Raw genomic sequence first — 72,089 nt, forward strand, 5'->3', positions numbered from 1 at the left:
GGTCCCCTCCTCCTGGCCTGTGCAGCTGCTGGGGTGGGGAGTGGGGATTTTTCAAAGTGCCCATTTGTGATGGGCTGTCATGGGAATGAGTCAAAAAGGCTGAGACTCACCCTGTTTGCCTGCCTGTGTACCCTTAGCTACCCTCCCTGGCACGGGTGGGCATTTCAGGAGCAGCTGAAACCTCCTGGGGACTGAGCCTGCTTTGAATGGTGCTTCTCCCTTGCTGTTGACTTGAAAAATCRAATTTAGAATGCATCTAACTCTCCTGGATGAGCATCATGACAGTGRTAGTACAGTGGTGTTTGCTGGTGAGGTGGAAGAGCTCACCTGCCAGTCCCTTGCCTTCTCCCACCGTCCCTGCATGCTAGTGGCTGCTGCTGGGAAAACCGGTGATGCATCTTCTCTGGAAATAACAGGCATGTGATTGTTCCTAATCCGACCTAGCCAAAGCAGTTCTGATAAGAACAATCCCTCATCARGAGTGTTCCTGATGACCTTGGACAGAAACTGCTGTCTCTGCCAGCCCTTCCCAGCTGCACCAATACTCCTTCAGAAATATTTCCTGTGAATACAGCACCTTACTCCTCCAGAAATGCCAAGGATTTTGCCCAAACTTTGCCTTTGACAAAACAGTGCCTGATCTGGGCAACATCTCGCACTCAAACTGGAGTCCCGCAACAAGAGTAAACCATCACATCCAATGAGAGGTCAGAAACAGGGAGTCAGGAAGCACCCCTAGCTGTGCCTTCCCCTTCCCAACTCTGTCCCTCAAACACTGCTCACACACTCTGCATGGGGATATGATCCCTCTGGGAGCTCCTCTGTGTATTTTCTTTCTGTGCTTTCCAGGGCAGAAGTACTGTGTGCTTGGGACAGTTCTGTGTCTGCTTCCTCATATGATGTCACACCACTACCATATGGTTCTCACTCAGTTCCATCAGGTGGTGGCAGCCCACGGCCCCACCCAGGCAAACAAAGCAGGGGGTTGTAGCGACAGCCGGCAGTCAGTATCTGTGCTTCCTTCCCCTGTATTTTCCCCACAGAAACAAAATGCAAATAGGTGTTTAAAAAAACTTAACTGCAGGGAGCTGGCAGGGGACCAGGTGTCATGTCTGTGTCACTGTGTCACTCTTGCAGGGCCCACGGCAGATCACCAAGACAACAACCTTTCAAAGGAGGAGTGGTCTGTTCCCCTGGAGAACAGAGCAGCAGCCTGACCCAGGAGCCTCCAAGGTCTGCTTGGCTCTARATAAGCGTCTGCTTCTCTGCACACCACTTATGTCCTTTTCCAGCACTCTCATCACTGAAGCTAAGAGGCTTCRTGACTGATTTACCTTTTCCAATAAAACTAGCTGGGAGGTGAATATTATTTCATGCCAGAGATAAGGGCACATTGATCAAACTCACCTACAAAGCCTTTTAAAAAGAAGGAAGAAAATTTAAACCTGTGGAGCCCTGGTATTGCTCATTAGCTGCATGCAGACAGAGGTTTTACTCCACACGAGAGTGCAGCTGAACCCCCTGCAAGCCATTTTTCACCAAAGGGCCTGTTGGGAGACCACTTTATCCAACCACCCTATGGCTGGGGCAGAAATGAGAAGATGAAAGGTGCTACYTGGTAGTAACGTAACATTTCCAATCCTGGGTTAAAATGAGGGTCTTTTTAAAAAAACAAGATGTTGGGAAAGTAGAGGGGGGATAAAAGGTATCCCTTAGGAGAAACAGAAGTCTGAGTTCTTTATGCCTCTATAATTTGGCACAGGGATCAAAGGCGGTGTGTTTGGCCCACCTTGCTTAGTTCGTAGCCCTTTCTCCCTGCACACCTGCTAGTGTCAAAGCTGAGGAGAGCTGAGGCTCAGTTTTTCCTTGCTGAGGTTCTACTGGTGCCCCACAGTGAGCATCCCCCAGTGAGCTGAATCTGGCTTTCTGTYGCAGCAGATGCGAAGATCTCACGCTCGCTCCCCACAGCTTCCTTTTGATGCAGGGGAAACCCAGCACCCTGATTGCTGGCACCCCTCCAGATGYTCCTGCTGGCACTGCCTGACTGCAGTGAGCACAGTGGAGCTCAGACAACAAATGCAACATGTCCTGTGGCCAAAGGGAAGGAATTCCTGAATGGAATACACACACCATTTAGCTTCTGGCTCAAGCAATATCTTGCTGTGGTCCTAAYAGGGATAACAACGTGTCAGGAAAAACTACACTGAAACAAGACACGTGTGGGGGCTGAGGCGTGGAGAGGAAGAAGCAGTTTAAGCAAAAGGAGGAAATGCTGTAGCGAGCCAAATGGGACTGCAGGGAGAGATCTTCTTCATGGGCCAGGGATCTGGCCAARCACAGGCTTCACTTTTGTTCTTTGWAGAGAGATAAAGACACTGGTTCATTCAGCCCATAGCCCAAAGGGCTTTGGGAACAAGCCTTTGTGTTGCCGGCTCCTGGAGCCACCTCTGCTCCTACAGGGAAGGTGTGCTATCCAAAGACAGCTGGGCAAGARTGAGAGAAAAAAATTAAATCTGTTGAGTGTTTTTTGGTGCCCCAGCAACTGAAGCCTCCATCTGACCTCTCAAAGGCACCTAATTTCTCCCGAAGTTTGACCACATCCTGGAAAACTCAAGCCTCACCAGCGTGGCATATTTGGGCATCTGATTGCATGCTGAATTTCCCTTACTCTCACTCAAAAGAAGCCTGCAAATGTTTCTTGCAGCCTTATTTTCAAGGGCTGTAATTGAACAGGGTTTTTTTTTTTTATTTTATTTTAGTGAAGCAAGACTGGCCATTGGAAATGCTCACATTTCAGTGAGCATTGAAAAGTATTAATAAGAAGAGTCCTGAAATAAATTTAGGTGGTAGAGACTGCAGCATGCCCTATCTGCACACAGGGTTTAGAAATAGAAATTTTTAGAAATTACTATGGTGCTGGTGYCCCAGACTGTTGCTCAATTCATGCAATAGTTTCTCTTTGTATACTTAAGATTAGGCCCTATCATCCCAGTCTTCAGGTTGTTTAATAGGGAAATGGTATATTTGTGCTTTTTTWAAAAAGGTTTTCTGTATGGCGATGCAGGAGTGTTCAGGGCTGACATTTTGGAGATGTCCCCTKCACCATCCTCATCTCTTCCATAGCCCTGTATTGTACTGAGCTATATTCCTGAGTGCCTTGTGGGAATTTGAGAAAATACCCTCAGCATGCAGTCTGAAAACTTGCTAATTTCACTCACTGGAAGTGAAATAATTCCTTCCCTAAGAGAAATAGAGAYTTATTCTTTCGGGTCAAAACCACACTAAATGTGTGCCTTCTGGGGAATGTCCTTGACATTTGTTTTCAATTGTGTGTTAATGAACAAACCAGTGCCTCCAAGCAGAGTCACGRCTCCCAGAAGAACACCTTAATGATTAACCATAAAATGCACGATTTCCCTGCAGCTTACAGAGTACGGGTTGAAATGGAGATCTCATTAAGGGCCATCAGAAAACATCCCAGCTCCAGTGCCTGAGAGGGCAGGGAGCAGGGACCACTCACAGCCCACGATGTATTATTGCTTACATCGACTGAAGATGTTCCYCCAGTTACTGGTCTGCAGCAAGCACAGGACTGAACTGCAATATGCATTCCAGGAGGACTTTAGTTTGATCTCTTTACAACTTGATAAGAGGTTTCTCCCCTGGATTCCTCTTACCATCCCATTTTAATCAAAACATCCAGACATTGCAGAGCTGTTCTCAAGCCCAGGTGGTTTTCAGATCTGTCCTCTAGCATGCTGGAGGGAGGGTTCAGGTCAACCCCAAAATGAGCAACTAGGCTTACAAAAAATCAGAAAGTTTTTAATCAAGGCATCCCCAAGCTAATTTGTTGGGGTTTTTTGTTTGTTTTTGTTTGGGGTTTTTTTTTGTTTGGTTTTTTTTTGTTTCTGTGTTTGTTTGTTTTGGTCGTGTATTCAAAAGTTCCGATGGCCTTGTGCAAGTGTGGGGAAGGTTCAGTGTGTAAAACAAGTGAAATCAAAGAYGTGACTTTGGAAGGCAGAGTTTGCTTTGATTTTCTTAAGGCTGAGGAGAGGGGAGCCARTGAGAGCTGGAGGCACTGAAGTCACGCTGGTGGTTTGCCTTGCAGGGACACTGCCCCAGAGGGTCAGAGTGTTTGTCAGCCCAGCATCTTTATCAGCTGCCCCACAAACACTCTGACTCCAGCTGGTCACGCTTGCTCCACAAACAGAATATTTGCTTTCAAATACTGAAGCCAAAATCAGTTGTTGAAAACAACATCCAGGTAGGGAATGGCCTGGAAAGAGAGGGTTGGTTTCTTTTAATGTCTGTGTGTACACAGCTCTGCAAACAAACTGGTGCCAYCAACTGAAAGTTCCCAGGGCTTCCAGCAGCAGGAGAGGGAAACTGGCACTGAAAAAGAAAAAGCAAAGTCTACAGCCATTGCCCGGCACACGGGAGAAGAAAGAACAGATTTGGGTTACTGGGCCAAATTTTTTTTCTGTCTATCATACATTTACAGAGCTTGTGCAGTCCTTTCTCTATACCTTAATGCTGCATCCAAATAATTTTGTCCTAGAAAGAGGAGACAGGGCTGAACAGCATTTCAGTAACTCATCAGTGCTTGCACTGTTCACAGAAATCTTGATGTAATAAAAATATGGATGCATTGATGACAATGCATCAGTCTTCTGCTCTCTATTGCTGACAGATAACTGTTAAGCCAAGAAATCTGTAATTTAGGTAGGGCTCGAGGAGAAAGCACTATCAAAATAACTTTTCCCCTTCTGAGTGACATCCTCATCTTCTGTGGGTAGATTAGAAATCCTACACAAAGGGCAGTTGGCCTTTACATCAACTGCCTGCTCCCGTTTTTTTCAGGGAGCCCCTCATTCTTCAGGGAGGATGCAGGGAAGACCAGTGAGYTCACTCCCAGTGACCTGAAAGCCACTGGGAGCTGTAGGCAGAGCTTTTGACGAAAGCTTCCCCTGGGGAAGAATCAGATTCGGGATAGGCAGTTATGTTGCAATTTCTGGGACAAAAACGTGTAAACAAGCTGTTGATCCACTGAACACCAGCTACGAGAAGAGGATAAACAGGAATAATAGGAACACTGAGCTCCACTAGATCCTGAGTCCTGCTCCTCTGATCAGGTTCTGCTGAACACCACTTAAGAGCTATTGAAGTAGCTTCTTAAAGCATCATTTTCTACTGCTGCTTCAGCTGGAAGCACACCAAGATCCACAGGATCATCTCCAAGTTGACTCAGTGAAGATGGGCTTTTAAAAACCCACAATTCCTATATCTCCTGCTCAGTGCCTTTGCAATTTTACACATTTCTTGAGCCAAACAGATCATGCCATTACACTTCTCAGAGGTCAGCAAGCTTGTACTCACAGAGCCCATGCAGTGATGCAGTACCAGCAGCTTTCCAAAACAAAGCTTGTTTGATGGATGCGCAATACTTTTGTAGCTGTACAAATACCTTTAATATAAATATTTTATAAAAGTTTGCGTATTTCTAATTAAACCTAGCAAAAGTATTGAAAAAACCCAAAACTAACTGGGAGAGGTCAGAAAGGAAAATAAATTAAAATATTAGGAAAAACTTCAATTTTACTTTAGGTTGCTCATACTTTCAGATTGGAATGAAAATACCTCAGAGAATTTGTGTCTTGAGCATTCATCCAAAATGCTATTCAATGTAAATGAATAGTTTGAATTATTTTATTTCTAAAGACAAACTGGTATTTTTCCAAACAACTCTAATGAGGGATTTGTGAAATAACCATTTGTCTTTGCAGCTGTAGCCTTCTAATTTAGACTTTCGTTCTAAGGTGAATTTTTAAATCCTTCAGACCTGAGACATTACACACAATCCTCTATAATCTCTTCCTGAGGAAATTATTGTATTATTTCATGTTCTTTGTCTTAGGTAATTACAGCAGGCTTCTTTCCTCCTTTCCATTCCTTGTTCTCTTTACATTTGCAATGGGTTCCTAGGGTCACAGCCTCTGCTGACTTCCARTGTATTATGCTTCAGTGAGATGCAGCAAGAAGAGAGGGACACAGCCTTGGAGGGATAATTCAGCATGGAAGATTTGGGTTTTTAACACAGAAACTGCAATGCCCTTTCCCTTCAATACCCATATCAAGACAAACACAGCATAGCAGCTGCCTCACAGGCTGTAGGAGGAAGTGCAACGGCTGGGAGAAAAAAGCACACACAGAGAGGAAACTCTGAGAGTTTCCAGATGGCAAACACCAGAGCAGAGGTCAGCAAATGTTTGAGATGATTGCGGGCAGTGCTTTTCCTCTGCCCAGCCAAAGGCTGAGGATCCTGCTGGGGAGGAGATCTCTATCTCGAGGCAGGACACAGGCAACTGGTAATGCTTAATCTCTGTTCAAGGCTGTGCCTTTTGGTCCTGCTGTATTTCTCACTTGGGGGGAGCTGGAAGCTTCTTGGATGCCCTCGCAGAATGTCAGAGCTCTTTAGACAGCTGTTGCCAGTCCTGACTTTAAAGGACCTTCAAACTTGTGGGATTTGAAAATTAGGAAGAATGGCTGATTCCCAAGTCGTATTTTATTTCTGTAAGAAGAGAACAATGAATAAAAGTAACATTCCCTAGGACTGGCAGCAGAGGCAGCATCTGTAAGGCTGAGAAGATATTTAGTCCAGTATACTGGGCTGGAATTCAAGTGCTGTGTGCTGTTTCCTGGCTCTGCCAGASCCTGCCTGTGACCTGCAACAAACCCCCTCATCTCTGCTTGCTCTCCTGCCTTTTCTASCATCATTCCTCTGACAAGCACTCCAGTACCTACACCACATCTCAAACAGCTCCTGGTCAGGATGTTTTCTCCAAAAGCAGGACTCAGTGTATTCATGCAAGGCAGGCTGGGCTGCATTCAGACTTTATGGCTAATCTCTGTTTAATGAGACTGGTAAGAAGTTGTGTACATACACACACACACAGAGCCTTGTTTGTGCATTATTGTACAATAGCACTTAATGCTGAGGCAATAGGAGCTCTGCATACTTGGAAAATGAAAACCATAGAAAGTGAATCTTGCATTAGTAAAAAACAAGTAGCCTGTTTTTTAGTGATCAGCTTTGTTGCCTGGGTACCAAGTACAGAAGCTCCTTTTTGCTTCTTGCCAGGAGCCTGTAAGAGTATGCTGTATTTTATTTCAGTCCAGAGCCATTATGACCATTTATTCATCTCCACAGAAGTGCTYCATTTGCTGCTTCACACAGACCCAGGCTGGCATCAGAGACAATCCTGCCTGCCTGGTGAGGGAACTCACCCAAGGCTGCCTCAAGGATCTTTCAAGGGAGGATTTGAATTTTCAAAAGCCTTATTGTCTTAGTAAGGCCCAGAAGAAAGTGATCCTTCACCTACCTGCTTTTCTGTAAACCACTGAAGGAATGCAAGGCTGTGCTGCCCAGCAGCTGCTGGCTGTATCACAGTGGGATAGCTGAACTGGGGTGCAGAAACAGCAGCAGACTGCTGGACTTGTGATTTTACCAACCTAGAAAAGCTGTGATGGCTTGCTAATGCAGTCTGCAGACAAGACAAGACTGGTGTCTGGAGGCACCGGCAGACTCAGTGTGATTTAACATAGCATCACTCATCAGCTGAACCTCAGGAACCCACAGTGCTGCAGTTGGAAAGCAGAATACATAAAGCTCAGAGGCACTGCCACTTGTGCTAAGGACAGTCACTTTTTTAATTCTGGGGATGAATTTGCTTTCTCATTTTCTATTGCARATTGAGGATTCATTCTTCAGCTCCCCATCCTAGAACCTCTTGCAGAATTAAGCCAGGTTGCCTTCCCATCAACATGTCTAATAAAACTGCAGGATATATTAGGTTCCTGGACAATAAGGTTGCAAGACCCAGTGCCCTTGAGGGGTTTCCACAGCCATAACCACTGAGGAGAAATAATTACATCCACCTGAAGGAATGAAACCCAGCTGATCCAATTTAAGCTGCAGTGCAACCTCAGCCAAGTTAATATGCAAGAAAAAGCAGAAATTCTTACTGATAGTGGCAAATTTTCAGATTCACAATGAAAGGGAGTTATTTGCAAAGTAATGTTTCCAGGTTTTTCAGAACACTTCCAAACTGCTGTAAAGAAAAATGCTAAACAACCCCGGTGAAATTTTCCCAGAAGAATCTTCAGGGCTGGGGAACAGGGATTTTCCAAAGTAACTTCTGACCCTGAAGGGWAGAAGCCTATCAGTGAAAACAGAGTAGTTCTCAAACAGTAACAGGTCAAAAGACTGGTAAACCTCCGCTTCTTCCCACTACAGCAAATACCTTTGCATTTGGTGGAAAGACCCTGAGTCCCAGAGAGCAAAGGCTGCTGTTGCTTTTCACTGCTGTTTCTCCTTCCAGAGTGTGTTCCCTAAGGAAAGGGCTGGAAATAAACTTCTTCCCTAATCGATTCTGTAGAGAACAGCAACTCCAAAAATAGTGTCATTTGATTTAGTAGCATCACACTATCAAAAATATTTAATTTACTAATCACTTTCATCCAATTCAGCCCAGAAACACCCATTTTTCCAGTTAAAGAGAAGGCCCTAATACTGCACAGAGATCCTTAATGAGCTGTTGTGGGGCACTTTGAGCATTTTTACTTTTTGTCCTTCAATAAATGGTTGTAGAGTGATGGGGGAACACACTAAACTGGGCCAATCACCCACTGAATCACCTCAAAGTGGTGGCTGAGATGAGCTGTCTAGCTAGACAAGCACTAGCTTCTTTAAAAGTAAAAAGTTTTGTTCTTTTGATTCCTATACCAAAAGTCACATTTTCACCAGTTAATGGCAGGTCCAGAGACGAGAATTTGAAGTGGAATAAAAATGAAAATGAAACCCAGCAGTTTCTAAGAAAGAGCTCAAGCACAAACTGATTTCACAAATCAACTGAAAGGAGGCTATCAATCAGTAGTTTTTAAACTGCCTTTCRGAAAAGCAAATCAGCTTGATCATAACCATTTTGAAGCTAAAGAACTAAGAAATGCTTAACTACCTCTATACTACAGGTTTGTAGTGTCCACACACTTAAATAGCTTATTTAACAGCCTTTAAGTCAGCTTTAAGATTCAGTGACTCTAAGAGAAAGTTTTACTCCAGATCCGTTGTCTACTCCAAGTTGTCCAAGAAAACAGAAGGAACTTGTCAGCAATAGGCAAGACTAAAAAAAAAAAAAATACCAGGCAGTGACTAAGCATTGGTCTGTTCATGAGACCTATGTGCCCACTGAGTGTACCACACACCACTTGGGGGAAATCTCCCTTTTAAAAACCAGTTTACATTACAAAAGGCAGAAGCTGGAACATGCTTTGCTTTCTTTCAGGGTGTTTCCATACCCTCACCCTGAGAGATCACAGCAGTAGTGCTGGTGTACAACTGCAATTCTGGGACCTACCCAAAGCATCTCACTGGGAACTTGAGCTTCCTCTTGGAGTTTGAGTGACATCAATTTTTCTGGAAGGGCACCACCTCCAATAACATCTTCTGTTACAGTTAGCACTACKGTGACTGAATCTTCTTCCCTATTTGGTTCTGAGAAATCTGAAGTGATGAGTCAGTCTCCATGGGTGGTTTCTCAAGCAACTTGAATTTACCCTTGGAATACTTGACAARAATCCAGACACCTATTACCTATCAATATTTTTAACTATCTCCAATGACTCTCTCTGAACTGTTTGTTCCCACCCCTTTTTCACTGTACTGCCATTTCCACTGGGTTTGCTGTGTGCAACAGTCCTGTAAATGAAGCCTTGAGCAGCCCAGAGAAATTACCTGTCTGTTCACATTGGCACACCAGATTCCGTATTTGTAATAAAATTCACTATTTGCTGGTACCTTTTACCTTGGTTTTGAGGGTAGTCAACAGGGCAGATACAGTAACTAAAACTTTTCCCACCTCTAAAGCTACAGACTTATAAACTGATGATCAGTCTGCTTTTCATCACTTGCTTTAAACACCTTTCTTTCTATTAGAATTCAATTATTCAATAAATGCTGAAGACACATTTAAATACAAGATACATCCCAAGGCACCGAGCCTATATCTCAAAGTACATCCAACAGAGATAATGCCAGAAATGGCATCTATTTCATCATGCAGTTGTAACAGACTCAAGAAAAACAACGAAGTTTTTAAGTGCTTTATATTTATTATAAAGTATTAATAACTGAATGTATGGAAAATGATTCTCTGTACAAGAAGTAACATGATAGCTTTTACAAGTTCTGCTATACAGTACATGAAATGCTGCACATTTTTTCAGCGCTTCAAACAGCATTTGCTATACAAGTCAAAAAGGGTAAACTTAGAAGTTTGTTTATAATACAGTGTGTTAGAAAGCACAAACAAGTAACATTCAAAATAAACAAGCTCCCAAAAATCAAAAGAAATCTTTAGATGGCATGTACACAGATTATACTCAAGTTTCAATATACATGTTATTGTTCCCCACAAGATGCTCCACTTTACTGGATTCCTGGAACATGATGAGAATTGAAGATGCTAGAAAAGCACCTCTCAAGCCATGTAAGAACTGGATGGGCAGAACAGCAATTTCCTGAAGTGTTCTCCACAGTCTTTGGCTCTACTCTTTATTACAGCCATATACTGTGGCAACAGAAGAAGAGACAGGCCTCAATTATCAGTACTGTCAATGCCAATCCAGTTATCTGGGGAGCTGCTAGAGCAATTCAAGGCACTCTTCCCAGTGCTGCCAGCCCACAGAACCCCCTCTGCAGGACAGCATTTTAAGAGAACAACCAGGCTGGGCTAAAGCATGTTCTTGAACAACATGGAACAAACAGTTCAAAACAAACTTCTTCAGAATGTCCAGTTCTAAGATCATTCGTACTTCACTTCCCAGGCACACCAGCCTAAGAGAAACATTCATGTGTATGTCACTAACACTTTAAAGCACACTGCTTCAATGTGTTTAGTTGCTTCTGGTTAAAGTGGTGTAAGGTAAGGTATCAGCAGCTTTGAAGATAGTGTTCTTGGGGCATGGTGAACCTAAACTCACAGTAAGTTTTTAAGCCTACTTCACAGTTTAGCAGTTGTCTCCTTCACTTTTCCTTCTCCTTAAAGAGGCAGTGTCTATACTGGATCAGCTTTTACAACTGTTCCTCTTACAACACAAACCAGAATGCCAACACCCCCCGAAAATGTACTCACAGCAAGTTTGCTCTGATGCATGTGGTATTGACACATAATTGTAAGCTTCTCCCATAATATAAAATAGCTTCTAGATTGAAAAGGTTTAAAGATATTGCATGGTTGTATTTTACTTTTGCCTCCCAATCTCATTCCAACTATTTACGGAACTGTAAACAAGTAATTTTTATAGTCCTCAGTACTGTACACCTGCATTCCCAGGAACTGGAATTCAGTGACACCTTCATTAGAGATACAGTAGCCTAAGCACAGTGAAAGTTCTGTCCAGCTGCCCTCTTCATACAGTAACCAACAGGCCACTTCTCCCACATTCACACCTTCAGCTTCCTCTTCTGATCAAAGTAGGCATCAAATCTGGATAATGCATATTCCTGGAGAAATAAACAACATTCAGCATTCAGTACASTAGACAGCTGTTTTCTTTTTTGACACGTGGAAACATAATGAAGGTATTAACTGTGYTGCTTTCCTAATCCATCATTTCAATGCACTAATTAGCTCTAATGAGAAGGATAATCTCTCCAGAGGTGTTCTGRCCTCTTAAAATTTCCTCCAGTTTTATTTCAAGTCTAACACAATTAGCTGCTGCCAAAATTTCAGAAAAAGCAAGTACTAAAAAGGCCAGGACTTCACTGAAAAGGCAGGCTCATGCAACAGTTCCTGCAAGATATTCCATGTACCTGCCAGTCCTATCACTTTACAGTACATGGTGCACAGACCAAGAGCCAGACCCAGCAGTTTCTCAAGTACAAGCAGCTACCTAGCACAGATACTGCTGCACACTGAACACCACCATGGGACAAAATGTGCACTTGGAGCATCAATTTGAAATTCTCACTGCTTATTGACCTCTCTCTTGTCTGGGATCTCTTACTGCAGAATAATGCTGCATTGCAAGGCCTGACGCAAGGTTATACAATGTCTACATAACAAAGGGAACAATTTCTGAAGTTTTTATGATTTTAGATGTTCTTTACATTCTTAAAGAAAGAGCATAAACTAGTAACAAATGGAATTTCACAAGCTTTCTCCACTTAGAAGACAGTTGCTATGAAAAGCCATTCCATTGCCTTTTCAACAATATACCACAGGTTACTTAGATTACTCATTTTCAGTTATATAAAACTACAATTAGAAAACTTACCAGGTACCCAAACTCAATGGATGAGATCTTTGCTTGTATAATAGACCACAGACCCCAGAAGAAGTGTGATGCAAGGGCAAACCTGAAATTACAAGGTTATACTAATGAAATAAATACCCAGCTAAGTTACMACACCTGATTTCAATGTCCTCTTTGAACAGCATTCCCTAGTTTGGGGATATCCATATCTCTTCAACTATGGTATTATTCTAGTTAACAGAATAACTATTCTATTCTAAAAACTAATTCTATTAACTTCCCCATGGAGTAGTATTCTGTTTACTGCATTATTAGTGCCTATCACATATCTAACGTTACAGCGGACAGATTGTTCTTTACCACATATGAAAAGGTTTCAATCCCTCTCAACTCAGGTACCTCCACCCAGTGAGATACATAAAAGCATAGGTACCACAGAGGAAGTCTGAAGATACAGTTGCACAAAACAAGTTACCTGTTAACTTCTACCAACACTTCTTCTTCTAGTTTGGTCTTCTCTTCATTGCTCAGATTTTCAAAGCCATCATGGAATGCACACAGGTAACTGGAAACGAAATGAAGCTGGAAGACAAATCAGTTACAGGATTACAACTTTTCATCTCAATATACATTTACTTCTTTCAGACCYAGGTAGACCTAATAAGCTGGCACTTATTTTTTTCCAAACATCAACAGTACTAGAGTTAGCTTAAACATTAATGGTGCTCTTAACAATTGCTTCAAAGTCTAATTTAAGAAAAGCCATAATATTAGGACAGGCAGCATATAGCTACTAATTTCACAGGTATTTCACAGTAGCAGACCAGAGCTACTGCACTTTTTGTGGTGAACGGCTACACAGCACATAGTAAATATTCTATCCTGAATAGCTATTAAGTTACTGTGATTTTTAAAGCAAAGATAGTCACGATTAGAGGAAGTATTACACTCAAGGAAGTCATGGAGGAAAGATTTTGGGACACATTAAGTCCAAAAGGGAATTGAAAGTTAAGATGTGAAGACAGTGGACAATGGCATTTAATTATGTCTTTTGTGTCTACCTGTTGTTTCTTTGAAGGATATTTAAGAGCACTGGCTTTGAAGAATGGATACTTCTCATATGAGTAATCATACATCCATTCACAGAAGTGATTTCCAATGTCAAATCCTCTGAAAAAGAAATAAAGACAAAATACATCGATATTTGCAAACTAGCAATCTGGGTTTTTTTGAAGTAAACCCAAAGTCACGTTTAAAGACACTGGGCTACTCAGAACTTACTGCAGTTTTGCTGGAGTTAGAGAATTGATGACCAGAAGACAAGCTTTTTGCAAGTTATTAAAAACAGTTAGTAAAGAGGGGCAGGTAAGAATAAAAACTCCCAGCTATATGAAAGTACTAGACTCTGATATGAACTTTACATCAATGGAGACAGTAAAAATGTTCAAGTATGCACTACATCTCAGCATCAAGTCAGCCATCTCTAGCACTGGCATTACCACAGGCAAAGAGATCATATTCAAAGTTTTCAACATATTTCACTTTAACATTATTGGAATTCAGTGTTTCATTAYGTTCCAGCTACGGTAATGTTTAATCCCAGTGACTATACACACTTAGATCATCCTTWAAACAGTTAACTAAATGGCTGAAGGAACAACAAAAAACATGTTGCTTAACTATGTAGTGAAAAAACTTRTATTCTCATCTGCATGGATGAAAAAAGCCATTAGAAAGGACAGAGGGAAAAAAAACACAAAAGCAAAGCTGTCCTACACACACCAAATATACTCTTTGCCTCAGCTTCCAACTAGAAAAAAATTTTGACATGAAAGCAAGAAGTCATTTGAGCATAAACAAGCCCTCTTCTCTGAACAACCAAGGAGCCCCAAYAACTCTGTCTCTGCTGTGCGCCTAAATTCAACATCAGAACCAGAGCTGTTTAGATTAGTTATATACTTATGCAACTTAGTTTATTAAGTTACTAGTTTTTACTTATAGTAATTAGTTATAGCTAGAGTTATTAGTTATAACAGAGCAGAACACAATTCACTGGAACAGATAAACCATCAGCAGTGCAGCACTTGGCCTCTCTGTAGCATGCAGAAAGGAACACATTTTCACACTGAAGAGAAAGTAAAGTGTTTACCGGTAATTATAGCTGCTGTATTCAAAGTCAATGAGCATCAGCTTCTGGTTTTCTGAACTCTCTCTGCCTTCCAGAAGTAAGATATTACCTGAAAATTAAGATAATACTGCATATTTAATAATGCAGAAAAAAGTACAGAAAAGCAATACTGTGTATCTACAGGAACATTGTTCAGCTAATCCCAGTTATCCCTTATATCTGCACAGGAGAATTATAGATGTGCTGGTTTTGGCAGGGGTAGTTAACTTCCTTCATGGTAGCTGGCGCGGGGCTATGTTTGSATTTGTGGTGTTGATAACACAGGGATGTTTTTGTTCCTGCTTAGTAGTGCTTCTGTAGAGTCAAGGTCTTTTCTGCTTCACACCCCACCCCAAAAGATGGCTGGGGATGCAGAAGGAGTTGTGAGGGGACACAGCTTGAACATCTGACTCCAGCTGATCAAAGGAATATTCCACACTATATAATATTATGCTCAGTGTATAGAATGGGAGGAAGAGGGGATGTTTAGAGATGGCATTTGTCTTCCCAAGTCACTGTTGTGTGTGATGGGGCTCTGATCTGCTGGAGACAGCTGAACACCTGCCTGCCCGTGGGTAGCAGTGAATTCATTTCTTCCTTTATTTYGCTTGTGTGAGCAGCTTTTGCTTTCCCTATTAAACTGCCTTTATCTCAGCCCATGAGTTCTCACTTTTACCCTTCCAATTCTCTTCCTAGTCTCATTGGGAAGATTGAGTGAGTGGCTCTTCGGGGCTGAGTTGCCAACTGGGTTTAGTTGAACTACACTAACAGGAAAAGCCAAGTTGCACTGGCTGCTCACCAGCTCTCTGGAAGCTGAGATAGAGGATAAATCTTGTAAAGSTGAAAGCAAGGAAGTTTTCTTCTGTACAGAGAAAGGGAGATTTGTTCTCCCAAGGGTCCTTATTTCCCTAGTTTAACTTGCAGCTGGCTCAGGTGACACTGTCAGCCTTAGCAGTCCTTGCTGCATTGTTTCTTTCCACAGCTTGAGCTCTATAAATTTCACAGCATCTCTCATATCTGCATAATACTATCATTGATCATACAACACTTGGGACAGAAATTGCTTTTCAGCAGCCTGAAAGCCAAAGTCTGATCACTCTACTATTCTAATAAGTGACACAACCAATACCTATACAGAAAGTTTAGGTTTACCCGTCTTTCAACACACACAGTCACTATAATTCATCTAAGACATCAAGTCTGCCTCTTAAGTATATCCTACCCTGATCATGCATATTGCAGCAAACAGAGGTATGGGCTAAATAGAAAACACATAAGGCTTCCATCATCAACTGCCCTGTACTAATAGAGCATGAGGACATCCTTAGCTTAACCTGGTTATGACACCAGAGCTCTCTGAAAAAGCTTGAAGGGTTGCAGAAGCCAATAAATTGCTTTGGTACTGTAGCACAATGAAGTGCACAGGCTGCTGGTTCAGGACAGTATCTCCACAATGTGGCTACCTCTCAAAGCAAACACGTAACCAGGAAAGGCTCAACAGTACATCACTGAACAATATTGAAATACTAGCAGCTTACCYTCTTGACAATCATTGTGGCAAAATACAACTGGTGAAGAAGTAGCTTCAAGCATAGCTCTAGAAGAAAGCAACAGARTATCTTTTAAGTAACAAAGCATTAAGTTCAGTTCCACTTCTGGGTAATTTTGTTGTAAGAATTTGAAACACTATTCATTCTCAGCAAGTCCCTATTTTCTCAATTAGGAATAAAACATCATCACAATGAAGTTTGACTTCACTGATCAGTAAGTCAGATCAGCAATTTCATCATAGGATTTTGTATTTCTATGAGACCCAGCTTGGTCACAGAACCAAAAMCAATCCCCAGCTTGCCAAGTAAAATGAATATAAAGTGTTACACTGTATAACATGTCTGAGCAAGTAAAAATCCATCCAAAAACTGCACAGTTTAGAAGATAGTGGTAGACAAAATAAGCCTACCTTAGGTTTTTCATTTCCTGGGGAAGATTGTAACTCAGAAGTTTGTTCAGTTTTCTGGTTTGGGATTCTCTGGTAAATTTAATTCTCAGCACCTGATTTAGATACCTGTTAAAAAAAAAAAAGAGAAACAATAATACAGGATTTGCAACAACGAGCATATTATTCTTCCTATACTCTGATACCATTTAAACTAAAATCAAGGAAGTTGGAAAAGGTTACTGAAGAAAACATGACTATTCTTCAAGGTAACCAAAGTCCTTCATGTGATAGTTTCTGGGTACAGTGAAAGCTTGTGTTCTCAGGCATTCAGGAAGAATGATCTGCTTATCAAAATTACAATAGGTCACCTTTTTCCCCCATAAAGTATTGCATAACTTACTTTTCCATTGTTCCAAAAAGCCACTTAGGTTCCTTATTAAATGGCATTTTCATGCCGTGAAATCTAGCCATCTTCTCAGCTATTTCAGCAGATATGTCAGGCAAGCTTAGTTCTTCAGTGTTTAGTTTCCTGCTCTGTAATAAAATAGAGCAATCTTAAAATACAATTAACTGACTAATTACAGAAGTGTGATTAATTACAAACACTAGCATTAGGCTCTATGCAGTATGGTGTGAAATAGTACTCAAATAATACCCTTTTTTTTGCTCACAGTTGAATTTACGAAGTTGCTGCCTTTGGAAAAGCTGTTAGCCAGCCCTACTTTCAACTTAATCAATTCACTTCTAGATTCAAGACCTGGGGAGTATCACATCTCACACTAAGAATATCTTCAAAGCAGATCAARTATAAATATTTAAGAACATCAAAAGCATCTGCTCTTGTGGCTGTTAAAGGGAGGTGTTACTCCGCAGCTTCCCATGCTATGTTTGTTATCTAACAGGCTTTTTATCTTCATTTATTAGCCTCTGCTGGAGCTGAAGAGTTTTTCTATATCTCTCCCTGGCAAGAGCTACAATTGGACTCTCCAACACCCACTGTAACTGTATCAAATTACAGCCAGCAATTACTACAGGCAGCCAAGTATTGCATTCCCACATCCCTGCTTTTCTRGGCAGTCCAGAGACCTTCCTGTCATGACCAATTAAAACAGCTTCCAGCAGCCCACTAAGTAATTCTGACCAGGACTTACGGGAATGAATTCCTCCAGTCGYCCTTGTGGGAAGATTCCATACAGCTTTGGGCCAAGCGCTCTCTCCGCAAGAATYGCAAACATAACACTTTCCAGAACCATGGCTTCTGCCCCCTACCAAAAAAATTAAAGCATTAGTTGGTGCTTGCACAGAAATTAACTTTGGTGTGCAATACAGCTAAATTGTTACCAAGCGAGAAATTTTAAGGCYAGCTTTGAAAAGACTCAACATTTTACTAACCAAAGTTTCTTGACTAATAACTTTTCATCACCATGGGAGCAATGCAACTATTTTCCTTTCAAGTTTACAGCTGAGGAGGAAAATCTGTGTTACTGAACAGGTACTTTTGGTGRGCCAGGTAAAAAGAAAACTGCAAAAACCAAAACACCCTCTAACCWGTGGGAACTCTGCAAATTAATTTCCTGGAGGAGTTTACCCCACTGAAACACAACACAGGAACTACAAATATTATCCTGTATCARCTATTTTAATGCTCTTCAGACCACTGTGTCTCAAAAGGGCATTTTAACCACACAAGTGAATGAAATGAATGACTGAAGTACACAACTTTTCATTTAGAAGAATGACTTAGAATTTTCTTCTTTTAAGCACATTTTAGGTATTCCTTTTTTTTTATAGTGAGGATCTAATTTAAGATTCTGCTAAAGAACATATATGTATGAATAAACTATCTTCCCTTTCTACCACCAAACATACCTCAAGTTTCAATAACTTTTTGCTAAGGTTTCCTTACATCAATAAACTTGGCTCATAACAGTGACAAGCAGACATCCTTTTAATATGCATGTTTAAAAATTAGTAGAAATACGTAATATTTAGTCTCAAAAACACAGTTAAAAATCACTGAAGTGGAGCTTTCTGGACAGGTAATATTATCTGTAAGTAAACACAGAGGTCACATCATAAATCTCAGCTTCTAGGAATTATGTTAGCCAGAATCCAGCTCTACTCAAATATTAAAGATCTGCCAAGCCTCTTCCTACTTTTGGGCAGCTCATCTCAAAGTCATACCCACAACATTTAAAAGCATAAGAATTAAGATCACAAAATTAAGAAAGCTCTCAGGCATTTCTGACTCCAGATCCTTTTGCATTATTGCAGTCAACACAGTATCACTCGGTATATAACTCTATACATAAAGTTCCACTCTTGAGTACATTCCAGACAGTATTGTTGACAAATTATTTTTATAACTGGCCCACACCTTACTATTCTGACATTTGCAAGAAATTCTAGCACTTCATATTGAAATGAAGACTCGTGTATCTGTGTTCTGAAGCACTGAGACCTTAAGACAATTTGCATATGAATGTAGTGCATCTATGTTCTCCACCATTTTTTCATCTCGGTTCCTCAAAGCACCAACTGCTTTATCCACTATCACACCAAAAACATGTTTTTAATAATTTCACATGGCCTCATCATCACAGGTCTGAACTCTTCTGTTCAGTTCTGAAACCTAATGCCAGGCACCAAAAATCAAATTGGTTTCAAGCTACTGAATGTCCACTCTATTATTAAACAACACTGATTTGGACTGCACCTGGTACACCATCAGGCTGTTTTGAGTCTGATCCCATTAAGGTGTCAGTTGCTTGTTTTCACATTTTACTGAAAAACCAACTCACTATTCTTGGATAACAGCAAGTACAAAAAAAAGTCCCTTTAATCACTAAGATATCTCTTCATGATCAGAAGTGACAAGCACCAGAAGAACTTCCTCTACTGAAACAGAATGGTCACTTGAGTACAAGACCAACAAAAGCTCTGAAACAATACCATCTATGTAATCTCAGGCAGAAAAGTTTCTCCATTATACCTGAGGGACCTTTAACCAAGTTTCCAATGCACACACTACTGTCAAACAGGACAGGTGCAGAAATAAACAACTAAACAACATAAAAAAGTTCTAAAGCATACTTCATATAGATACCTAGATTTGTTCAGTGTCCAATTCTTCAGATTAATGTTCACCTGATGACTTTAAAGGATCAAGCATTGTAACCAAGRAAATGATGTACCTCATTGCCTTCAAACACTTTGCAATACACTCATGTTGCCAAGACAACAATCTGTTATTTTAAGACCTAAAGCTCTCAATTTTGACCAGTTTCAGAGATACAACCATAAGCACTTGTATTTAAGTTTCTGGAGAAGATTGGACCACTCATTTTTAAATGAATACTTAGAGATGAATGTTTTATTTTGAACCTAACAATTATACACATTTTTACAAGACTTTCCCAGATGCAACTCCTGGGAGGGATCAAAAAGCCTTTCTACACTTCAGTTCGAACTGAAGCTTCTGCTTTTTTCCTRCCTTAAAAAGTTCACTGTAAAATATGCAAAGTACTAATATTCTAAGGAAAATTACTGCAAATTATAGCAAAACCAAAGTAAAACAGAAACAGTTCCTGTTAAAAGGCCTTATGAACTGACAGAAGACTACCCAGTGTCTACACACAATTGCTACACACCAGACAGCTCAGAAGCTACAATGTTTTTGCTAGTGAACCCAGAAGATTTTGCTCTCTCTAAAGGATATAATCTTCTCTAATAACCTAAATACAAGAAAATTGACAAATCCATCCTGATAGTAATTCTTGAGATTCAACAGTGAAGTTTCAGCACCATGGGATTAATAGCAGAAAACAATAACTGATCAGCAAAGAATTACTATTTTCAGGCAACAAGTACCACAAATTAAGTTCTGAAATTCAAAACCTTGTTTCCTGTACAGCGGAACATCTATGAACTCTTGGCACTAGGGTGGGGCTTGTTTGGACTTTTGTTTTCTTTTATAACTTTTTTTTTTTTTTACAGGATTGTGGTAGGGGACACATCAAGCCATCTCCGTTTTTCTCCTCTGAAGAAAACTGTGGTATCAAACCAGTCCAGTTTTCAGTTCAATCTTGGTTCAACTGATTGAAGCTGTTCCAGTAAACTAAACAAAGTTCAACAAAACTTCAAAAGCAGTCAGTCAACAACAAAAAATTTAAAACCAGTTTCAACTCACTAGGGAAAAAAAGCCAAAACCAAACAAATGCTTGAAAATGTTTCAGATGGCATTCCCAGAAGGCAAAAAAATACAAGGGGAGAAAAAGCAGCACTTATCAATTGAGTAAAATGTACTTTTCCCTAGTCACTGACAAAATCATTACAGAGCTGAAAACAGTACGTAACAACCAAGGCATCTGGCTAGTATGCTGCAATGTTATCCCTTACCAAAAAATACTGCCAGGGGAGAAATCTAAATTACTAAATCCTATTCAGATGACTTTATGAAAAGTTACACTCAGCTAAACATGATGCTGCCAGAGAAAAAACAGCTCCAAATGCAAGAACTTTGGAGTTTGCAGAGCAGAGATGATCCAAGCACAATTCTAATCAGGAACACTTCATGTTCAAGAACAAGTTCTCTCCAGCTCCATATACTTTCCTCAGAGGAGTTCATCAGTGTATTAAAAAATTAGGGATTAGGTAAAGCAGAGAACTCATGTTCATCTAACAAGGAAGAGTCTAATACTAGAAATAGCAGTACTGATACCAATACTCAAAATGGTAAGAAACCATTTAGGGTAGAACTGGGGGGCTGTTCCTTCATGATMTGGGATGCTTAAATCTTTCCAAACTATATCCAGACACCCACATTACCATGTTGGTTCTGTGAGCAAATAAATTTCTTCATTACTCTTTAAATTTTCTAGACACAGTACCGGTGGAGTAACTACTGGTTTAAAACAAGCAGGATGACCACATTTCCCTATAATCTATAAAATTCTGTGAAATAAGCAAATTTAATTACTCACTTGCAAGTCATTTTCCTTCTGAGACTGTACAGACTCTCCCTTATTACAGGACCTCTATGAATGAGAAAAAGCAAACACAATGAGAAGATGAAATTTAAAGTTATTAACCTGCAACCACCAGAACAAAGGGAGTAGAAGTACCAGCTACAATTTACTAGAAGTCTCAACACTGTCTTGGATCTGTGACAGCTACAGCACTAGTATACGTCTGACCTCTGACCACCATACCTTCAACAATTCCAAAATGTTTCAAAAGGATGTGCCACTGAGACCAAGCCTGTTGTATAAATACCTGATTTTCACATATATTTTTATTGTTTCCCAGTCTTTCAAAACAAGATTTCAGCGCACCATAAGCTCAGAGGAACATGTTTAATTAAGAGAAAATTAAGTCCCTCAGCATGAAATCTGGGATAAGATTCTACCAGCCAAAGCATTTGAGACACATTACGGAGATTACATAAAAGCCTTAGAAGGACTATTGGAAGAGGCATGTTATGAAGGTTGCAAAGCACTTCTTTTTTTTAGTATSTTATTATCCGAATTTCTTGTGGCTGGAATTTCTTTATTTAGAACATGCTGTTTAGGCTGCATGTCCAATGGACCACTGGCCATGCAAATCAAAGATTTTTCTTCAAATGAATTGCCCATGCAAGCTAAAGGTGTCTCAATAAGAACTAMAGTATACTAGCAAAACTGCAACGAGTTCCATGCATCATGTATTGTGCTAGGGTTTTTAACAGTCTTTATAAAGCAGTTTCAGAATATGAAACCATACCCTCAGCAACTGAACCCTCAATGGCACATGCTTTTAATAAAGCTGCACATTTAAAATTCAAGATGTATTAAAAACCTTGTCCTTTAAAGGGCTTGAAGGTAAGGAGAAGAGAAAGCAAATATCTGCTTAGAATTAGTGACAGTTTGTGGCTGCTATTTATGTTGCAATTCCACCATTGACTGTTTAAACCAGACTAGCTTTAGAGGCCCATAAAGGCAGCCTGCATCTCCACCTTCTGAACACAAACATTGCATTCACAGAACCATGTGCATACCTTTCTGTTCCAAAGCTCTAACATGTCCAAAACAAGGGTGGAAATATGAACTTAATGGAATACAGTTAAGCAACACCAGCTGCCTTAAATACAGTACAACAMGCTAATGATTTACAACAAGCTATGCAGTTACAGTATTTCAGAAGCTATAGAAGAAGGATAGTTAACATCAATCGATGGTCTTTCAGCAGGTACTTCCCATAACACTACTATATCTGTTCAAAACAAGACAATATGGAAACTACTATTACTGTATATTACTTTCAAGAAAATTAATGAAGTCCCAACATATTCACTACAGCTAAATGTGTAACTACTCAATAGCATTAAAATCATTTACAGAGGGCTTCTCTGAACAAGCATGTTCTACATCAATAGCACTCTCAGATTTTTCTTGAACAGTCAGAAAATTACTCACCATTCAGGAGTCTTTCCTGATAAATGGTGCTCTCAGAATGGTTCAGTTCAATCAGAAGGTTGACATTTCCCTAGAACCTGAACTGGCATCTGCTTTCCAGAAGTCATACTGTATAAAGAGCTAGCCAGTTCCAAGAGTTCACCTCAAATTGGTGTTGGRGATAACCTAATGGCATCTACTGTGCCATTAGAAAGGTACAGTTAAGGCCTTACTGCAGAGTCATCACAAGAGGAGACTTCTGCAGCACCACTTCCTCTTTTCTGTTCCCTCAGCATGAAGCATTAGTTTCCAGAATAAAGTGAATTCAAATACGTAAATAACTCGCAAATATGAATGGAAGCCTGGAGAGGATCAGTCGCCATGAGTGGCCATGTACTCAGCCTAGCATTAAGAAATTCTTCAGTATACATGGCCAAGGAGAGCAAAGTAAGCAGGATGCACTATTATGCAGCAGAAGTCTAGTAGCTCAACAGATTTTAGTAGTAGAATTTGACTGTTTCTTGATTGCACAATCACCTATGAGAACAGTGGTTCAAATTAAGCATCTCATCCAATGATTTGATCAACCTATTTATCTCATTCTTGGCTAAATCAATCAACTTCAGTTTTTCCATAACTCTAATAGCTCACTCTAACTAATGTCCCATTCTGGGAGCTATTTACTTAAACAGAAATGAGGAGATTTTAATTACCTGGAAAAGAGAATGGATGCGTAACTGCTAGAGCTTTTTAATTGCTCTCTCTACATGGAAACTAACTAGAAATGGCTATGTGTTCTACAACTTCAAGATTTCTTTAAATATTTGTTCAGAGCTTCGTTTATTGTGGGAAGATTTATTCTCAAAGCCCTGAGAAAATTCACTACAGTTTAGTAAAAGAGGACAACTATATTCATATATTCAACAGAATTTGTTTAGTTTGTATTCATGTATATCAATTTTAATGCAGAATATGAGATAAAAGTCCTAGAATGGGAAATAGTGCACATTGATCTGTGATCAGATGACCAGACAGTGCTTATGTATCTGGCAATCTAATAGAGAAAATTGAGTTCAACATTTTCTTCCTAATGAGCCCAATTTACTTCTCTTGTAGCTGAAAGATGAAGTCTCTTATCAAAAAAATGAAATGATGCTTGGCAGAGAATTCTGTACAGAGAAGTGGCTTTTATATTTTCCACTAAATAACTTTGAGCTCTGCTCACAAATTTAAATCTAATATTATAACTCAATTTTTCTGAACTTACCCAGCTTTAGCTTCAAAATCCTGCAATACTTTGAATCAGATAAATCATTAGGAATTCAAATCTCAAGAAATCACACTATTACAAGGAACTGCCTCAGAGGTTAGAGGTGATCTGCACAGGGGGGCTTTCCTAGAAGCTGTTGGAATTTGAATCAATTTGAACTTCAGAGTATGGAACAAAAACAGCTTTAGATTCAGCAATAACTGTTTCTGTTTCTAAGGATCTGCAATTGTTTACTTATCCCTGTCAGACCTGAAGGAACTGATACTAATTTGCTGAAGTCTTAAAAATCTAGCACGGGAAGAATTCCCAATGCAAGCTCTACAAAAGCYGCATCTCCAAACCTCTACATTTCAAGTTACCATTCTGTTATGAGGGAGCAGAGAAAAGGAAGGGACAGTTTTTTGATATTCTGTAATTGCTGTAAATATTCAGATGCACAGACAGTAGCTGGTGCTACTTAAGGCTTACTTTTAAACAATGAAATCCAGTACTAAAGAAAATGAAAGCTGTAGAGAATGCTCCACTTCAGAGATCTCATACTATACCGTGAATCGTGTCTGTCACCTGGAAACCAGAGTGCTCTAGGCACGATCGCATGGGCAAGCCTGCAGCAGAGAACACATGCATATACAACTAAAGTGGTACATTACCCCCAGAACACCCTTAATGCCACCCAACACAAATATATCCCCAAAAGAGGTGCTTGGTTTCTTTCAAGCCGTCTGCCAGTGCCAGGGATTTGTAGTTACTCCATGCTACAAACAGACATGGACACCAACAACCACAGAAGACGTTGATAATTACAGTTACACAGCAGTCTGCATTTTATTTAGTTACACAAAATAAAAGGCAGCAAGGCAGGTATGGAAAAAGATTTACCACAGAATTGTGGCAACCATTTATACTCATTTTGCATCTGCTCACATTGAAATTGAGAGATCAGAGAGGAATGTTAGGTATATTGATTTGCTTTTCCTCATTTGCATAAAAGGTTTTGTTTTGGCTGTTGCAAAATAACAGAGCCCCAGTGAGTCAGAGTTCAAGAGTCTTTTGACATGTGTAAAAGAATGGGAATCAAACCCTGAGCTACCTTTTGATAGGCGAACTTAAAAATTCACCTTAATTTAAGCTTATTTTTTATTGATGCCACCTTATATTGAAATCCTACTAGCATTTTCAAGATGCCATTCTGAATTTAAGTAGAAACACTACAGTGATGTGCATATGAAATCCAATTTTGAAGTCTGGACATTAAATGGCATATTGTTGGACAACCTTTTGTTTCAGTTGTTAACACTAATACAACAAACAGTTAAAGACATTTTGTCATGACAAGATTTACTTTCAATGCTCCCCTTTAAATTTAGCAACTAAGCTGGAGCAAGAACAAGTGAAGCAGAGTAAGACATTTCCCTTTTTTCAGTGTAAGACATATCTGCATTGTGCCTCAAACACTGGGAGTTTTAATGTGGTTAGTACTTTAACCTGTCACAAGTACAATACTTGTCTTAAAAAAAGTTCTGCTCAAGGAGATACAAGAGAAGTCTTTGATTTATAAACAKCCATGCCAGTGTGACCATTCACAATAATGGCCGAGCCAGCTCAGTTCATCTCCACCCAGCTCCCCCCCAAAACAGTCATGCACACAAAAAATTGGCTTAAACATATCAKCTATGACAGAAGAAGGCACAAAGCCTTCCCTGTGTGGCAGCTTTAGCCAGCTGGCATGGTTTATATTGGATGAGTTTCATGTACTGACATTTGTGTCTTCCAAGAGTCATAATAAGCAAACTGGAGCTATTTCCAAACTGCAAAAAAAGGTTCCTTTAAAAGGTGGCTCAAAGAATTATGGTGCCAGTGTCATTCATTCTTAAGTTAGTAAGCAGATATCCATTTTTCACTTGTATTCAAAATTTTAGCTTAAACTTATCTTCTGTACATACAACAATTTGGTGCAGGTTGCTCTAGATACACAGTATTTACAGTAAAGGGGTAAGAAGAGCTCATATCACTGGTTTGTGCTCCAATTTCAACAGAAGGTAAATGGACAAGAGTTAAAACATGCTACAAAGCCTCAAACAAACAAGTGGTAACTACTAATACCCAGTGGCAGCTACAATCAAGTCATTGAGAATTAAGCTTTAATTTTAGCATAAGGTCTCAAAACTCTACTTAAGCAGTGCTCCKTAATTTCTAAAGGGTTTTTAACTTAAACAACTTTACTAAAAAATAACAAATAACTCCCTCTTAACAGGCTTGTCATAGCATTCTGCTTGTGCCACCCAGAAACTCATAGGAATCCTGTGTGAGGTTTTCAAAACACCCAATAAAACAGTTTGCTTATATTTTAACTTGCATTTAAGGTAAAGGGGCTGGAAGAGACAAATGTTTGTTGACAAAAATTGTGAACCTCAATGCAATCAAAGTTTTACCTGGGGACTTTCTCTGCTTACTTAACCATTAGTGAACTGCACCAACAAGAGCAGTCAATTCACTGCCACTATGGAAATAAAGGAAGTTAGACATCTCAAAAGATCCTTCAATACCAAGAGCAGAAAGGTTAGAAAGTTATGAACACACTTTCAATTTTCAAACCAAATTARTTCTCATTTGAGAGCCCAAAAATTTATTTTGATTTCTTCAGAGGATAGGACAGAGAAAAGGCAAGTTAAAATACACCCTGAGGGAAGAGGAGGGCAACTAGATTCTAGAGTCTACTTTATTTTTAATTTGAAATATAAGGAAAAGACCTTATTTCTTCACAGCTCTTGGGAAACAGAAGCTCTACCACTACAATAGTTTTACAGCTCATGTTTCTACATATTAGCTCAGCATTGTATTGAAACCATTAATTCCTAAAATGAACCCAAACTTCACATCAATCCTAGGAGTTATTTTGAAAACAAAGTTCCACGCCACCATTTTTTTTACTCTACTTTTAGTTTCTCTTTAAAACTAAAGACTGTTTAAGCTTGAATTACTGAACTTCCACACACTTTTCTTCTTTAAGAGTTTAACTTTTCCAACACACATATGGTGCTGTAGCCAAGCAATTTATGCTATTCCAAACCACTGGAATATTTTACATACTTTTTGGTAAAGTTTGTTACCACAGGAAAGTTAAYAACTCACATGATATAATAAAAGAACACTTCAAAGTCAAACCAACAATATCTAATGAGACTTTTAAAAGTAAGTTTGGTCAAGACAGCAGAAGCAGGAAGAATGGGCTGAAATTTCAGGAACAGAAAATCTTCTGCAGATAATGGATCAGTTGTTCAAAGCAAGTGACTGAGTACTGGAAAATATAAAATTAATGGATAATAAATCCAGACACTCTAAGTCAAATAGAACCAATTGGCAACATACAGAAATGATGTTATTAAGCTGCAATTTTTCATAAGGTTAAACACTTGTGTTACTATTGCTTATTTACAATATAATCAAGTGTGTAGCAGAGATGGGTAAGAGAAGTTCTGCTGTATAATCCCACGGTAACAGTCAAAGCTTTAGAAGAGATCTCATTTACAAAATCTTCTTGCTCTTAAATGTTACTATTTGAAACAGATTTGCCAACCACTTCTCTTAAGGTTTGACAAATTTCAATACTATTTACATTTTACTAACGAAATAAAAAAAAAAAAAAAGTTGAAAGAGTTCAACAAAACATCTGGTTAAGCTTCCATGCCAGCTATGAGGCATTTGACACATTTAGGAAAGCATGTTTTACAATGAGATGGCTGTACAGTATTGATGTTCACACTTCATTTTTATTCTAAAATTAAATTTTCTAGCAACACAATTACCCATGAGATACAGTAAAATGCCTGAGCAGTGTACAAGCTTAGCAAAACTTTCAACTAATCTCTGAGACTGCACTTGGTAAGTGCTACCAAGATTAAAATTAAGCAGTTTAGTCTTAATGCTTTAGTCTAGCAATCTAGCTAGTCATGTCAAAGTCCTACATTCTGTACAAAAGCAAACTTTTCTGAAAAACTGGAGTCCAAACTTAAGACCATAAACAAAACATTAGTGCTCAAACAAACAGCAAATGAGTCTTCAGCTAATACATGCCAGGCGGGATCTGTGTAGAAAGGAGGTAAGTTCTAGACAATAACAAACAAAAAGAAAGCCATTTCCAACTTGCAATCTACCTCCCACCACAGAAGCATTCCCTAGGATAAAGCTGCATAGTGTCACAAATGAAGATCTCCAAACATGTTACAGTGAAGCAACAGAAACCCTCCCACTCCCAAAGCACTCTCTGTACTCACCATCTGCAGGATTGCACCATATAAGCGCAGGAGAACTTTCCGTGGTTCATCTGCAACTGTCTCAATGGTGTCAGGTAGTGAGCACTGAAATAGCATGTTGCTGAGGCCACCTCTGAAGAGACAAATACATTGATGAGCTAACTTGGATAAGCACTTGGATAATACATGTTTTGTTTTCAACAAACTAGAGGTGCATTAAACATCCTTTTGATATGATTAACAGGTCTACTTTAACAAGAAAAACAGTTTTCTAACAGCACCAATAACTTGTAATRTACAAGGCTTTGATAAAATCATGGCAGCTTTATGCTTCTTAATGTACAGTTCACCACTCAGATCTATCGATCCAAAGCACAGCCCAAGCTATGAACAAACTGATGTAGAACACAACAAACAACTATGCAGACCTCTGTAAATTATYTTCAGTGATGCAGGAGTTTTGTCAGATATACTTGGCTGCACAACAATAGCAGAATAAATTTAAAACCATGCAGTGAATACGCAACTCTTAAGTTTGAAATAAAAGCTGCAATCACTGGGATTGGCAACTAGAAAATTCAGCGATAAAGATTTAACCTGAATACCTGACCTACAGCATTGCTGATGAAAGTTTTACTTCTGCTGTCTTTCTTAAGAACACATTTTGCATTTTGAAATTTACAATTAAAGCAGTTCTTTATTTCAAAGATGCTGCTCATGTATTTGCATAACTAAAAATCACACTCATTTTCTCTGATCTAGATTGATAAAGCTGTAGAAAATAACCAAATGCTGTCACTTTTTCCYGTAAAACATTATTAAACCATAACTATCTGAAAAAAAAACCAGCATGTTTGTATATCATCTGAATAACTGAAGCACAGATCTCCCTAGTKTGTGTCTGTCTTGATGATCAAGTCTAAGTTTCTTGATATTCTAGGAGCTCCTTAAGAACCCCCATCTTATTCAACCCACGTTTTCTTTATTGCATTGCCTCCCTGCATTCTTTTCATAATCATTATGTTCACAAATGAAGTTTTCAAATTTCCCTTCTGCAAGTGATTTTGCCTACAATACATATACCTCACAGCAAGCTTGGATTCCAAGAATCCATGGCAGATCAAAATGTAGTGGCCAAAACGCACTTCTTATTCCTAATCTGACATTCCTCTCAATGCGTTTTCAAATATTCTTCTGGGCTCTCTTTCAACACAGTGGGGAAGCAGTAAAGACTTTCTGGAGAAAAAGGCTACAAAAAAGGAGACAAAGGCTGGCCTACATATCCAAAGTCAACAACTGAGAAGAAAAAAATCTCAAGAAAACAGGGTAAAACAGCAGCCATACAACATGCTTAAGGAAGGAGTCAGAAAAGACCCAGGTGGCTTGGCAGTCATCCAAAAATGGATGTTTAGAGACAAGATACAAAGTAACTTTGAACCATGAAGGTGAACAGGTTGGAAAAAACCCCAAGAGACAGATGGAAAGGATATCAAAGGAAGAGCAGAGCTGGCTATTCAGAGGCAATCCAAACACTGGTTAGTTATACTAACTACACTTCTGGTTTTATCTGAACTGGGCTAGACAGATTTTTTTTTTTTTTACTATTTGCCATTTTATCTAAACCTCTGATGAAAACTTGGGTGAAAATATCAATACTTAAATAGAAGAACTAAGCACACTGAAAAATAGTTCACAAGAAATACCGGACTAAAGCTCAAAAATCTGTGTAGTTACATGACAAATAAATGTTCAGCCTGCACACAGTGTGGGAAAGCCCAGAAACTTTTTATACCAGACAAGCCAAATTAGAGTGTCTTAGTGATTTTGAACTCTGTTAAACGAAAAGTTTGTTATAGTTTTATTTTATCCACTTAAGACTTAAAAAGTTACCTGGAGAAGTTATCAAAGAAATCCATACAGGAGTGTAATAAAAGGCATTGTTCTCCTGAAAGGTCAGTAGACTCAGAAGGTTTTATAAAGGTCAAAAGGAAACATCTCACTCTTACACAGATAAAGCTACCTGTCACTTTACTGACAGCTATTCATGAAGATGATTTTGCAATATTGATGGACACACTGGAGAACTCACACTGAAACTAGAATCAGCAAACCAATATAATGCATCTTCCAGAGATCAAAGCAGTGAGAAGAATTTTGCAAAAAAAAGACAGAAAAAAAMMCCAAAAACCAACAAAAAAAAAMCCACCAAACCCCAACTGCCAATTGGCATGGCTTTACACATTCTTAAGTTTCAGCCCTTCCTATCTTCCCCTGATTATGGAAACCACCAATCCATTTTGAAGTGGTGTCTCACATGGAAGGTTTCCAAGAAATGCAAAGATAACTGCGCTTAAATTCAAGGCTTTAGAAAATAAACACCAGAGTCCTCAAAACACAACAATGCAGATGAAAACTTAATTGAGCAACTCAAACTAGACATATCAGACTAGTCTATTGTTTAGTAACTGTACTGCTTTTGTACAAATTCTCTGCCTTCGTAAACTTAAGATCATGTCAAGTGAGAGGAGAAAGGATCTAGAAAAACAAACACTACCGACACTGCATCTCAGTGAATTAAATTTTCAATAAGGTTTTAAAAACACATTTAGAAATGAGCAGGATGAGCTTTAATCATACTTTCATACATCAGAGCTTTGTMAACCATTTACWCTCTTAGCTACCTAGGATAGATGTGCGTGCRTGTATTTTGTGCATGGACAAAAGTAGAAACACTAGGAAAACAACCTGACAATAGTATCCTTTGAAAAGTTATGTGATTCTACGTGTGATCAGGTAGAATGATCAATYAGGAAGACGTGAGACAAACAGTGCAAAAAGGGGAAACTCTGAATAAACAAAGGTTTAGTTAAAATAAAATAAAGATGCTATTTAATTCCGCAAAGAAGGCAAAGATCTCAAACACATGACATCATATGGCTTCTAGATCGTCGCCAATTTACATATTTCTGCCGCCAACATGCTGAGTCACAAGCACTCGTTACTGTGTGCTGTAAAAGATGACTCACATCACCGATGCACCGCGTTTACCTGACGGCTTCTCAGCTTGSAGCAGCCCTGCAGGGCCTTTCCCCGGCAGGGAGCAGCGGTGCAGCGGTTTCTGCCGGCTCCATCCCTCTCACGGCCGGGCTCAGGGCCCCTCCCCCGGCGCGGGGCCGAGACGGGGCCGCCGCGATGCAGCAGCAGCAGCCGCCGCCCCCCCGCACCACCGCCCGCTCCGGGCCGGGGGTGCAGCAGCGCACCCGGCACCGCCCCCCGGGACCCCCGCRCCGCCCAGCCCGCTCCCGCGGCCCACAGGAGCGAATTCGGGAGGGATTTAATAGGATAAAATTAAATTAAAGACGGAGCCTATCACCTCCCCCGCCGGGGTCGGCTCGGACCCGCGACGCACCCCCGTCCCCGCCCCCCGGACGGGCCACCTCCCCCTCCGCGCTGACCTGATGGGGCTGATGCGCAGCTGCTCCTCCCGCAGCCCCCGCCAGGCCCCCGGCAGGAACTCCTTGCACCACAGATACGCTCGGCGCCGCGTCCGGGGGTCGAGCGGCGGCGACTCTTCCTCGAGCGGCGGAAGCAACGCCGGGGGCGGGGTCGCGGCGCCACCGCCTCTGACCGCAGCGGCGGGGTCCTTCCCCTCTGAATCGGGGTGAACCAGCGGCGAGGGCGGCTGCCCGGCCGCGGCGGACCCGCGGCCGAGGAGGAGCCCGAGCGGAGACGGGTCGGCGTCGCCGTTGCAAAACTTGGTTTTCATGGCGCGGCACGGTGGGGGCACGGTGGCCGTTTGGGCGGCGGGCGGGGGCGGCAGCTCGCGTGCGTCCCTCCACCGTCAGCGCCGGCGGCGAGTGAGCGCCGCGCTCGCSCCCGGCCCCCTCTTTTATACCGCGTCTCGGCACGCGGGCCCGCTCGCACCTCACGCTTCACGCCCGTTTGCCTCTGATTGGCTGGAGCCGGCTCTCGGCTCCGCCCTGAGAGCGGGGGTGGGCATCGAAGGGGAGGGGGGAGCGCGCGCGCCCGGCTCGCGGCCCCCCTGGGCGCCTGTGATTGGTGCGCGCGCGCGAGGGGACCACGAGGCGCTCGCCCTCAGGGCGGGGGCTGAGCCTGAGTGGAGTGCTGAAGGAAGGTGAGAAGGAGGGAGGGAAGGAAGGAAGGAAAAAAAGGAGGGAGGAAGGGAGAGAGAGGACACCTCACGGTGAGCCGTGTCGTGGAGCTGCCGCCGCCGCTCGGCCCGCGGTGATGCGGTGCTGGATGGAGCCGCCACCCCCTCAGGCAGGGCTGCCCTTGCCGAGGGCTGCATAACGTGCCGATGTTATTCACTGCAGGACATGCCGCCGAAATACGTGGGAAATCTCCGTGCGCTGTGAAGTAGGTCTCGACAACGAACAGTATGCTTACTTAAAGTGCACTCGTTACTGAAAGTTACCCAGTTACTTAGTTACCGTGTGAGCACTGGCTCGTGCCCGCATGCTAAACTGGTCTGTCGTGGCTCGGGAGAGGATCGGGCCTCAACAGAAGGGAAAAACTACGAGAGCAAGAATAATACATACACGCAGTACTTTCAAGCTGACTTTCTTACAGTTTTGGCATTGGAAATACGCTTTCCTGTTTTGGGAAACGCCAGCACCTTACCGATCCTTCCTCCGCAGCCCCCGAGGGTGGGAGCGGTGATGTCACAGCCCGTTGGAGGAGCCGCGGCTTTCCCGCCCCTCCAGCCGGAGAGGTGGGATTGTCGCCTGATATCTTATATCACCTCGTCATAAATGAGCAGTAAAGCAATAAATCCCTTTAAGCCTTGAACTACCTTTGCACTTCCCTGATTTTCCGTCCCCCCCTTCTTTGGCCCTTCRGCCTTGATGGTCTTTTTCTGTATACGAGAGACGTGCGGGCTCTTGCAATAAAAGTTGCCAYTATTGTGGTGATCACTGTTAAAGCTGGGGATTGCTGGATTGTGAGGGAGTTCCTGATATGCTCCTTCCCTCATGCCTCCCCAAAGTATTTCACAGCATGGCCTGCTGCCTTATTTTGTTGCTTGCTTCACTTTGACACTAGTGCTGGAAAACCCCCAAGTAGCCTACGGATTTTCTGGGAAGTGGCAGGAAAGCTCCAGAACAGGCTTTGTGCTGGCAAAGAAGCCTCAGCACAACCATAGCTGTTTTGGCTGAGGCATACCAGACCCTAATTTAGAGGAGGAGCAATGTATGAGTTAGGGATGCCAAACTGGGACAGAAGAGACAGATTTTCTTGTCTCCTTGTACCTCAGCTCTTCATTTATGAAATCAAATCCTTTAAACTGGGCACAGATTAGGATGCTGGAGAGGACACATGCACTATTAACTGCTGGAGATAGCAACTCAAGACTGCAGACGAGTYCTTTCTTTTTCAGGTCCCTGCTTAAGTACCTAACAACATCACTGATGTTGAATAGCTAAATAGAAAAAACAAGTGAGAAGAAGTGGTGAAGATAGCAAAAAAAATTGCCTTACACATAGSCCCTTCTGTTTCCAAGTGTTTTGAGCTTCACACTGGTTTATCATGATTGCATGAGTAACAGGACTTGGGTTTTTTCCTAATTAGAGTTATTTGACTGATTTTGTTTTAGATTGCTAACCGTGTGGAAAGAAAAGGCAGTAGAACCAGAGAAAAGAAATACTTGTTTTTTCCTGGATATAGAGAGTTCTATCCACTTTTACTAGACAAGAAAACTCCAATTTGTTGCTACTGGCCATTTCACTGACAGTTGTTCAGAAGCTTTGCTTCAAAACTTCCAATAATCTCTTTCAATATAACAGAGAATTTAAAAGGCGATAGGAAAATTATGAACTATTTTTTATCGTCTTTTTATTACAACACACCCTTTCTTAGTGTGAATTTAGCTTGGGTTTCAGTCCTTTAATGACTTCCGTTTTGATAAGTATCCTGGATCCATGTAAAGGCCACATACATATTCCCTTTAGACATTTGTTCTACTCATGACACCATTTATTGGTTTAACACTTTCTTAGTGGTTAGCAACTCATAGTCATTCATCGCTGATTTTACAAAAAGGGTGTAACTCATTTGAAAACAGTTTCTCTGTTTTACAACAAACATGGTCTCTCCTGGGGAGCCACGAGCGTGGACAGCACAATAAAGGCAAGAACAAGTAGTAGAACATGTGATAGGCATAAAGTGAATAATCATAAGGGCCTGCAGGTGTAGTTGATATGAACGCAAAAAGATAGGTTACTTGCCAAAATTATTTTTCTTTCATTATGCCCAAAGGTAAATATTGGTTATTGCTTAAGATGACGCTGTTATTTACATTGTGGGTAGGAGTTCTTTTAGCCACATTACCCTGCACTGTGCATTTCAAGTGTGGTTGGCTGGAGTGGGCAGGAAGCAATATGGCAGCTGTGGCAGGGATATGAAGTGCATGGTCTGAGGGCATGATTCAAAACTCAGTAGAGTATGTGGAAAGACAGAAAATAAATAATTTTCTGCTCTTATCCATGAACTTCCTCAGTTTTGCTCARAGCATTCAGGAGGAGCAATGCATCAGAAGTTTATACTGCTCTTCTTCATGCACTATGCATTAAACAGATAAATAGTGAGATGTTCTCCTAAGAGAGTTACTAAGATGTACTTGTCATGAGTTTTAAGTCCTCATTCAAATAAAACAATTAGGAAAAAAGAAAACAAATGCATTTATTCTACTTTTGTGTGTAATATTTTTCTGCTCCTGAGGAGGAATCAATTACACCTAGATAGTGCTTATAATCAAATTTAACAAAACTAAGGCTTCTGTTAACTTCAGAATATATTGAAACCTAAAAGGCATCAGAAAAAAAAATAAAACCTGGAAGAAGAGAATTACATACTGAATTAGTGGCTCAAAAGCTCCAAGACCGACTGACTAGTTAACATACCGATCTCGGGTTTGTGAAGTCTGATTATGTTCTCAGCAGCAACTGATGTCTGTTTCCATTTAGAAGCATCTTGTTGTTAGGACCAATGCAATATCCTATCCCATGGATTAGTCAATCAACCAGCCATCTTCTTCAGTAGGGGAAAAGGCAAAAGTGTCTCCATGATCCTTATGTTGAATTTTACACCATAGCAACCAAGCTGCATTAGCCCACTTTTGTAGCAAACATGGGTTCTGTATTTGTTCAACTTCTGCCTCTATCTGATAGGTTAATTTGATGTAGAATCTAATAAATGCGACCTATTAAGAGAATAATTCCTCAGCTGCATGTATCCCCTGGATAACCTGGCTTTAAAGCCTGTGAAGGAAGTAACTSAGATAAGAAAGGTTAGGTCACAGACAAACAGATAGTGACTAATTCTGCTGTAAGCAAGGTACAGTCTGAGCTAAGCTCCCCTCTTCTGGTGTGAGCAGAGCCTTGAGACTTGGTATGACCTCTGCTGTCAGCATGGAGGGAGACAAAACTGCTTGTCACAGAAATCTCCTTCCCCTCAGACAGTAAAACATTTTTCTCTGTAATTCTTTTCTCTATAATTTACTTTGCCTTCAACTCCATATGATGGCCACGTAATCTGTTACTTCAATGGCTGAACAGAATATAATTGTCAGTGAGCCCACTACTTCCTTTGAAGTAATAGGGACCCTTCAGCAAGTCTTGATGGAAATGTCTGTTTTCCATTGGCTCTGAATGCGGGCTTAATCATATATTTAATCAGGAAATAGTCAATCATGTCTCTTTTTTTATGACAGTATAACACAAGCCTTTACTTAATTTATTAATTAATGTAACTTACTAAAGCTTATCAGAATTTTTTTTTCCATTTTTCTGTACAACTTGTATATTTGCAGCAAAGGGAATTGCACTTGGATTGATGCATGATTTTATTCACACCAATTGCATTGTTACCCCAGATATTTCTTACTGCTCACAAAAAAGCTAAGTCTAGAATTCTGACTCATAAAGCACTTGCCTTCTTTCACAAGTCTCTTGCTTTTATTCCAAGCAGCAGCAGATCTTACTGGCAAGATCAAATGCCATGTAAGTCCAGATCTGCCACATGGCATAGAGAGAATGACATAGTGCAGATAATTATTTCAGCTGAAAAGCTTGCAGACATCATAATAGAAGTTGTTGATAAGTTGATTCTTTATGGACCAGTAGCAGGTTGATACTGAGTTTGTGAATCCCCTTTCTGAAACTTGGCTGAGCCCAAGATTTTGACGTGGGAACTGTGCAGTTGTTGCAAGTCTGGGTGAGAGTTTGGGGTTATCCTTGAGTSCTTCAGCCTCTTGGCTCACCTGCTCGGTGCATTGCTCACAGGGGAGCATTTTGCCATAGCAAAATACTCCCAGCCTAGTCCTGCATTCAGGTTGCAGTTGGAGTGAGGAGCCTGCTTTTGTTTTTCGACTCCTTGCTTCTACATCTGGTAAAATGCTTGATGAATTGTAAACAAAAATGAAGTCTGCTGCTTCTTATTCCCTGCATMAACAGCAAAGAAAAAAACCTACATTGAAAGACAGGGATTTGGAAGGTTTACAGGTTTGCATTTGTGTTACCCACCTAGACAAGATGCAGCTGCAAGAGAGGGGCTGCACAGTCACCCCCTTTCCTCTTTCTCAGGGATAGAAAGGGTGGTGGGATTGTGGCAGACAACTTTCTCCTAGATCTGTGTCTCCAGCAGAAGTACTGCATAGAAAAATAGACAGTAAGCAGGGAGAATAGGGGAGCATAGTATTTCACCCAAGCCCGCTTTGCTTGTTCCTTACCAAGAGAATTTGCATCTCCCATGCTTTGGTGCTGTGAGACAAAGAATTTCAGGAGAAATTTGAGACAATCATAGGTTGTTTTATTTTCCTGCTGTGTTTTTTATTTTGCAGCACCAAATACTAGCAAAAAATCAAGGTGCAACTTTGGGCCTTGAAGTATACCTGTCAGAGCACACAGGATTGAGGAGGGTAGAGGGGAGTGGTTTACCCTAGGCACTGCTTCCTATTTGTGTCTTCTGTGAATGCCAGGGGTGTGTTTCRCCAGAAAGGAGCCCTAGGGAAAGGATAATATGCTCATTCATTYGCTGTGTTGGTCTAAGGTAACCACAAAGACCTAGAGCTTGTACAGTGCCAGGTACTCCAAGCAGTACACTAAGATAACATTACCTGGCTGTAGTTCCAGAGAATGACTTTTCCCAGAGTCAAACTGATCAAGCCTTTATTATGTTACAAGCTACTTAATTTCTTACTTTATGCCAATTTGGGCTCATTGAAGTAACACATCTGGAAAACTTTCTTAGGACCTCAGATTCAAAAATCCAGTAGTAATTAGCTAAATGTTCTCTTATGCATTTATAAAACTCTAGCYTTGAAACTCCTGATTGTGCCATGGACTGTGGTATAACACCACCTTCAGATGTAGCTGCAACCCACAGAGCAATACACCATGATGTATCACTTCTAAATACAGGCTCTTCAACATCTGCTTTACTTTTGGACGAGAGTCAAACTCTTCTACAGCCCTATCCCAGCTCCCCCCGCCTCCCCCCTCCCCGGTTCCCAGCAGAGTTCAAGAGTGCAGCCACGCAACCTTTGTCAAACGAGATTCTTGTAGCAACCTCCCTCTCCAGCCTGGGGACCGCACAGAAATCCCCTCGCAARGGAGTCCCTCCCAACATATGCTCAAAGAAGAAAACAGTTGCTATAGTAACCAGTTCTCTACCTGCACAGAACTGGCTCTCTGTTCCCTCTTAATCTTCTCTGATTTTATTAGTTCTGGGCGAGAAGCAGCCCGTCAGGTCAGGGCTGTGCTTGGTTCTGTAGGCTGGAGGAATGCGTGGAAGGCACTGGAGGGGGTGGGGGGTCCTCACCCATCAGGTGGTTGTTGCTTGCTAACTTTGCCTGCTGAAAAATGTCCTGAGGGTTGCCAGCACTATCCTTTTGTGACAGAGCCACCCGAGCTGCAGAGGGACAGGCTCTTTGCTTCCCYTTCCTGCCTCAGCTCATAGTGGAGCCCCACTGCTATCTTGTTCAAGAGCAGACTGACACTTGCTATCTGTAACCGTCTTTGCACATCATTTGTAGCCTCACTGGGTTAGACTTCAGTCTGCCAATGGAAAAAGAAACTGAAAACAGTTTATTTTCTGTGATAGCACATTTTTGCAACTCTACTTAGGATTAAAAATTACCACAAAATTCTGAACAGACTGACAAAATTCTAAACTATGCTGAATTGTATCTTATTCAATATGTATRCTGTGGCCAGGCATTTAGTTGTTTTCTACATTATGAACTCCATTGTGGAATCTGGGAGCAAAGCAAACCTGCTCTAAGGAATAACATTCCAGACCCACCTCTATTTCTGTCTGTGCAACACAGACAAATTGCCTGCACGAGGCAGGGTGTATTCCCCTGACAGCAAGTGGACTCAGGGGTAYGATGTGATGATTAGGGAGGGGGAGGAAAAAAGCCACAGAATTAATTACTGTAGATGTAGTTATGGCCACTAATAAAAGGCTACAGAGAATCATGTAGGACAGAGGAGGTAGTACATTATAAAATGGCACCAGGCACTGTCAATGCTTGTGTTGAATGCTCAGAGCTTGTGTGCTGTGAAGGACCCAAAAGCATTGACTGGACAMTGGCACGTACTGAGCAGGTGCAAGCCAACCAGAAGGCTTCCTTCTTGTGTTCATGTAGCTACCATTACCATGATAGTAATGCTCTATATTTAAGTACAACACAATAAAAAGATTCCAGAACACACCCACATCAATATGTGGCTTGAACAACAGCCAGCAGTAAAATAGAAATGTGCATTTGTTTCTAAAACATTTCAAAATCTGTTATTGATCCAAATAATGAGGTGGGTCACAGACTTACCTTAAAATTACTTGGACTTCTAAAATGCCCCTTCTGTTTCTGCTTGTTGTGCAACAATTTGCTATGCTAAGCATGCATAGCAATGGACTAATAGCAAGCTGAAATAACTGATTTTGATGGAACTTGCAAGTCCAGTACTGCTGGTTATTCAAGCGTGGTGCAGTTTTCCTCTACGTTACCATGTAAAAAGGTGGATTCCAGACACCATAGGTTTGACCCAGATGCTGATTATACTTAAGCAATTGGCATAGTTTTTAAAGTATCCTGGCAGAGTTTCTCATTAAAGCCAAAGAATCGTTTCTAGTTGGTTATTTCCTCATGGGCCATTAAACCTCTAACATGGACACACTCAGCATAAGGAGGTGGCTGAGAGAAGTTTTGGAATCTCTGGGGAGCCTAGCCTGCAGCAATGGCAGCAATGGAACTCTGCCTGGGGCAAGACACATGTTCTAGGCAAGAGCTTCACCTATTCACCTCACTCACTCATTTGTTCCTTGCCAGTGATAACAATTAGCAGTCTGAGGTTAAAGAAAGGTCAGTGAGTTAGAAAATTATTCCAAATACGACACAGTGTGATTATTCATGGTGATYGGACTGCCAAAGAAGTGGTCACTGGACTTTGAGCACACATGTGGAGAGCAGACAGGGTAAACACAGCAGGGTCACCAGAACCGGAAGTTAGAGCATTTCAGGGGATGGCCATGTTCTTCCTCACACGTTGTTTTTCAAGAGCTCTAGTCTGAAATCTAGAAAATGACAGGTTGTGTCTGTTTTACACAGACACTGAGGATTTCTTAGTGCATCTGATGAGATTTGTCATATTGTTATTTATAGGATGAAACACATCACTCTAAATTTCCTGTGCTCATTTATATATATGTGTGTATATATAAACTCTCCCAAAATATCAAATAACACTTTTAAAGTCAGTCTTCTGACCTAGTATGTATCTTTGACTAACAATATCTTATTATTGTACAGATCTTTAGACTTTCAATAATCTTTTTACTGCCATATTGGCATAAAATGAGTGGAGTGGATTTTTGTGTTAAACATTCGAAATCATCCAGAWAAATGGACTTTATTCAGAAACAATCACTGATAATGCCCAGGAGGTGAGTCTAACTTTATATACAGCCAGAGTGATTTTGTGATATATACCTAAACATAGAAGCTGTGGCCTGGTTTTTGACCCCAGAATTAAGCTCACTGTTAATTTTTACCAGAATAGTTCTGCACACTACAGAGTTTTTTAATGTGAATTTTTGTAGGTAACTAATTTAATCCTAATTTGTTTCCATCTTGACACAGAGGAATAACACTATTACTCATGATAACTAGAAAATACTGGTCACCAAGAAATTAATGCAGATTAGAAACACTCAGAAAATAGAATGAAACCCATTGGCTCTTTAACCAGAGCATGTAGTACTCACTTACAAGTATTTATGAATTAAATTAACAGATTTATGAATTAAATACAAGATGATATAATCAATTTCCCCTTTCCATTCTTATGATAACACGTGCCAACTGAATTTACAAATCCGGTTTGTTATGTATTAACTGGTCATATGGGAATCTGATTGAGTAACACAGCAGTTGTTGCAATACCAGGACTCCCATATAAATCATGCCTGAGTCCTAAGTCAATATTGGTTCAAATATTGATTCTCATGAGAGATAGGGCTGCAGTTGAAGAGGTTACAGATGCCGACTGAACCACTTTAGAGAGGACCACTCCCTCCATTTCATTTGAGATCGACATCAAAGTGCTCTCTTCAGTTAGAATTCATGAGAACAGAGTGTTTGGCTTCTCTTTTGATACTGACACTCTCTCTATCAGAACTTAGTTTTGATGTGTTAAAATCAAAGGTATCACATCATGTTTAAGTACTAAGTTATTCAGTTATTTACACTCCAGAGGGATGTATCATCTGGGAAGAGGAGAGTGACACACAAGAAGTTGTTTTTTTATGGGACACTAAAGGCAGGAGGAGAGTGGGACATGCAGGTATTTGYTCCTGCATATAGATGCTGTAACAACTGCTATCCAAGCACAAAAGAACAAGCAGAAAAAGGAATGTGAAGTTAAGGAAACATGGAACATCAAAATTAAAAACTGTCTTCAACACTTTGGAAAATAGAAGTCTCTCATCACTTGGAGGAAGCTCAAGGGAAAAGAAATGCCACATCCCATTTGTTTTTACTCTAACTAGGTACTGTGAGTCACATCTTCACAGGCAATCTGCTCTTCTATTCCAATATAGCTATCTCCTTCTCTTAGCCTTGAATCCCAATTGTTCTTCTGAGTAGGAAAAGCTCAGATCCTTCTGGAGACATTTCACAGTTAGAGATGTAAACAAGAATGGATTTCCCTAAAGTCTTCTGGGCATTTCTGTCTTGGCAAGTTCTAGGCCAACAATTAGAGAAAAGAACATCTATACTCCATTCCAACCTGTCTGAATCAGTGGACTGTGGATAACATAAGCCAGGTGCTCTTAATCTTAATGTGTTGTAGATACTCATTTTAGTAGTGGCTCTGTAATCGCAACATTGACTAAACCATTTGCTAAGAAAATACCACAGGAATGAAGTTCCTTTTTTGASCAATTTTAGATAAGTACATTTACATAAAAAGAGCTCAACCTGGCCTACTTCTATCTCTTAGAATAGCTCGTTGTTTCTATTATTTAAAGGCACAGAAAATGAATCTATGTGTTATCTTGGCTTTCAGACTAACACTGTTTTCTTAACRATATTTGTAACTACTCTGTTGGGATCAATGCTTAGAGCATCACACCACATGAGACATGACAGAAATCATAACATTTGGAAGTTAATAATACCTAACTAGTCACTGAATTCAGACTAATTAGAATCATAGAATATCCTSAGCTAGAAGGGACCCGTGAGGATCATCAAATAAAGCTTCTGACTGCATCTTTTTACACAGAGCAGCCTAAAAAAAAGATTAAACCATCTAAGAGTGTTGTCCAAAAGCTTCTTGAACAGTGATGGGTTTGGTGCCATGACTGCTTCCCTGKGGAGCCTGTTCCAATGCTTGAGCATGCCTCCAGTGAAGAACATTTTTCTAATATCTAACTAGTCCAACAAAACATTTTTGAGGTGACATCTTTACTATGATACASTTTCCACAATGCCATAGGACATGCAGAAAGTTGTTCTTTGAACTCTGTGCAGACTGTCCTTACCWTGGTTGCATCCTGTTCATGCCAAACTGAATACTTTTGGCCTGCAGTTTCTGCTGTGGTTAAGTGTCCCTATGCTCCATAGAATGAAAACAAAGCAAATTCAGTTATCTTTCCATTCCTTCTAATTGCCCATAGCTGTAAAACAAACTCCATACATGTATCATTCTTCAGCACATTGTGCAACTTTAGACCCTTTCCTTACAAWTGGAGTTAGCAGATTGCTCTGAATTGCACAATTGATTCCTTTGTCCACTGGTTGACAAACTAGTTAAGTGTTAAGGATCATTTTTGCTATTGAAATCCAGCTGCTGCAGCTGAAACAAACATGGTGGTTCCCAGCTGGTTGTAGCCACATTTTYTTCCTTCTATTTGTTACACTAATTCAGTTTGCCAGTCCACTTCAAAATGAGCCTCCTTTTTGGGACAGGATGTGGCCAGGTGGAAATTTGCCTAAGCTTCTCTTCAGTCTCTGACATGGGCCTGGCAAATCCACCCATCCTAGAAGAGCAAAGGACCTCCAGCAGCAGGATATGGGACCTCTCTGTTGTGAAGTAGGATATCAGGGATCTCAGCTATGCAGCTCCCCAAAACATGTCATGCCTCACAGCCACACATCTGATGCACTCAGTGATTCATTGCTGCATCTGGGCAGGAGGATGAGAGTGACCACAGCACTCATTCCTCTGCATATCACTRTGGGATCTGTGCCCCAGTTGCCTGGGAAAGCTTGTGCTACTGTTTGGAGAAGTGCCAGCAACAGATTCAGCAGCAGCTTGGAGAACCAAAGCTGCGTGGTACCCAACAGAATCATAGCTATATTAGACATATGCTAAAACAACTAATTTAGGAACTAACTTCAAGCAGTGCTGCTCTGAACCCGATGTGCACCTTTTCTGCTGAGAAAAACAAAAGATCTCCTGAGACACTTTGCAGTTCTCAGCACAGCATGGGAGCAGAGAAAGTATTGTAAGCAAGGTGTGATTGATTGTTRTGTCATTCCCTCTCTGCCCTTCTCTAGGCCTGGGTTTAAGGGGCAATTTTGTGCCAGTGACACAGCCATTACTATGTTTAGAGGATTTTCTCCCAGCTTCTCAACAATAGCATGTAAGAGTAGTGTGATTTCAGGGCATGTTCATGATGAAAAAGTATCAAAATATCTCAGCAATTGGCTCTGCTATGAGAAATAATTCTGGCTCTTCAACCATTTAAACCAAAAATTATTGTAATTACAGATTTCCACAAGAACGGGAAAAAAGCCAGCTTAATTTTGACTCCAAGCACAATATCTGTAAGATTCCTGTTGCTCTGAGGTTTCAGGACTGTCTCAGCATTCAAACAAGCATAAGATCTTCCAAACACAAGCCTTTAATTTGTTCTCTTACTCYTGCAGATAAATTTTGTCACACATTGTTTTGCAACACTCTTTGAAACCCACATTTATGCTAAGTGAAGTTAGTGGATAAGAATTTTTTTCTTTGTGGAATGGATGAAAAAGCCTACTGAAACCTTTATAAGAGGTCTCCTTTCATTCATGCATGCCAAGGYTATGGCTGCTGAGGTTGTTGCTAATAGAGATTTGATGCAAGGATGGATTACTTGCTTAGCACACTGACCGAGTGTTCAGGATGTCAGTACGATGCTCCCCATGCAGAAGGTTCGAAGTGTGCAGCTATCCTCTTGTCTTATGACAAGAGAATTGTGACAAGAGGACAATTCCCTTCCTCCTGGAGTTCATTGTTGAGAACATGACAGACAAAACCACAGCCACGTGGTGTGCCAACACAAGAGGAGAACTAGGCCACCTCTTTCCTGTCATTAGCCTGTTAGGCTTGGGACATCCTGTATTTGTCTTTAGAGGACACCAAGGTCCTCTTACCTGCCTGACAGTTGGTGTTCCCTGGATAACTGCCCCAGCAGTCCTGTTATCCCATGAAGGTGAGAGACAGAGGTCCAGCAGTGACGGCACCAGCCTGGGTCAGGCCATTCTGGCACTTGTACATGACCAAACTGTCAATGCAGCGTGAGGGATGCTGCCAGTCCTGCCTTTTGCTGTCTTTCCAAATACCCCCTTGTAGCTGCATGGCTGCATGCCACAGAAAGACATCACTTAGTTAAAGTTCAAACCAAATTTGTAGCCAAAAAAAACAACTCCTGGTCCCTTCCTGTCCTGAATTAGAATGACTTCAAAACAAATAAGATGACCTCAAAAACCAAAAATACACGTGCTATGCAATCATCACCTRCCTTCCTAGAAAATCCAGTTTCCATCATTTGTACCTACTGGCAAGCCTCACAGGAGCTTCACTGTTGTAAGGCTACACWGTCCAGCAAGCCAGCCCTGAAGTGGATGACTTGCTGTCTGCTATGTTTTGTCCCCCATATTGAAGCCTACAGAGTTCTGTAACACCTCTTTTCCCTATTGAAAACACATCCATCTTCATGTAAACTTGATAGAGTCATAACCTTAACAGGATTTTCTTGTTCTTAATAGGTTTTTCATTCACACTTTTACTGTTATCCACACCTTCCTTTCAGACTGCAGAAGGACTTGGGTCTCAGGATCTCCCCCAGGATTTTATTACACCCAAGGGTGGGAATTCTTCAGACACCTGTGTCTCATCTGAGCCCAAACTCCTGTGTACAGCCAACATCACCAAGGACAAGGTTCACTTAAACCACAAAATTCTTCAAACTGTCAGTTTCTTTCCTCTGGCTATTAAAGGAACCCAGACCGARTAGCTTGGTGTGTACCTCTACTTTGCAGATATCTGGAATGATGATGTATACCAAGAAAAATTACTTTCAATTCTGTCTGAACAGGATTTACCTTCCTCRTTTTTTTCCTGCTGTTCACATAAATGAAGGAAAAGCTAAGAATGCCAGGAGCATGCCCTTTTTTTCCAGTAGCAAGGCCAGACTTCCTTTTGGTTTGTAACATTTGCAGCAGGATTTCTTTCCTTTAAACCACAAACATATGAGATTAGAGCCACCTAAATTCTGTATAGTCCTCAACACCTTGGGTTAGRCAGTCTGTTATTTCTTTGAAGACCATCTGCACTCCAGAGATGCAAAGTTCTCGCACAAGGATCAGTCCATGCATTTTCCCCGTTCTGGCCCTTACAGGGGCTTTTTGGTCAGACACATCATTTGTCTTGCTTGCTTTCACACTTGGCAACTTTTTTGTGGTAGGAACCCTTGAAAATACAGAAGACTGCCATGCACACCCAGAGGAAGAAGAGATAGCAACTGCTAGAGGCAGCAACACATAGCTGGGAAAAGCCTACCATGTCTTAATGGCRAAAGCAAGCTAGGACAAAATGGAGATGTTGCAGATTTGCACTAGGAGGGTGGGGGTGTGTGTTAGTCTGCTGGGAAGAGGGCAAGGGGGTCTGGTTTTAGATAATGTCCAGGATTAGGTAGACCASGTTGTTTGGGGTGGGATGAAGGTGGCTGTGTCCCCTTGTTTCTTCAGAATAGATCTAGAGAAGTATYAGAGCATCAGCACAAAGATTCAGCACACATGCTGCAAAGGCAGAAAGGATGGTATTTTCTGGTTTAGACTAGTTGTTACTTTTGGCTGATAACCAGTAAAAATAAAACTTTACTGTTATTATTACCACGTTTGAGAGATCAGTGTGAAGGAGAACCCTGCCACCAGATAGAGAGTAAAAGAAGAGAGGATCTAATAAATCCCTCCTATGCTTTTCTCTTAGACTGTGCTAAAATGATAACACTTCCTTATCTGCAAACCAACAATAGCTCTGCAGCAGCATAGGAAAGTTAAACAAGCCTTGAGTCAAGGGAATGTAGACATTACCCTAGGCACTGACTAAAGCTATAGACCACATTCTTMTAGGGGAAAAAATCAACCTGCAGAAGTTCTGTGGTGTTATGTAAAACTGAAGTCCTGTGGTTCATCATGTTCCACCTTCAAGTATCTTCCCCAGACACTGGTCACAGGCTGGCAAAATCACAAACATGGAGTTTTTGTTCCTTTAGATCAGAATGTTGCCCCCATCAATTGCAGATAATGCTTTAGTAATGGATTTCATCCATGCAACAACTAAAATWGGAAAGAAATCCGGACATTGAGCCAGCCATCAATAGACAGGCACTGCATGGTGACTGAACTAACGTGCCCCCAGGAACTGTCCTGCTATGGAGAGGTTTCCTGCATATGGCAGGGCAGGGAAGAAGTACACTGGGAAATCTCCACTCTTTTATTTGTGTTCAGAATCAGGTAGTTTGCAGCAGAATGGTAAAATCTCTCAAAGYATTCTTAAAGGAAAGACAGAAATGTAGCTTAGAGCATGTGGTTTCCTTGCTAGAATTGCATTAACTCTGAATAACTCTGCTGCACTGTGTCATGCTAACTAGAATAGGATCCCTCTGCCTCTTGGAAGGTTTTTGTGCTGCTGGTTACTGAAATCACAGACAATATACTTTGCATTGTACTTGTATTCTTCTCCTTTCATGCTATATGAACTTATTTAAAATACTACAGACTTCTGAGGAGGGCTTTTTTCCAAGATGTACTTTTTAAACATTCTTAGCTTACCTCTCTGTAAGGTGTTTGGTGTGTTCTTCCACACCCACCCTTTGGCCTTGAGAAGCCAGTCCCTTAACAAACCACCCCACGCTCTGTTTGTTTGAGTAATTCTTACCCAAGGTCTTTATCTTAGAATCCTGTTTGTGCAGCTTTGGACAAGATTCAGTGCTTGTAGGGGAGGGTGAGTGAGGTAGGAAGGATTTTTTAATGCCTTCAGTATGTAATACATTATCTCACCTGTGACTATTAAGTAGATGATTTACAAGCTTGTTGACACTGAGATGGTGTGAGTTTCTGCCCCTTACAGTAGGTGCAAACACAAAGAGCAGCTATACGAGGGGTAAGGGCAACAGAGAACTACTGGCCTGTGTGCAAAGCACCCAGGAAATCTTTGGAGAAAACACCGTGGTGGGTAGCCCACTGCAAGCCCTTCCGCTGCTCCTGGCAGGTCTGTTCACAASAGCAACACACTAAAATCACATCCATCTTCTCTTGCAGCTGCAAATTCTCAGCTTGCAGTGCTTCTCCACACAGTGATTTTGCTAATGAGAGCTGTGTGTCAGTCCCTGACCAGGACACACTTGCCAAGGCCAGACTGCTGCAGCCTGAGCTGCTGCTGTGGCAGCTTAGCAGCACAGTGCAGGAATGTCTGGAATGTTTCAGTCAGCAGGTACTTCAGAGATCCTTCTCTAGGAAATGTCTGTCCTTCTCATAGAAATATTGCCCCTGCCCACTGCCTCTCTGAGACAGTAACAGTGGTCTCCCTCTTCTATCCAAGACCCACACAAGTCAGAATTTTTTCTTCAGCTCTGGTCTTAACCCCAGCTCCCCTTTGTGAGGCAAAACCATCATGGGAAATGAAAATTCCACAAATCAGCAACATACCAGTGTCTTTCCAAACATGCTGTGGGTCTAGATATGACCTTGGAAGGCAGGCGGCATTGAGAGGATGATCCCCCTCCATGGCAGTGGGGCCAAATGCCTGCAGCCCATCAATTCAACAACTCCCAACAACCAAAAAAAGAAGTGCTTGTCTGTCTGAGGCAAGAAAAGCTCTCATAGTTTTAAAGACCATCTCTGCTTTTGTCATAATCTTYCTTATGCTGTCTCCATCTTCCCCCACCTATCCAACACTGAAACACCTTGCAGACACTGAGTAAAATGTTCTGACAAATGCTTGTCTGATTTCCCATATCTTTTAAACTTCTCTCTGCAAATCACTGCTTGGTGAAAGACCTTTGTCCCTACCACATTAATCATCAGTCCTGCATACCAAGGACTTGCTCTCCAGTGTCTAGGGCTGTTCTGGGAAAGGAGATACAGTATGGAGCCCTCTTTAAGGCATCCTAAAAACACTTCCTTTCGAAATTCCTAAACTATTCTAACTGTGAAATACCTCTGTCCATTGGATTAACTCTTATCATTTCTGGATGGATGTCAAGAAATATCTTTTGCTTATTTATAACTGGTTAAGAAACTTCACTTCTAGAAGGGAAGAATGTAAATCACTGTAGCTGGCACGTAAAATGACATGAAGGGTAGAGGTATCAATTTGACGGGACRTGAAAGCAGGGCTAATTGCCAGCTAAGCAGTGTAAACCTCTGAGAAAATACCAGTCAATAACRTCTTCTTCTTGTCTCCAAGTTCGCTTGTGTTACTTGAAAAAAATGCCATTTAACCAAACCAAACACTTGCAGGATCTATACCCACTGTCTGCCTCATTCATGAGATTTGTGTTAGGAACACATGACCAGGGACAACAGAACCACCTATTCCAAAATACCTTTTAGTCACCCCATGCAGAGGTCTCCTAAGTAAGCTATAAATACATATGTTGTACACAGGCAGGATATGCAGAATTTTCTGAAAGAAGAATTAAAACAAACTTTAATGTTTCATGCACAGTGGCAGGTGCTATTAATTGTCTTGATGAATATAAAATATTAATTCAACATATAAATATGAGAGGAAGAAAGAAACAAATTCACTTAAGGCAAATTTTGTCTATGCTGGCAATCTACTAAAATCCAATCATCTTGGTGTTCAAAGGAGAGATTCTTCCCCTGTTCAACCCATTCATTGTCAGTGCTGGCCTGTGGCACTGGCAAAGGGCAGCTCGATTCTTCCCAGGTGTGTAGGGCACAGGAAAGCTTGTTGGATAGGATGCCTCCATTTCAGAATCATGAAACCCCTCTTGAGAYCAGCTGCTGCTGCTTGGGGCTCAGCAAGGGGCTCGGCCAAAGCCATCGGGTTGGGAATGCTCCAGTGTGGCATTGTCAGTTACACAGGCAGGGCTGTAGTCCTGAGCCCAGGATCCTGGGCACTAAAGCTGCAGCCCCAGCACTGCTGAGGTGGGGTGTCACTTCCAGCTGGAATGTCTAGGACTGTAGCGTGCCAGGCAAAGTGCCTTGGCAGTACCCACAGAGTACCGTGCTGTACCCACAGAGAGACTGTACAGAGAACACCACAGCTGTGCAGCAGCTATTCCTCTGAGACCCAGTGTCACACACAAATCCTGAGCTAATGGAGAAATACATCTGACAAGGAAACATCCAGAGAAGCTCTGAACCACAACAACATGGGTAGCGTCCAGTCCAGGTGCTTCATGTTCCTTTTGTACTTCTGTAGGCAAGAGAATCCATCCTCAACTTTTCCGTGAAGCAAAGCTGAGTATTGGGGCCCTTCCYAGACTGCTAAAGGGAAGGTAGGGCCTGTTCTCCATGTGCACTTGAATGAGCTTAAGGAACAAGGTAAGAAACGGCCACCTGAGCTCTTGCATATCACTTCTAGGGCCCAAGAGAGTTACGTCAGCAAAATTAGGGCAGTTTCAAGGTTTTTACTCAACAGTGCAGTGACATCCACTCTACAGACTTTGGTGAACCTGCCAAGTGTGCAGTGGAGTTGGTAGGACAGATTTCACTCGGTCTCTGAGTGGGTTTGGTCTGCCACTGACTAGAATTTCAGAGAAGATGAAAAATGTTACCTGCTCAGACTAGCTTTCATGGATGGTGCCACAGACTATAAGGGAGGAGTTAATTTGACATGTCTTAACTTGTAYAGAGAGAGGAATTTCTTATAAATCATAATTGCTCCACCAGCCATAAAATCTCAGGTTTCTGTTTGTGCATGACACTTCTCCAAACAAAGGCATTATACTGCATGTGTAGTTAAAACCCACATCCTGGGGAGCTGCAAAATTGACCATGTTTTATGAAGAAGTAGCTTCTAGAAGAAAATCCAACAACTCTGGAGAAAGGGCAAAATTTTTCACAAAATTGGGAGAACAAATAGAAAAATCCCATACTCTTGTATGTCTGCCACAGAGGTGTATGTTTATCTCTTTTGCTGAATGAGAAAATGGTTGCACAGTTGCCTGGAAATCTCAGTGCAAGGTCCCTCCTCCTCGGTACAGTTTAGTCTCGTTAATTTTTCCAAGGCCTCCCCTTTCCACTGTCTGTTGCCCTTCCTTCTCCTGGGCCATCACTGTCTGTTACTCTCTTCTGCCAAGGTTGCTCTTGCCTCTGTTCGTGTTCCTGCTTTCTACCTCCCCGCCTTCTCCTGTTACCATCTTTCATTCCAGTGCCACTCAGCTTCTCTGTTGTCTCCCTTGCTAACTATCCAGTCTTGATCTCTTTCCAGAGCAGCTGAAAGGCAGCAAATTGGTAGAAAAAGGAGAAACARCAGCTTTCAAACCTGGCTACAGGACCTATGTTTCTGCTGTCCCTCATAAGTGGCAGTCAGTGCAAAGAGAGTCTGCCTTTCTGCTCTGGGTGAAGACATTATGTTCTCAGAGTGTCTCAGTTTGTAACACAAAGTCTTGTACACACTGACTGTAATAGCAGAGGAGAGACAGAACAGGAAGGGCTGGGAGGCTGTGTTCAGCTTGAACTGCCGCAAATAGTACTTCCAACTGGGAATGAGGGCAGTCCATAGTGTCAGCTGCTCTATTTCTGATTCACAGCTCAGGAGCCCTCTGTATTCCCCAGCCCCGTGTTCAGCAGGTAGTGTGGCACATACACTTCTGTACTTGCCAAAGCAGACAAGTGGTGCTCACTCACTGGCAGTGGCCTGGCCAYTGATACTCCTAAATTAGGGATTCATCTCCATCCCTGCATGCTGAGTGCAGCAGCTTAAAGCACTTTCGCCACCCTTGCTGCATAGTTTGCTCTCAGTGCATGAGTGACACAGGGTGTCCTCTCACTGTCCCAGAAGCAGGACAATAGCACGGGATTTACAGAGCCGGAGGGAATGATTTGCTGGAGCATACAATGTTGGCCTGGTGCCACTACCATGGAGGTCAGGGTCAAATTGTCCATTGGCTTATGAAGCAGCCAGTACTATTGAAAAATGCCACCCTTGAGCTCTGTGAAGTTGGGCTGCTTTCTCTATCCCACTGTAGAATTAAAAACATCTTTCATCCACAGCACTTTGGAGAGGATGGACAGTGGAGATCTACCTAGACAAATGTCCCTTTCTTCCTAACAGCACTTGCAGATCTGCCCTTTAACCTGACTCCAACTCAAACAGACAAAATCACAATCCTTTAAATAGGAACTTCCCTGCATAAYTTGGATGCAAGTAGAAGTGAGAGAGCCCAGCGGTTGTCAGAACCCATCTAAGGCCACATTCAAAACTTCAGCTGAACTTTGCTTCTTTCAAGAGCCTATCCCATTTGGTAGTTTTTCCTCCATGTTTAAATCAATGCCCAGACTCAAGCAAAAAGGGACACAATAAGAATYCTGGGAGACCCACTATGCATGACTGTCACAGGTTGTGCTTTTAGATACAGACATACTCAGGCACTGCAATGCTAGCAAAYAGAAGGACCATCTGAAAATATTTTTAAAACTTAAGACACACAATTGAATAATGGAACATGGAAGCAAAGAGCTGAAAAGACACTCAAATGAAGCCTAAAGAGACTTGCCACTTTGTGTCAACAGACAAAGTCTGCTTCATACCCTTAAGAGGAAGCAGGAATTCCTTGCCTAGGATGTCTTCTGAACAAAAAAATTATAGGACTGAAATTGTAAACTGTCTAAAAGTCTTGTCCCTTGGGTGGTACCAGCCAACAGGTCTATGCTGAGATGGCAAAATGAAGTAATACATGCTGTTATCTCAGAGCACATTACAAGGCTGAGGTGGAGAYGGTATTTATATTGATGTTCAAGTCATGCATTTTTCAATAAAAAATGTAATTCTGTGGCCCTAGAGTGATTCTTCCACTGTAGAGGTCCAGAGTCTAAGGTCAGGCCTTCATAAATGGGTATTTACTCATGCTCAGCTGACTCTGATGTTGCCCTTTGAATGGACACATCAATGATATGAGTTTAACTGCCTCACCCATTTCCACTAACTTCCTTCCTTTTTTATACCGGGTCAATGCAACCTGGAAGCAGAGATGACAACTCAGACCTGCAAGACTGAACTTTGGCTGCTGTGTGAAATGTTTACCCTGACCACTGCATAGTGTCACCYACCAGGCTGCAAAATAAACATGAACTACATGATCTGATGGCTTAGATAACGCTCACCAACAGAGACAAAGCAAACTGTCATACTCCAGCGAGTACCTTGTGAACTGCAACACTGCTTAGGTGTAATACTCCACGCAAATAAAGGACACACACAGCTTTACATCTCAAATCCCACTGTGCTCATGTACAGAAAAGGGGACTTCACATAGCCTATATACTGTCAAGTGGGAGTAGAGGGGACTGCTCACAACACAAGCTTTTTGCAGGTGCTTCAGCATGCTTGCTTGTACTAACTTTAAAGAAGCTATACTCTTAAAAGTTTACCCTGTTTAAGGCTATGGCTCTATCACAGTAGTCTCTTAGGAATGCTGTTAGCACTGATACCTTGCACTGTCCTCAATCTGTCCTTCAGCACTCTGCCCGATGCACCCTGGAAAATYTCCCAGAGTGGTTCAGCTGACAGTAGCATTAAAAATCACAGCATGTGTCTGTAGTCTTCTTTGTATCAGACATTCAGAGATAGCACACTGCAGAGATGCAATTGTTGCAGCTATGTGCTCTTAAAAGACTGCATCTGTCCCAGGGAATGTCTTTACCAGAAATGAGCATCTCCAAGCAGACAGCTGCGGATCTCATCCAGTGAAAACAKCTATATAACTTAAAGTCTTTGCTTCAAAATCCACTACTCAAGTTTTGCCCTTAGTTTGAGGGTCATCCATGAACAAAAACTCTTAGATCTSGCACACCAAAATAAAGAGTAACACTATTATTCATGCCAGTCACTGCTACGACAGCCTCTCTGGCATGCTATTTTCCCAGGAATGCTGTTGAACAGATACCTTGTGCTGTCCTCCTCATCTTGTCCTTGAGAATTCTGCCCATTATTCCTTGGAAATTTTCCCAGACTGGTTCAGCTTACAGCAGYGCTAAGAATCACAGCATGCATCACTGGATGGTTTTATATCAGGTGCACTGGGATACCATGCAGCATAGGTTTGATGATCGTGAGGTTAGCTCTGTTATATTCCCCCCCTTCCCCCTTAGTTATTTAAAAAGGAAGAAGGAAAGGAAGGAATAAATAATGAAGTAAATCAACAAGAAACCACAATCCATTCCTGAAGTGGTAACCAGGCTACTGTGCTTTGGAACTTTTCCTGATACAACAAAAGACACCATGAAGACAGGAACTTTGGCAGCAGTGGTTTTGAACTCCACAACCCCCAACTTTCCTCTGTTTTTCTATGCATATGTTACTGGAAATATAATCATCTCCTAGGGAAGCAGTCAGCATCCAAATGGATACCGAAGCAGTAGCAAGCCTCTGGAAGTTATGTTGCTAGAATCAAAAGGAGATATTCAGAAAAGCAGCCCTAAATTCCTGAATTAACCAGCRTCCTCCTTTGCCTGACCACTGTCATCATAGTGACCATGGGAGCTGCTGCCGAGCCACTGCCCTGTGGCTTGGGATGGAGACAAAGTGGGACGCCATGCTGGGAATTAAGTAACTTGGACTCAGGGCCTGGTGACGTAGATGTGGGCTGTGGGACTAGGCACTAGGAGCAGCCGTGGATGCACTGTGGTGAGAAAGGCAGCTTACAGAGCAAAGAGGTGTAATTCCTGCCCTGAATGCCAGCCTMGAAGGGCCAGCACTGCTGGAGCTGTTGCAAGGCTCCCAGAGGAGTCAAAAGGTGAAGGAAAAGGAGTTTATGATGAGGAGCATGAGGAAAGAAGGTGTTTACAAAAACACAGCAAATATGGTTAAACTCAAGCTGTAATAAGCAGATTCATTCCTCTCGACATCATTTGTGTGGAATGCTCCCTCTCCTGTGGAAAATTTGCCCCCCCCCCCCCCCCCCCCCCCAAAAAAAACCCCAAAATAAAACAATGCACCTGCAGAGCTTACAGGCAGACATGGCCCCTCTGTTTCAGGTTCAACAGGTTCAAATTGGAGAGGGCAAGGTGCAAGACCCCTGTGCTGGGGTCTACCCAGACAGGCTGTGTCCTGGCTGGAGGAGCTTGGGGTAGTGAAGCCAGCTGTAACCTCCAGGCTCTGGTGCACAGCTAAGCACCACTCCAGCCTGTGCAGACAACAGCAATACTGTCTTCTTGCTGCTTGGTGTTGCTTCCCCAAGCACCACCCAGACCATCCTCCACTCTCAAACTACTGGAGTTGTCCAGTGGCACAGCAGGTGAGGATCCGGGAAACTGCTCGCAAGCACTTTCCAGCGTGAATGCTGGAGTACAATTTCCTCTTCACTAGGAATTGGACAGAAATCATCAGTTCCAGTGCTGGTAAGAACTGACAATTGTAGTCATARAAATAAATTTCAGAGTCTGAGTGAAGAAATGGCAGGACAACCTTGAAACATACTCTCATGGTGATAAATAGTCACCACTTACCTWATCTTTGCTCCTTTGGGATTCCAAAGTCCAGTTAAAATCTTTGCAGTGAAGTTAGCTCAGAAGATCTTGCAATAAGATTAGAACCAGCTGATGAAAAATGGCATGTTACTGCAGCCAGTAAATACCCACATGAACCAGCCCTGAAGAGGTGAAAGGCTCTGCTGAGCTTAACAGCTGATGAGCATATACCATACTGGCTGATACTAGTGTATGAATARTGACCGCTTCCTTCTAAATCCTTTCCCGGTTGATGATCTGTGCTGTGGAAAAGCGATGATTTAAAGGCACACAAAAATGAGAAAAGAGTTATTTCCATTTTACAGAGAGTGGGACAGGCTTGTCTGTAACCAGAAAGCAGTGACAGGGTATAAAAAAACCCCCAAAACGAATACTTTCAGAATCCCTGGAGTTTGACCAAAGCCATCCACCTTGTCCACTTGCACGTGCTACCACAGCTTTGTGGAAACTTTCATCCTGGTGATGCAAGGATGTAAAAAAGCCTTGCTTGATTCTTAATAGTCTCTGAGARTCATCATATGATACCACGTCAGGCAATCACGCCATCAGCAAAGGTCACAAGATACACAGCCATTCCTCTTGGCTTTAAAGATTCTTTCCACAGCCAGGGCTCCTCCTTCTTACACCATTTTGCAGTGGAGTGCAGCAGCACTCCTGCCTGCCAAGCACTGGGAAGCCCTGCCGTAAGTCATGCCTTGTAAGGGGCACATAATTTTTTTTGTGTATACAGATTCCAACAAGAGAACCATAATGGATTTGCAACATATAGTTAGCCTAAATGTGTTCTTACTGGCTGCAACTGCATCTGCTTGACAACATGGAAGAGGTGCAAGTTTCACTTGTACAGATGTGGTAGGTTGGGGCAGGAGTGAAAGTTTTCCAAAAGATAGAAATGAATTAGAAAGTCACTGTTACCCTATGTCTTCTACAATCTAAAAGAGAAAAGAGGTGTTCTAATAATTTTACTGTTCTAACTATGTGAGTTATAGGTACCTAATTCAAGGCTCATCCTGCATACATAGAAGTTTGCATAACTAGGAAAAGTCCTTGTCATGAGGAGCTTATAGCTTTATTGGACTTACAGGCTTTGTTAGGTGATGGGTAGGATCATCTCTGTTTTGTGGACAGAACACAGATCAGGAGCCAGAATTCAAATTCTTCGGTGATGTGTAAGGCAAGTCTAGTAAGGCAAGTTTGAAGGAAGCACAAGAATGGGAGAAGTAATAAATATAAGGTGGAAATGTTCAGGACTATGAAAAATAATACCCGTTGCAATCTTCCCTGAGCAATGCAGCCAAGAAATCTTGATTATCAGGCACTCAAACAAACTGCTTCTTTCCCCCAGAGACTGCCCCTCTGCTGTTGGGACTGCAGCATGAGATGGCAGCATGGGATGGCTCAGACCTCATAATGCACAGCCCTATTCTTGTCACCAGCCCATCTCAACCGCAGATCATGTGTGTGGACTGGGTGGGCTGCAGTGGAGAAGCAGGTTCTCTTCTGCCTCCCTTGGCCTGATACTTCTGGCAGATGCATTTCTTAGTAAGTTGTAGAAAAGCTCACTTCTCAGGGCCCTTAACCCACTGACGACTATGACTACTCAGTCACTGATTAAAAGCATCTAAATAGGCTGTAGTTCTGGCAGAGCCTCCTRTCTCCTCACCTTCCCTTCTGTGAGTCAATTTGACTTTTTGGAGCACCCATCCTAAGCCAGAATTTCAGAGCAGGTGAGCACTTGGGTATTGTTCTACTTTCTCTAAACAAGTAAAATTTGGATTCTGGGACCCAGTTCAAGGGCACACAAACAGCTTATAATAGGCAACTGAGGTTTCCTGCACTTCTGACCACTGTCAGCCCTGACTGGACATCCCAATCAGTCAAGGAGTTTGTAAACCTCCACAGAAGGTCTTCTTTTCTGCACTCTAAGCAGCGTTTAGGAGATCAGTGCTATTTCAGAGTGTGTCACYGCTGTGATCCCTTAAAGAAGCCAGTTCATGTTTTTGTGCCTCCATTTCTTTGCCAMTATGACTCTGATCTGCTTCAAGACCATGGGGGTATGTGGTAGTCTGTTGCTGCATTGTTCTGGGTAATTCTTGATCTAAAAAAAAGGCATGGGCAAAAGTAAGAGTCTGGAGACTAAATTCCATGGTTTTTGTGAGAGCAGCAAGGCAGGGCTGCGGAACAAAGAAAAAGGGCCACATAAACTGGATTAAAGGTAGGTCAGATAGTGTTCAACTGCATCTTTCACTATTTGTATATCCATAATTTTCATTAAGACTTCACAGAAATTATTCTACCAGGTCTGCTCAGATAGTAAATAGCTCACAATGTGGGAGAGACTAGCAAGTAAACCAAACATGAGAGAGTTCAGTATTACAGAAAGAAATGCTGCCTGGATGGCCTGGATCTTCCTACTGCTGATAGCACATAGTACGGAGGCGCAACCCCATGGCAAATACTGATTTTAAAGTACTGCATAGCAACAGAATAGGCAGCAGCCAGCTCACTCTCGCTTGATTTTGGGAGCTGTAAGACCCGCCAACAACCCTTCCCCCTCAAGAACCCATACGGCATTCCTGAGGCAAGTGTTAATGCTGGATTGCGCCCAAGAAAAAATTCCTATAGACTCAGGGGATGAGAGGAGGATGATACACTGCTTGCTTCTTTCYGCTCTTTTCCCTTCGTGCCCCATGGCTCCTGTGCTTGTAGTGCCCCTTGCACAAGGACCTTTAACACAGTGGCAAGAGGCTCYCAGCAGGATGCGAGGCGCAGCAGCACCCGCGGCATGCCTGCCCTTGGCAGGAATTGTTCTGACTAATGGAAACAGCAGAAACTCGAGAGACAGGCATGGAGAAGGCTGGAAAATGCTGAAGAGAGAAATTCCTGGTGGAATGTGAAAGGATTAAAATCGGTAAGAGCACAGCAGCATTCAGCATCAAGTTATTCCCCGACTGCCCTTGCTGCCATGGCTGGTTATTTTCTTCCTCCAGGTAATGCTCAGATGCACTCCCGGGATACATCACAGTACAAAACAATAAATGGCCGAACAGCTTGTCACTAATGCACACCGGTCTCTTAGCTGGGAGCRGGGCTGCAGGGCTGAGAAAGCCCTCTCTCGGAATCTGAGTGCCACCTTGTGCTGAGAACGGTAACAGTCAATGGGTAAAACAGCTTGTCCAGAGCAGCGAAGGATAGAAGTGGGAGAAGAAGCCGTCGTTGGAACAAAGCTGCATTAGGCGTTACAGATCTTTCCTCTTGTACCAACCAGCATCACTGCCAATGTCCTGCTGTAGGGTAGAGTCCTGTTATGAAGGGACAGCCAGGCTATAGTGAGCAACTCTTTGCAGGTTTGCTCTGACCCCAGACAGCAGCACAGAGTCACACCTCAGCTATAACTGTGCACAAATARCTGCAGCTGGCAGGTGCCAGCTCTGTCCCTGGCACAGGCAAGTCCAGGGAGAAACATGGTGTCAACTCAGGAAAATTGTGCTGAGTATTACAGACATCTCCTCTGGAGCCTGGTTTGCAACAGGCAAACCTCTAAGTAGTGCAGGTGTGGAAGATGGATCAGTGAAATGCAACAAGCATTTTACAGAGTAATTTCTAGATGCAAGGTATTGCTATCCTAAACCAAAGTGCTGGTGAGAGGAGTTATCTGGCTTCCTTCATGGAGATAAAAGCAGGTTTGAGTTTATTTGTTTCTTTTAAAATTATTTTAAGGCTTTTCTCTAAAGATGGATTAAGCTCCATGTGGTCAAGTTATATTCTGAAAATGAACTTCCGAAAACAACTCCTTTGCTACAGTGACTTTTAGGGGAGCTTTAGCGTAGTCATCCTCATAGTTTTATTTGTTAGTTTGTTCAAAAATGAGAGGTGATAAATTTGTGAAAAATTGTATTTCAAAGTCTCAATGGTTTTGCACTGCTGTCAATCAACTTTTCTCTTTTTACAGCTTGGAACATTTTTGCAAGCTGGCTATGGAATTGCAGACAGTATTGCTTTGAGTCTTACTCACTTCAGAGTTTCTTCACAAACTTAAAGGAGGAAAAGAAAAGCATCCTGAAAAATATTTCTGTAGTAAAGTATGAATTATCTTGCAAGCACCTTGGAAAGAAACAGGGTGTGAGTATCCTGCTCAGGCAAACTGCTCACCATCAGAATTCAGYCACCTACATTTTCAAGTCAAGACTGTAGCTAGGTACTCTGAGGTACTTACACTTACTAAGTAGAGTCAGACTAAGAGAGCCAGATGGATCATTTTTCCATTGGTGATTAATCACCACAACTGGGAGGGGGGAATGCACCTCAACTTTTTGACAGAACCTAACACATCTTAAGGGGGAGGCAATGTCATCATTGGAAACTTGAGAGTGCTAAAGGCAAAGAGAACAYCATCAGGCTTGAATTTTTTCTTCCACCTCCCTCTCCTAGATTCCTGCCCTTTTGGCATTTGCAGTGCATAAGCTCTGAGATAACAAGAGAGAGGAACATCAGTAGTCATGTCACCCAGTTCAGCAACTGTGGCAGCAAAGCAGCACCGATGTTGGTTCCCGGCAGCAGGGCCGCTCCTGGCTGTTTTGGTGCAGCACKAGCTGGGAGCAACACTCAGGGTTCTTGCTAACGATGAACTGTGTAGCATGAGTTGTGAGGTGTGTTTTCCAGACTCGTGACACTTCTCTCCTGGGGCAGGAGCTCCATCTTGTGTGCAGGTCTGCTGCATAGGATGGAAGTGTAATAACACTGTCCATAATGTTTTATTATATCACTTTTGCTGACAGCCCAGCCTAACAGAAGTGTTATCCATGAGCAGGCATAAGACAGTAATCAGCTCATTCCTTACCTAGTGTGTGTGTTCTCACTGACAGCAAACTCTTTCTCCTTCTACCAAGTGCTCCTCATAGCTTTTCCCTCGTGGCATTTCTCCCTCTTCCAGTCTCTGAAAGTCCTGCATGTCCGGTCCATCCTGACAYACCTTGTCAGAGCAAAGCTGTAATGGCTTGGACCAAACAGATCCTGGCATCAGCAGAGTCCAACAGGAGAGTCTGACAAGGACACAGCCACGGCTGGAGCTCAAAGCTTGCTGTTACTGCTAAGTTAGGAAGCGTTTTTTGCTGAAGCATTAGYGAGTTGGTGTTATAGGAAGGTAATCGCTTCTGGACTGTCGCCTATTGTGACTGGATGGGCTGTGGCTAATCTTTGCCTCTAGCAAATTTTTGGTGGGCCTTGCACTTTGGCTGCAGAAGTGGACTTCTCAATCTTGTGAAACTGAGAGTTTAGGAAGGAGGAACAGAGAGTATACCAGACCATAGGTTTAAGACCCAGCCYAAACAAGAGAATACTCACTTGTTGGGGATTTAGGAAAAGGCATGATAGTAGATGATAGAGCACAAATGTAGATGATTTAAATTTTCAGTAACTCTCACTGTGCACAGCTCTCAAACCTTCAATTTTTCATTCTAAAAAGGATAACTAACCATACAAATATGGGAGCAAAGGAATTCTGCTTCTGAGCTGATTTTAAAGAAGGTAAACTGGACAAAAAGAAACCAGAAAAAAACCCCAGCCAAAAGCAGATGTGAATTTACTTYGGGTACGTGTAACACACAGGGGCTGGCAGCATAACTGCATGTGAGGGGATGCTCCCAAATCTGCAGCCAGCCTGCCATTTTCATAGTGGTTGGGATGTTTCCTTTATAGCCCAACAAGCTGTTAAACGTAACATACAACGAGCTGCCAAAGCCCATCTATAATATGCTTCAAGTTCTTTAACCTGCTGAAAGGTGCTCTGGTCACCCAAATCCTACTAAGCTAGGGCATCTTTTCTTACCAGTATCTTGGGCAATGAGACATGAAGGCCAGGCAGGGTCCCCAACAGTCAAATCACTATGAGCCCCACAGTGCTTTTGCACTGTGGACAAGAAACTTGGTGAGGTTGTCAGTTCTCATACAGGTGACAAACATTCACCTTCCCTGGTACTAAGGTTATGGAAATATTGAGATCTGCCACCGCACATAAAGATGGCAAATGTCTGGCATTGTGTAAGCCCTGACTCCCTGACCAACTTGGGGAAATGCATTTCACTGTTTTCAAGGTATCTGTAACACAAATATCAGTATAACAGGACATGGCCACAGAAATGATTAGGAGCTTTTGTTCCAGATTCTCCAAGACAAGAAAGTTGTTCCATGAACAAGACCAATCCAGAGATCCTRATGTCCAAAGAACTACTTATACTTACCTTCAGACTGAAGGAAAAGCAAAGCGACTCTCATTAAGAGACTGGTCGACCTATGAGTTAGGAGGATCATCCACTCCAGCAGAACGGCTTCTCCTTCTAAGGTCAGGATTCACTTATAATTTGTTCCCCACCTGTTTTATCRTCTACTCTCATTGCTTGATGCTGCTTTAGCAAGCCCTAACCTTTCTCTCAAGCATCCTAGTCAGTAAATACCTACAATGGCAGGCAATGTTTATTTGCTGCATTGAACCCTTCTCCCTCACAGCTCAGGTGGATGACATTTTTGCAAACCAACCCCCACCCCAACCACCAAGGCTGCCAGAGGAGCACTGAGTATGAACCTGCAAGCAGAAGCAGCAAGGACACAGAAGGCTGCCAGTAAAAGTGTGCAGAGTCTCTGTTCAGCTTTCGCCAGTACAGCCACACACGCTTGTAGGGAACAGCACCCAGTGACAATAGCAGTGAATCGCAGAGCAAAGAGGTRTATTACTGTCCTTTGGCATCAACTGTTTTCTGGGATACTTCCTACTTCAAGGCAAGCCCTTAATAACTCCCCTCTCTCCTTTAACCCATTTTATACAATTAAAGACCTCACAAGACAAGCCACCACAGCTGTCAGCATACTCACCAAAGTGTTTGTGTTGCCTTTCCTGAACTGAAGGCCAAGGTCTGACAGGATGAGCCATGGACTGCACCAACAGACCCACCCATGTTCTAAAAACAAATACCCTGGCATAACACAAGGCCTTTCCCAGCGACTAACAAGTTYTAAGCATTAGGTTTAATTCTACACTTAATTCTCCCTACTAATGCTGTCACCCCTGGGTAGCACAGTTGCCATGTAACTCAAGCCCTTGCTCTTTCGGGCAGAGTGGTACTTGACATGAAAATCCAAAGCAGCCAACAGTGAATTCAGCCGATACAACAGCACTTGTAGAAACTTCTTTTCTTACACCCCTAGATAGAAAAACTTGAAACCTTAATCCATGATGGAGCAGAACCGAAATACCACAGACCAAAGCAACATAGTTATGTCAACTCTGATGTTTCAGACCTGTTTGAAAGAAACGGCTTAGAAACGAGCTGATTCATACATACAAACAGTCCATTGTGCCCAGAGGTTTCCTAACATTCTTTTATTAAAAACCAAAGAGCCAAAGATCGCCCTGATGCTCTTCATTGTTATAAAGCAGACTGTGAAGTATTAAGTGAACTATGTATGAGCAAAGAACTCCAACTGATGCAGAGTTTAAAACTAGGTTTACAGTTTCCTATTTTATTGGCATGGATGTATTTCTAAACTTAAAAACCCTTCTGGCAAGTTATCTCAATTTCTTATGACAAAATTTCTCACAACACACAAGTATTTACAACATATACATATTTTTTCAGTCTTTTACAACTGGTTCTTAAAAGACAAACAACTCATAGGTTACCACAGAACAAAAGCTGTGACTTAGTTGTTTTTAATTTGATAAAACTATCATAAGTTAAAGTGAATAGATTTTTCTTTAAATTCCTTGTAGCATTTTACAAGTGCAACAGAAAAATATGAAGAACCAATTTAGGATAGCTGCAGTTCATTGGATAAATGTTGCCCGTCGTAATCACATTATTTCACAGCAAATTCTTGAAAAAATAAGCACCAATCATTCTTGCAAAGAACAATTTTATCTAAAAGTATTGAAAAGTGTTAAATACAAGGTGTTTAATTTACGTAACAAGCAATAAATACACTATATCCAAACTTTTATTCTGCATACTGCTACCCTTGTACATATAATGTACTAAAAAGTCAGCAAATTGTCAACACCTTTTCATATTTTTTTTTTCTCTTTTTTAAAAGAAATCAATTTGACTTCCAACCAACGGTTTGCTACTATAACAAAGGCCACAAACAGTACGTCTGGGACAGCATACAGTGTTAAAACTGACAAACTCCAAGGGGGAAAAACCATCTAGCAAATAAACTGGAAAGCTGTAGATCATTGCTGGTGATATTAACATATACTAGAAAACCTTAATATGCTGCTACTATGATTTYGTAAATTGTTTAGTCAAATATTGTAAGAGCAAACTAATGCTCCTACTGATCAACAATAATTCTGTAGCCACACTGTATTCTCATTGTCCTGCATGGAAAGATCTGGTGCAATTTCATAACTTTGCTTGAGCCTTTATTTTACAACAGAGCATTACCTCTAACTTGGAATTGCACATAAGAAGGCTATTAAAAAGTACAATAAAAATCTGCACAAATCAGACTTAAGAAGAGTCCGTATGCTGTACAATTTCTACAATATTATGTTGATGGGTGAATAAAGAAGTGCTGCCACTAAGATTTTCAGAAAGTTCTTTAGTTGAGGAATAATCAAATGGAATTTTTGTTGGKTTTTTTTATTATTATTTTTTTWAAATTATTTTTTATTTTTTTAAAAAATGACATCCAGGTCAGTTTAAGACCTATAAGCTTATGCATTGAGCCTTAAAGACTGATCTTCTCTCCTCCTGGAAGAAATATCAATATCTATTGAATCCTTGCCAACAATAAGCCTTAATCTCTTTGCTGGAGGAAGAGGAATAAAGTCATCAAATTCATCATCATAGTCATCTTCCTCTTCATCGTCCTCTTCTGATGAAGATTCATCTGCTGTTTCCTCTTCATAGTGACCATAATCATCTACTTCCATTCTCGATTCCAAAAGGGAGAGAGTTTCACTACAACACACACCATTTTCATGAAGGTCCTCAGGGTATGTCCCTCTGTTTTCTTCCTCTCGTTTTAGCTGTATTTTTAATTTTGTTGAACTATTGCCTGATCCTGAGTTAAACCCATTATTTAGCTTTGCTACATATAAGTTATTATCTTTTTCATGGTCTTTACTTAATTTTATGCTTATTTTTGAGGAATTCATTCCATCGCCCTCTTGATCATTTGCCTTGCTACTGCTATCATGGCGCCTACGAAGAGTCAGTTTAGGTATCCCAGAACTATTTTCAAGGATAAGCTGTGCATCATACCTCGTGATTCGTCTTTTCTTTTTACTTTTTGCAGTTCTAAAGCTGTCTTTTGCTTTAAAATTGTCAGTTGTTACAGAGCAGCCACCAGATCCAGGAATACAGTCTTTAAACCCAACAGGTGTGTCCACCACGTTATTCCTCTCTTCGAGTTCTGAACGAGAACTTATCAAATCTGGTACTTCATCTTTCACAGGTGTGTTGTGCATAGTATCAGTTTCCTCTGTTTTTGAAGATGGTTTCACAAGCTTTCCTTGTCGAGTTTTCTTTTTTGATGTGCCTGCATCATTTCTCTGGCACCGACCCTCCCCTTTATGTGATGGTCCATGAGCCACGTCGTTGTCGTTTAACACACGAGACTGTTGCTCTGCAATGTCCGATTGTGTTCCAGTCAAGTTACTCTTATAGCTATCCAATGTATTTGGTTCAAGCTTTGTGTCAGAGGTCTCCTTCAAACTCATTCTTGTTCTCATCGACCTCCTCGTGATGTATGTGCAGGGTGCAATATCACCATGCTCATGAGCACCTTTCACAGAATTCAGTTTATGTTCTCTCGCTGCATGCCTCGTTAAGCATCCACTGGAGACTGCAACTTTGACTGGTCCCTCCAATTCTTTATCCTTTTTAATGGGCAAGTTTTTATACAAAACTACTTTAGGCTCTTTGAGAACTAAGTTTCCCATTTCAAGCTTTCGAGAAGCATTCTTTTGCTCTGGCCTTTTGCACTGATTTCTCAACTTTATCTTTGAAAGTAAAGGCTTTGCAGGCTTTTTCAGTCTCTTTGGTACCCTGGAATTATTTATATGAGTTAGTTTAGATGAGGTAGAACTTGATGATGCTGGAATTCTTGACATAGACTGTCTGGTTAACGTTCTRTTTTTGCTGTTCTTTTTTATGCCGATTGAAGACTTTCTGTTAGCTGCAAAAGAAGAAAGTGGTTTTGTTATAACACTGCTATATCCTGAATTTCCCACTCCCAAATATTGCAGATACTGCATTTATTTGGAGCATTTCAACAAAATACATGAAAAAGGATAATATGTAGTAAGGAAAGAGACTGATTAATTTGCAACTCAACACATGACAGGAATTGCCAAACCGGGCAAAAGTACATCAACATTTCCAAGTACAATTCCCTACTCCCAATATATAAAGTTTGGTTTCTACTGAATTTCTTCTTCTCTAGATTAAAAAAATCTATTTGACATTATCCACAGCTTTTGCTGAGTATTAATCCGCAAAATCTCTGGATAAGCATAATCTAATATTAGCTCCAGGATTTTTTTCCTGAAGACGGAGGAAAAAACCCACCAAAAACATTAGCTAATGTAATGGTTTCAGTTTCAGGTGAAACAACCGCCTACTGTGGCAAGTTTTGTCTGCTCAACCGAGGTGCAACTCAAAAAATTGGCAATTAGAGACCATAAAAAGATATGGGGACAGTTTTTTAGGAGTTCTTTTGGTTGGTTGCRTTTTTGTGTTTTGTTTTTTTTTGTCTTGCAGAAAGATTACAAACAAAAATGCCTTCCAGTTTCTTCTGAAATTACTAACTGTGCACTTTCACTGCACAAGAGGTGCCTGAACTATCAATTCTGAATGTGGAATGGGAAGAGCTGCCCAATTTAAAGACCTCTAAAGGAAATGACTGTTTAATAATCTACTAAGAGTATTTATTTAAAAATTCTTTTCCTGCAGAATTCAAACTGTTACATTTTCTCTCCTAAACCATATACTACTGCCTGTGGTAGTTTACTGTATTTTGAAATACAGAAATTATTGGCAGGACTTTAACTGACATGTTTATAAATATTTGCTTTTGATATTAAAAAAGCAGAAGARCATACCACCTATTGTTTTTCAAATTCTTGGGGAAAACCATGAATTTGCTGTTTAAATTGCCTTCAGATTCCTGAATAAATTAGTTTTAATGACTAGTATGCAAGAAATGTCTCAACACTAAGAGAGGAATTGCATCACACTGGAAGTTTTCCATGCTTTTGTGAAACCTTTAATGACTCCAAGCCCTTCCCCTTACTTACTTGCATTACCTTTTTCCTGAGTGGTATCTGCATCAGTGTTAGAGCTGACGGACTGGCTGTCTGAATTCTTGCTGCTGTCACCCAACTTTTTCAGTCTGTTCAATCGTTTATCTGTTTCTCTCAGTCCATATTTACTGTTAATCACAGGAGTAGGTGCTGGCAATCCCACTCTTGATTTAAAAGCACCAGTTCCACGCCTACAAATYAAAAGAGGACACAAGGTATTAATAAATCTTACGGTAAACTTAGAGCTTTGTTTCATACACAGTAGTTTGGATTCCAGGTATATCTGGATCAATAAGACCAACAGCCACAGAATTGCTTAGTATTATGTGGATTGTTTTGTCTTCTACCTGTCATCTTGGGTGCCTAAATGTCTCAGTTGGCCAACAAGAACAGCAGGATCACCTAGGAAGAGTACAAGGACACATGCAGAGAGGATGCAAATCTTGGTGATGACATCTGGAAGCTTGAAAGAAGATGTACAGCACCAAATCTCCCATTGCTCCAAACAGACCCACAGATAYTTAGAAGTCTAGCATTTTAACATTGCAAATTAACACTTTACAGCATAGTTAAAATTGAGACACCTAAATATGATYTTTTTGTGGTGTACAAAGTGACTGTTGCCTCATCAGTCTTGAAACAAGATAGAACAAGTCCTTAATAATTCCACCCAAAATAAAACCTTCTATATTTGATTGCTTCTACCACAGCCTTGTAACCGAAAAGCAGATTCCTAGTTAGAATTAACCAAATACTAGCTTTAAAAAATAGCATTTTCATGTACTTAAAATACAAAAATGACAAGCTAATGAAAATATCCAGACACATAAAACTAGTTTGTCCTGAAAAAGAAAGCATTTTCATATTACACTGAAATAAATGATCAAARGAAGTCGAGAGAAACCCCGCATCACTCAGTTTAAGAAGGGAAGAACAATTCTGGTACCCATTTATTCAATACTTAACAGCTCCCCTGACTGGAGCACATTTTTTCTAGCAGCTCTCGAGACAAAAGTCTGAGACTGCACCCTTCACTTGGATTGACCTACCAACATCACATGAGTTCAGAGGGTCTGAACTCATACCCGAGACCCATACTCATAGTCTGACCCATACCAGAGGGTCTTCCCTTTAACTGCAAGATTTTTTAATGACCAAAGGAGTCAGTAAAAATGAAAGTAGGTTTACTGAACTATTTATAYGCAGGTGCACTAAGCAATTTCTCAATATGAGCAATATTTTGTCCTTTATAGGGTTTTTCTTTCTACAGTTAAGAGCAATGAGTAACAGCACAGTGAGTTCTGTGCAGTTCCTCTTGGAACTGGATGAAGCTGTCTCAGATCATGCTGAGCCTTCCTGCTCACAGTGAGCAGAAGTTTCAATGTGGTAAAACCAACTGTGATATTCTTTCAACTGGTTTTGTGAAAAAAAAAAAAAAAAAAAAAAAAAAAAGCGCAGGTTGGGACAGCACGGGTGAAAAAGAAATAGAACATCTCTTCTGCTATTGAGCGATGGAAGATACAGGCAACTACTATCCAAACCAGTAGGTATTTACAAATACACAAATTCCTCAAGTTCTTACAACACTGAGTGAAAAACTACTTGGCCCATTTGCAGTAGAAGAGAATTTTAGGTCAACATGTAAAACATTAATGGAATTTGCTTTGTCTAGTGCAAAAAAGAGCGAAAGTTGGGGATCAGTTGACAGTGGTCTTGTAGAAGCTATAACTCATTTTCCTTCAATTTCTACTTTATTCAGTATAAATATTTTTAAGACTTTACACCCCTGTTTTGTTCTGTCTCATTTTAGACTAATCTCCAGAACAGAGAATCAAAAGAAAAAGAGAAAATGCAGTTCTCAAGAATCATCACCATTCTGTAACAACAGAAAAATCACCACATCAAATAGGTAGGAAGCAATTATTTTCCATCCAAAATCTGAGTACTCATAATCAGGGACTTTCAGTATCACAAAATACATTATGAATATGCCCAATTCCATTTGAAAGCTATTTACATCAATGCATACCTTTCACAGGTGTAACATTCGCARTATTCATTATTTTCTCCAAAAAACCCATCTCCGTAGTAACATGAGATTTCTTCTCCAGGTTCAATATCTCTTAGAGCTTTCACACATGCTGTATCTCTGCCCGTTGATACAAACTGGGGAAGGAGATGACAGGAACATAAAAAAAAGGTTAATCATTAAGGCTGCACAGTATCTGAATAAGAAATAAAGGTAAAACAGTTGGGGAAGAAAARTTGGGAGGACAAAGAAATAAAAGTGGGGTACTTTATTTTATTTTTAATTTCTTGCTTACCTTACAGTTAGGTCTGCAATCTGAAAAAGGTCCAAAAGATAAAGTCAATTAACTGTGGATAAGACCTGAAACATGAATAGTTGTAGATATCTAAAGTAAGGATTCACTCTGACTTCAATAATTGCAGAATCGCAACTTAATACTGGGAGTTAAGTTAGTATTGCACAAAGCCATACATCAAAAGATACCAGCTTTGGTACAGCTGRGTTTCTGAGCTCTTCCCTATGCTATCACAAATGACCAATTTCCCTCCTCTTTAGGGTAAACAGTTTGATCTTAAATCCTACCTGCTTTTCCTTTGGCACACAAACACAACAGARTCAGCTAGGCTTCTGTGCAAAAGTTAAAGAGCCATAAGAGTTCACCTAATAAAGATGTTACTATTGACTGAGTTCACAAAGAATTCGAGGTAACCCACAATATGTTCCACAAATTTAGGGACCAGTTCCCAAGTTTCTTTYAAGGAAGAAAGCATTGCTTCCTAGAGCCTTCTGTGAGTTTTACAGCTGATCAGCTCTGGCTGGGAAAATCCCCATAGGATTTTTTTCCTACAGCAATACAGTATGCCACATTCAGAAGTTTTTCTCCAAGTTCCTGTGTTATTTGGTTCACATACAACTGRATTGCTTATGCCCTTCAACATGCTTCCTATACTTACTACTCACCATGATTGATAAATGCAGCAGGACCAAGCCATAGTTGTGCACAGTTTTTTCGTGTAGAATACATGACGCTGAAGTCATTTTCCCCATGTCTCAGCAGCATGTTTTCTTCCATTTCTGATAGTTCAGCAATACAGCCCACAAGTAATTCTATTTTATCATTTCGTTTCCTTTAATGTAAAAAGAGTAGCAGAAATAAGACTACATGTGCCAAAATTATTAAATAATTTCACAGAAAGAAAAGTTGTTATAGAATCAATTACATCAAATTTGATGTCAGAAACAATTACCACCATTGTTKCTACAATTTCCTGAGACTGTAGGCAAGAAATTGCAAGAGTTGATTACTTCAGCTTCTGTAATTGTTAAAAGCAAAAGMGAAATCTTTTAATTTGTGTACACTCCCTCCCCATCACCACTTAAATTCTGACTTCCTCCAGCTGCTCTTGCTTGTGTTTCCTGTACTTGTTCCTGTGGCCAGGAAAACCCAGCATAATGAAAATGCTTAAAGCTCCATGGYTTTTTAAATGAGTCCCAATAATGACTCCAAGAAAGGCTGGAATTCAAGCAAGATATTTTGCTCTCTCACAARTTGTTTTTCAGCATGAAGCTGGTCCTTGAAACAGAGTAAGGAGGAGCAATGACAGACACCTACAAAAATCAACAAAACCATGAAGCTTTTTTGTGCAGCCAGCCAATGTGCCATCATGAATAGAGCAGCACAGAGGCTCAGCCTAGCAGAAGTACACAGTTTCCACTTTCTTGCATAAGCGTTGTTTTCACTGCTCTTTGGAGTGGCCATTACATCTTCTGGCCAGATTACTCTGACAYAGATAAATATGGAGATACTAAATGTGCATGAAGGACACAAAACAGAAGCCAAGCCTTTCAAGTGCAAAATTTTCCTCTGACAGAGAACGCTGAGAACTCTAATAAGTTTTGAGTCTCAACAGTTTTGCAGATATCACCAGGGCTATGAAACAGCTTTCCTGCTCTTGCATGATCTCAGGCCACTTAGGATTGAGCATGAAAAGTTAATCCCTTTTCAACACACTTACATGCAAAACTTCTACCACAAAGAATCAGCCAAGGGGTGAATTCAAGAAAAACACAACAACAACCAACCCCCAATCAATATTTTTGGGTTGTATCACAATTGCGGAACTTTCAGCTCCAGTCATGAAGAGGTAGAAAGCAGCCTCAGCCTACTTAAAACTTTCCCTACAACACATGGAGGTTGTGTTGCCATCAGCAGGGTGTCCAGCCACTCAGTCCCAGCATGAACATAACAGCATTTCTTCAMCTCAGATGTGCTGGTACAAATGGGCACTGCCACAAAGCAAAGCTCATACAGTTGGTGTGTATTGTTTGAATTTATCTTAAAATCCGAATTAAGCCAGAATCTGCTGGTCCTGCCACACACATCCTTATAATGAAACTCAGATATGCCAAAATTAGATGGGGAAATATACTGGGGTTCCAACCTTGTGTTTTCAGAAGAGGTTTATCTYGTACAATCAAAATATGGAAATAACACCCATTTAAAAGAGGCAAAAAACCTCATATCCCCCCCAATTATTCATTATGTAACAGATCTGCCATAATGCTGTGTTTCTCAAGGGAGGCAAACAAATCATGAGTAGAAGAAAATAATCATCTGACTGAAAACAAGACTCAAAAAATCTTGTACAATGAACACTATACAGATACACCCAAATATACAAACGAATGTTGTCCAGAGGCATGGATCCTGTATTAAATATTCGGCAAAACCAGAAAATTCAATTTGCAAGTAACAATACAAAATTGTCTATTTCACTGGTTGCAATTTTAATTCTAAATCACACTTTTGTTATRTTTTTTAGATTCTTACAAAATAATATAAACAAAATGCAACAGTAAACTGTATTTCTTACCATTCTTTTGTTGCAACAATTTTGGCTCCATTTTGCTCAGAAGAATACCGATTACAAGGCAGTATCTCAAACCCACTGTCAGTTGCAAACATTCGTAAATAAATAAATACCTGSAGTGAAAAAAACCAGGACTTGTCTGTTACAGGCAAAACAAAAGCAGTGAAGAAGTTCTTATATAAATAATGAAAGTGAACTGTACAAAACCACACACAAAATAGATACTGCAGTAGGATACWGTCTGCTGAAATGCATTTCTATACATTTCAGATAGACATATTATGTGGATCTTATTTCTTTATAGTGACTTGTAGGAATCCTCACACAATTACCTTGTAGGKAATGTGATTATCCAAGGAGTTTAAGAAAATTAAAGAGACCTTGAGTGGTACAGAATTGGCCCAACTAATGAAAAYGGATAATTTTTTTTCTTAAAATTCCTGAATAGTTGCATTCAAGAAATCTTCTCAGATCTTTAAGAACCACTGAGACCTAATAATGTACAGGATCCCATTTTTTTATTTGAAGTTCTGAAAAAATATTAATTCCACAACAAATCTAAATGCTGAATTCACGCTTCTTTTTTTTTGCTGAAGTATGATYGTGTTACTCAAAAAATCACTTTGACAAAGCAGAACTTTTTTCTGCAAACACTTTCTTGCATTACTAGATTTAGGGCATTTTAAAATAGGCCAAATTCCTTTTGGTTGTACCTGGAAACAATAGATTCATTTCTGAAGAATCATCTTGTTTTTTGTTAAATCAAAAATACTATGATTCTTTTGCTTTGAACCTTGAGAATCAATCACCTTTATGCTACATACAAAATGGATTTGAGATGTGGGAAGTAGAGTAGGATACTACTCCTACTGAAAGCCCCTATATCCAAAGCAATAAAAGTATTTTAAGGTAACAAGAATCCTTTTTCCTTTACCTTCCTTTGTCACCCAATTTGATTTACAACAGCTGTGAGTAAAAAAAAAACCTAAAACCAACTCAAAAAAAAC

The 72,089-nt window shown here is 41.1% G+C and overlaps 2 protein-coding genes across 8 annotated transcripts in view; both read right to left on the reverse strand.

The window, feature by feature from the left end:
* Nucleotides 1-10,153: 10,153 nt before the first annotated feature.
* CHKA (choline kinase alpha) lies at nucleotides 10,154-32,219 on the reverse strand. 4 transcript variants are annotated; one of them, XM_057371483.1, is made up of 12 exons: nucleotides 31,828-32,219; nucleotides 28,394-28,505; nucleotides 21,401-21,454; nucleotides 17,570-17,683; nucleotides 16,819-16,952; nucleotides 16,440-16,544; nucleotides 16,018-16,076; nucleotides 14,462-14,549; nucleotides 13,374-13,482; nucleotides 12,788-12,894; nucleotides 12,334-12,415; nucleotides 10,154-11,560 (listed from the first exon to the last, which is right to left on the reverse strand). In XM_057371483.1, the coding sequence occupies exons 1-12, from the start codon at nucleotides 32,136-32,138 to the stop codon at nucleotides 11,501-11,503; spliced, it is 1,335 nt and encodes a 444-aa protein (XP_057227466.1). In that variant the 5' UTR covers nucleotides 32,139-32,219; the 3' UTR covers nucleotides 10,154-11,500. The 4 variants fall into 4 exon arrangements, with proteins under 4 accessions (XP_057227466.1, XP_057227468.1, XP_057227469.1 ...); XM_057371485.1 differs by lacking the exon at nucleotides 31,828-32,219 and adding an exon at nucleotides 31,421-31,527; XM_057371486.1 differs by lacking the exon at nucleotides 31,828-32,219 and adding an exon at nucleotides 29,456-29,645.
* Nucleotides 32,220-62,218: 29,999 nt separating this feature from the next.
* The window catches only part of KMT5B (lysine methyltransferase 5B), a 28,246-nt gene continuing 18,375 nt past the window's right edge, over nucleotides 62,219-72,089 (reverse strand). For 3 of the 4 annotated variants that reach the window (XM_057371487.1, XM_057371488.1, XM_057371491.1), the window contains 6 exons: nucleotides 71,086-71,195; nucleotides 69,173-69,339; nucleotides 68,508-68,527; nucleotides 68,213-68,349; nucleotides 66,178-66,374; nucleotides 62,219-65,057 (listed from right to left, as the gene is read on the reverse strand). In XM_057371487.1, the coding sequence (XP_057227470.1) occupies nucleotides 63,592-65,057; nucleotides 66,178-66,374; nucleotides 68,213-68,349; nucleotides 68,508-68,527; nucleotides 69,173-69,339; nucleotides 71,086-71,195 (2,097 nt within the window). In that variant the 3' untranslated portion in view covers nucleotides 62,219-63,591. The remainder of the gene's footprint in view (nucleotides 65,058-66,177; nucleotides 66,375-68,212; nucleotides 68,350-68,507; nucleotides 68,528-69,172; nucleotides 69,340-71,085; nucleotides 71,196-72,089) is intronic. The other variant, XM_057371490.1, reaches the window with a different exon arrangement.

The sequence above is a fragment of the Malurus melanocephalus genome, unplaced genomic scaffold, assembly GCF_030028575.1.
Source record: "Malurus melanocephalus ecotype Western Australia unplaced genomic scaffold, MMel_1.1 scaffold_147, whole genome shotgun sequence".
NCBI lineage: Eukaryota > Metazoa > Chordata > Aves > Passeriformes > Maluridae > Malurus > Malurus melanocephalus.